Consider the following 64,612-nt stretch of genomic DNA (forward strand, 5'->3'; position numbering starts at 1 on the left):
ATTTTACAATGTATTCCACTCCATTCATGGAGGGTGTACCATCCCAAAAATACAGTGTAAAACCATATAATAGAATGATCACATATGATAATATTACAGCTCAGTTCTTACAAAAGATAGGACGTACGGTTGAGGCCGAACGACCTTACAAAAAGACTAGAAAATTAAAAACCGAACGCCATAAGTAATTCTGACTGAACGGTTTACAAAAGCCTATATCGAACGGTCAAAACAAAAGCAAAGGGAAAAAGGTGATCGAACGGTCACCTTACTATCAGACTACTATTGACCGAACGGTTCTACTGCTCGGTCTTAACTTCTACCTCTACTAAGTTATCTTCCTCCAACGCGTCTTCAAATGCTTCTTCCAGCAACTCTTCTCCTTCTGCTCCCACCCACAGGGTGATCATCGTAATGACAAAGACGAACGAACGGGAATACATGATAAGACATGAAATAGGGTAAGCTTATGTAATTTAATTCATGTATAAACATATATTTCACACAATCAATCAAACAAGATAATTCATCATTCGTTCATGCAAAGCTTAATACTAGACTGACAGTCCGGACTGTATGAAATCTGTGTAGCTACGACGTTCGTGCACCCGGGTGATGTAGTAACTAGGATACCCTCAACAGCTGCCACCCGAGGTTAGTCCTATCTGTCCAAATTAACCATAAGGACTAGGACCTCCTGTCGTTCCCACACATGACTTACCCTCCTCTACGTGAGGACGAGTAATCACGGAACATCAGGATGAACCGCCAGCTTAGCATGCCCACATTCATACTTTACCAAATCCAATATACATTCATGAGTCATTCCTCCCCGGAACGCTCGTCCATAATCCAAAACATTTCATCCATATCATATTCTCTTCATCTTTCATTATCAATCATCTCAATTTCATCTTTCATTATCAATCATCTCAATTTCATCTTTCATTATCAATCATCTCAATTTCATCTTTCATTATCAATCATTTCAATTTCATCCTTGTACCAAGATTATTAAGGACACCAAATACCGAACGTTAAATCCTAACTCAGAACGAGAACGAACACTTGGAGCGAGACAGAGAGGTCTCCAGTTCCAGAATAGATTAAGACCGAGAGGGTTACTATCAGGTTGAGAAAGAAACCGAGTACAACTATATATCACAAGAACGACTAGAACGAACGTTACTTACAAAGTGAGCCAATTAAATGAACTGACTCTTAAGAGCTCAAACCGAACACCGCAAAGACCATGCCAAGTGCTAAGACTCTAGGCTGAAACCAATGAATACGGACACTTCAAAGAATAATACTTAGAAGAATTCACATGATTAAACCGTACGCTTATAAATACTTAGCTTATTTGAATTTAGATCAAGAAATCCGAATGCCAGTCAATGACCGAGCACGGTAAAGAGAAAACTCTATTGAAGTTAGACGAACGTTATTTTCATCAAGATAGATTATAAAAGAAACGAGTAGGAGCGCTTGGTGTAAGACCGAGCACTACTCAGTACGAGCGCTTGGTGTAAGACCGAGCACTACTCAGTACGAGCGCTTGGTGTAAGACCGAGCACTACTCAGTATGAGTGCTGGGTGTAAGACCGAGCACTACTCAGTACGAGCGCTTGGTGTAAGACCGAGCACTACTAAACTTATATTAGAAGGTTTGATAAATATAATAAGATACCATTTGGAGTAGGGTTTAAGAACAAACGAAAATATACAAATACATACATATATATATATATATATATATATATATATATATATATATATATATATACTTAAGTTTATAACCGAATACCAAGAAACAACTATGCTTGGCCGAACGCTCATGCACAGTATCACTGAATCCGATTCCAACCAAGTTCACTAGAAAAACCGAACGGTCAAGGACCGTTCAGTGACGAACGTACACTTTCATAGGGGAAATTTCATACTAGAATTATTTATATTCAACTCATTTCTCAACATATATCTTCATAATTTCATACATTCATATCATAGTCAATTTCCATACTTCATAAAATCAAGACATAGCAACCATCATATTTCATATAATCAAACATCGCAACGATCATGCTTCATTTTAATTTAACAACTCCACGAACGTTCATGCAATACAGCAACATACAAATTAAATTAGATAAGCTTCCCTTACCTCTGAGCGTGACCGAACGTCCACAGAGGCAGAATACAATTCACCACTACCAGTTCTTCTACCCTCAACGCTCGACAATTATCCAACTAAACCAAGTAAAACCAAAACACTCTCAGAACCAGTCATTTGGAGAATGGTGATCAACACATGAAACCAAAACTGGGTTTTCATGTCTAGGAAAACGAACGACAGAGTGAAGAGAAGGACTTACCAGCTCAGCTTCACAAACCAAACAGTTTATCTGAAAGCTCTTGACGCAGGAAGTGCTTCTACGGTGTCAGAACGGAGATCGGAGAAGAAACAGTGAAGATTTCGTAGAGAGAAGATGAAGGAGATTTAGAGAGAAGGAGGAGAAAATGAAGTTCCAGAGTTTGGAGGAGAGGTTGCATGCAGAGAATGGCGTGGATTTCTGAAACTCAAAGTTTTCCTTCCAACGTCAAAAATGAGCGTCCGCTCATCTGCCGACACCTGCCTTCCACTATCTGATTTCCAGATCCTCTTCGCTTGACACCTGGCGTCCGTCATCTGAGTGTCGAGCCCCCCTCTTGACACGTGAACTCCACTAAAACGAATCCTGAGTGCGTTTTAAATGGGCTATGACAAAGGGCTAAGCTTCTAGGGCTATTCCACTTTAATTTCGTTATGGATTCTAAGATTAAGTTGAATTAATGTATTCGTTTCTTTTGATTATTGATTTGAGTTATTCTTCTTCTATGTCTTTCATCTCTCAACCACGATAAAAGCAATGATTTTTGCATCATAAATTGTTTGAATCTACATATGCATATTGATGATATGAGTTCAAGGGTTTCTAGGTTTGATTGAGAATGTACTTCGACTGAATTTTGGAACTTTCATATGATTAAACGAGTTTTTTCTTCTAATTGAGAATGTACTTTGATTGGTGGTAAAAATTTCAATTAAAATTAATTGAGAATTTACTTTAATTAATTAACTTTTAATTTGGTTAGGAGATTTAAGAATAGATATGATTAAACATAAAAGGATTTGATTGAGAGTGTACTTTGGTTGAATTAATTATGAATAATCTAGAAAGGTCTTGTATTTGATTAAGAATCTACTTTGGTTAATTGTATAATCGCCCTCAAGTTAATTTAGAACGTACTTAATCAATTTGAAACCAGAACAATGATCAATTAAACAATGATCGGTGAATAACCGATGATGAATCTATCTTGGAAAAAGAATGGAATTAGCCTATTTCATTATAATTGTTTCTAAATTTCTCATTTGTTCTTCAATGAACTCACGACATTCTTCAACATCAAATTCATTCGGATAGATTTTCATTCTTATTTTTAAGCATTGCATAATATTTACTACCTTTTTCAGAGTCTTCACAAGAAAGTATTGAAAAACAATTCCGTATTCGTTGGAAAACGATTCAAAATTACTTTAATCCTATCTACTTTCTTTATTACTAACTTCACAATACTAAAGTTGTCTTGTAAAGTAGTATTAATTTCATAGCTCTAAGGAGAGCCTATCATACATATACTTGGTCAGAAACCGTTCTTGCATTAAGAGAATAACTTAGTCATGTACAGTAAAAGACCGGTCTAAGAAGTGACCCAGTTGCAACGATCACTAAACTCAGTGAGAAGAAAGAAAACGAAATGACTTCATTTTCCTTATCCATGCAAAAATTTGACAATGCAGATAATGCAAAACGTTAAAAGATAAGAAAATGAAATGGAAGTATATAATCATGGTCGCTACCTAACTGTGATAGAAGAAAAGAACAAGTGAGAAAGAAAATGCTGAAGTTGTTGGCTGGATTCACAGTTTGCCATTATTATGCCGGAACTCTACAGTCACATGGAATTTTCTTGTTCTGAAATTTCAAGGCTGACCTAGCCTCGAAAACCATGAGACATCAGTCTATGTGGTTTGAACTTGATTATGTTTTGTTGCCTCGTCAGGTACAAGATAATTAGATAAGACCTAATAAAATCTCACCATCTTTGCGCACATGGCATGACAGGTTCATGGGACCTTCATTAATTTTCTTCATTCTGAATGAGACTCTGAAGAACTTCCATACCTATGTGCAAGAAAAGAGTCCACGATAGCTGCAGCAGATCTTGCTATGTCGTGGCCAAGATCCAAAACCAATGTGTAACTTAAATGAATTGATTTCAAGTGGATGAATTAGAGGTTATAGTAAATTGCCTTAACCTTCCGCCAAAGTAATCTATTTCGTAGCCTCTCGTTTAGGGCATTAATGCCACCGATACTCTCTCTCCAACAACACCGCATTAACTCTCTCATAAAGGCAGCCAACCCTATTAACTCTAATAATAAATAATAATTATAATAATACAAAACTTTATAAATAAAATACTACTAGGTTAACCAATATAACAGTCCGTTGGTTTTCAATGTTGGATGAAATGAACACTTCAATTCCAAGTGAGGTTTTGGTTGTTGATCCCATAAATTGTGAAGCGGCACCATGTGAATGATCCTAGTGCTCCTAATTACTTCATGACAGAGTTTGCATGTGAGTGCAAACTCAAACCTGCTAAAATACATCCATCAAATATAATCATCAATTAGCTGAAATTTTATTTTCAATGACTTCTTTTTATTTGTGTGTCACGTTGTTAATGAAGGATATTAAAGAAAAATCTTTACTTTTTAAATGTGATTAGTAAAATTAAATTATATTAATTCAATTTTTAATAAAAAAAAATTAATTAATTTGATATGCATTTGAGTGGAGAGAAAATTTGAGACAGAGAGCAACATAACAGACTTTGACCGTTGGGAGACAAGACTATTCTGGGCCATGCTAGAAGGAAATGACGTTACTTCAAGCTCGTTTATGGCATTAATATTGAGTTATAGAAATGTAATTTTTAATTCGATCCAATTATAAAACTAAAAAGATTATTGAGACTAATTTCTTGGTCAAATTGGTCCAACAATCCAATTGATCCATGTTAAAGCACTGGTATATATCGGTAAATTAGAAGAAAAAGGGTAATATATATCAGTAGTATTTTCTTAAAAAAAACAAACACGTTTACTTTATGAATGTGTTAATTAAAGGGTACTTATCAATCTTAAATATTAATTTAATATGTATCCCGTATATTTATTATCTGTCATTTTTGTGAAAACAAATTAAAAAACATATAAAATTAGTATATAAGTGATGATCCTATAATAATTATTATTATTTTTAAGATGGATATCTTAAAATAAGAAAAATCCATCTCATTCCTACGTGTAATTGACAATAACAACATTTCAAGGACATGGTTAGGTATACTCTTCCATCCGCATACAAAATATTAGTTTTATTTTATAAGACTCTGATATACAAATTAATAAGTATTATTTCTGTTTGTTTAATTAGTGAACTTCAGTTGTTGTCAATTATTTTTTTTATTTAATTTTTAATTAATTTAAATTTATGTATTTATAATAAAATATAAATATAAAAATAAGAAATCTTATCACTATTTCATTAGGATGAAAATTTTATATAGCTTTTATTTACACATAAAAACCTTAAAAAATAGATAAAAGAGAAGCAATGAAGTACTCTATTTACAGTAAACAAATTAGATTCCATGCTTCTTCTTTTTATATAGAAATCATGTCTCAAAATCTAATAAGAAGGAATACTTTAATGTCTTTTAATTCAAGAATATAATTTTGGTTAGCAGTGCGAAACCTTATGCTATATTTAATAAAAATTAAAACAATAAGTCATTTAAAGATAATTTGACTTAGAAATTAAAACTAATATAACTATTTTAAAATATCAGAGTTTGTCTTAAATTGTAGGAACGTTTTTTCAAGAAAATATAACTTTAGGAAAAAATTAATGTTAGTAATAAAATAAGTTAATTTTTAATCTATTTAAATGGGTCTTAAGAAAAAGGATCTGATTGTATTAAGAAGAAAGAGTTATCGTATAAATTTAGAAATATAATACAATAACTTTTTTGTTATTATTGTCATAAATTATTTTATAAATTGTCTTACTGTTTTAATTAGTACCAATAATGAATAAGAATAAGGATACGAAATAAGAAAAAATTAAAATTTATTTTTTACTAACTCACATTTTGTTAATGAATATTAACTTATATTCGTAATCATATTTAAACTTTTGTTTTCCAAAATTTAGTGAGCTTAAGGATGGAAGGGAGTGGATTTCCAGTAAACTTTTGTTTTCACATTAATGTGTGAAGAAATGAGATGAGAAGATGGAGGCAGGCAGTGGACCCACATACACTATACATGTTAAAAACAGAAAGAAAGACAATTTACATAAATGCAAAGGCTTCCAATCATTCTTTCTTCAGAATTCACCTTTGTAGTTAAATATGCGTGTTGAATATGATCACTTAATCATAAAATTATTATGCAAGCTAGAACTGGTCAAACATGAACCTATTTCGTGCCTTATATACTTAATTTTGGCTAAATCACAATTAATATTGCAAAACTTTACATTTTTATTAGTTCACGTGATATTTCATTTATAAAATCGTCATGGTTGTTATATAAAAAAAATTCACTAGTTCAAAAAATTATTGAAATTCGCTTAAGAACTTACAATTTTAAGAAAAATAATTTTTTAAAAGTCAGGTCACATTTATAAAATTGTTCACAAAGCATAGATATCATTTGTAAAATAGTTCAAGCCTATATTTTTATTGTTCGAGTATAAGTTTCAATTTTAGAACCAAAACCTATATTCTAAATTTTTGACAATGAACTTTGATTTACTTAAAAAATCGAAGGTTATTTTCAAACTAGGTAGAGTATTGGTTTCTACTATTCTTTCTCTATTTCCATCATTCTTGCCTATTTTCATCCTTCACCAGTGCAGCGAAGGGCTTTTACCGCGGTTCATTTTCACTATACGTCGCGGTTCTTGAACCGCGGCATATTCAGCCGCGGTAGTAAGTCAGACACTTTATACCGCGGTTCGAACCGCGGTATATAGGCTGCGGAATATGCCGCGGTTGTCTAGGGAACCGCTGCCTAAACCCTAAAAAAAATTTAAAAAAAAAAATTAAAAAATGCACTATATGCCGCGGTTGAACCGCGGCATATAGGCCGACGAATATGCCGCGGTTAGTGTCAAAACCGCGGCCATATGTCTCGTTTGTAAAAAAAAAACGAAGCACTATATGCCGCGGTTGTGGTTAGAACCGCGGCATATTCCCCTGTAGTTTTTTAAAATTGCAGGTCTGTTTTTGTGATATCCATTACCACAAAAACAGACCTGCATATAAAAACATTTACAGAAATTCAATTTCAACATAACAAACACATGTTCAAATGTATTTCAACATCAAATAAAGTAGAGAGTCTAAGAAAATTCTATCTAATCAAATGCATTGTTTAAATCTAAATCTAAGAGCTATTGTATAATCTAACTATATACTTCGCAGCAGCGTTCCTAATGAATAGTAGTGACTTCTCAGGAACTGGTGTAGTAGTCTTGAATCTCTGCAAAAGACAATTCATTTTAATTAGTGTATATGAATTCAACATTTGTTAAAAAATCAAAATTTGTTAAAGTTAAATATTACCGTTTCCCAGCTTCTTGTGATGTGAGAACGAACAATATGGGTCATCCAATACATTACATAGTATCCACACTCATATGACCCATTTTGTCTGTTACACTACAATATATCATCACAGTTGATAATAGTTAGTGAATAACATTTGTTATAAAACAATTATAACAAAGTCAGACTTTAGCATATGTCAAACCTTGAGAGAAATCCAAGCAATCTTTCTACTCTTAGCAATTGATCTCCCGTCCATCATCATACTTGCTGGAATAGAACTGTATATAAAAAAATGTTTTAGCATTCAGTTATATAACAAAGAAAGTCCAAACATTGAGGTTCTTACCAATCAATTGCTTGTCTGAGTTGTGTGGGAGGAGGCCTGTGCAATGAGCAGAACCACAAAGCATAGTTGTCTTGCACAGACATAACAAGAAGTTGCCAATGGCGCCTGAAATTCATAATAACGTAACTATTAAATATTAAAATCACATATGGAACATTATTATGTTAACAAAGTTCACTTACCCGGATATATAAGGCAAAAAGTATATTTTCTTGCCCCTTCCAAAACTTCTTATCAGACTCATGTTGATATGGTCAAAATCATTTGATTCATGAATTTCTTGGGGATCAATGAATCCATAATCATCAGAACGCCCCAACTTATTAGCGACCCCAAACATATACCTGAAATCAAAAATTAACTTTGATATAAGGATACTTGATATATAAATCAATTTTATATATAAATAATTGGTCATAGACTTACATCGTCCATAGTTGAATAATTGAAATATTCAACTCTTGTGTTCCCGACGCAAGCTCACGGACATCTTGGCTATTAAGGTATATTGGGACCTCAGAGCCATGCCCAAATACATTAGCATCATACTGAACCTCCAAAGGCTTATCATCAAGGATGTCAGCAAGTAGATGCAATGAAGAAAGAGGGTCATCCTCAGATAGAGGAATCTTCTGTTGTTCCTGCGTCTGTTGTTACATGAAAAGATAAGATAAGTTTTGACATCAAAAACCTTTAAAATTGAGAAGTGTAAAGAAGAATTTCATACCGAGGGGTCAGAAACTGGTTTAACCAAAAATTTAGGCCAAGTGATAAACGACTTATATGCTTGTTCCACAGTGAAAATCTCTTCCGTGGACAGTGGAACCGAGGCATCTGGCATGATCATTTCATCCACTGAGACCTTCACCTCATCCTCTAATAGTTGCATACCATGACATACAGTCGCTGACCTAAACTCTGTTCCACGAGCTACCAGCACCATCTCATCTTCTTCTAAAATGTATAGCAGACATGGACTACCATCGTCCATGTCATCCTCTGGGATGGCTGATGCGGAACAACTTCCTTTGCCGCTTCTCCCTGTCAGAGTAAATGTTAGATTATACAAGAGATAGAAATAATTGCACATAAATGTTTATTAAGTTTACCTGTGGGAGGGGGAGGGACCACATGTTCCTCTATAGGAGACTGCATCGGGCGCATGCTCTGAAACTGCTCCTGGTAGAGCATCTGGAATTCAGCCCTCACCTCGGCCCTGATCTCCTGCATAAGGTCTTGTCGGACCTTTTTTGTGATCTCTTCTGTCATCCTTTGTGTATCGCTGTACGAATATGAAGGCTGACGAGAAGAGCTCCCAAAATAATCCGTAATGCCTACTCCAGGACCTGCAGCACGTACACGTCCAGGGTGCTCAGGTCGTCCAATTGCAGCAGCAAGAATATCCTGGCGACCCTCTGGAGTGAATTGGCCTTGGGAGCTCTGCTCAACCAAGGCGTCCTGTAACATTACAAAACACCATTATTCTTTAAATAGTTTAATGTAGTATGTATAATGACAATATTTATTATTTTAGGAACAGTGATAACTTACAATTTTTTCAGAAATCTCTCGTGCAGTGTCGGAAGAGTAGGTGCCCGATGGTCGCATACGGGCCAACTTCCATTTCTCATGTCTAGACGGTGGAGAAGGAGGCTGAGGAGGGCTACCACTCTGAGATGGTGGTATAGCATCTGCCTTTTGCTTGAGGATTTTCTCCTCAAGCTTCCTATACCCACCACGAGATAATAGGTGGGGGTTTTTGTTCTTAGCACTTGTTCCTTGTGCTTTGCTTCTAATTGCCTGTCACATACACATTAATTAATGAGTTCATATGATATATATTTGTTAATGAGGAATTGAATAATATGAACTACACTAACCTGCCATTCCTCTGACATCCGACTCTCTTTAAAAACCCGCCAAGTCTCCTCATCAATGGACTTATATGCATTACATGGAGTTTTATGTTTAAGGTGTCCAAAGATGTACCTTGATGTCAACTTGCTTTTAAAGTTTCTGAAATTTTCTGCAACAGTTGACAAACACTTATTTCTAAGTGTTGGGACATTTGGAATGTCAAATGTCATCTGAAAAAAACATAATAAAGTTGTATTAGTACAAAATTATCAATATAAACAAATTATAATTCAAATGCTATTAACTAACTTACCAATATATCTTGCCAAATAATGTTCCGATCACCCTCGGACACATGATCAAAAGATGGAATGAGAATGCTAATCTTATCACGTGCCACTACTCCAAGGTATGATCGGAAGTCATCTGCATAGGGGCCAGTTGCCACACCCGTGGTGACATTCACATTCACCGGAGTTCTTTCACCACTATTTTTCCTGATTAATAGTTGTTTCATCCTAGTGGGTCCTCTAGTGGATCTGGGTGGGGGAGCCTCATCCCCTGAAGAATGTGGATGATCAGCCATATATCTGTCAAAATAAATAACAACATTAAATTTTCTTTCAAGACTTATGTAATATCATATAAATTAACAAAACATGTAATAGTATCCAAATTGAAAATTCATACATAAAGATATGGATTCATCATATGTATATTCCCTCATCATGATCTGACCGAATTGCATGTACATCATCGTCAACTACAGATTGGTCATCCAACTTTGTTGTAGTTTGAAATGAATGGTTGTCAGCAATATCAATATTAATTAGATTGTCTTCGTTAACTTCAATTTGTTTTTTGCCTTGAAGAGCAACATACCAATGGTCAGACGAAGGATCTTTGACATAAAAAACTTGAGATGGTTGATGTACCATGATAAACGGTTCGTCTCGATAACCCACCTTGCGAAAATCAACCAGTGTCATACCCGAGTCATCTATTTTCACACCACTCTTATTGTCAAACCACTTACACTTGAACAATGGAACGGAAAACTTGGTGTAATCAACCTCCCATATCTCTTCTATTATACCATAATATCTCATTGATCCAAGTACAGGAGATTGATCTTTTGATGTGGAAAATTGAAGTGACTCAGCTTCTAAACTGACTCCACTATTTTGTACTGTGCTTTTATCATCCAAAGTCTTCGTATAGAATGTGCAATTATTGACTTCATAACCTGTACAACACACGACATCAAACTTCAAACCATTTGCAAGCCACAATAAAGTTTCAGAAGAATGTGGCTCTTTGTCAATTTCAGATTTGAACCAAGACATAAATGTTTTGTTATGCTCCATCAATTGCCATTTCTCTGATTGTCTTGGATTTTTATTCTTAACAATGGCTTTGTGTGCTTCCAAAAAAGGGATCACCTCATCTGTGTTGTTCAATATATAAAGATGCGCTTGCAACAATTCTTCGCGATCTTTTGTCACCACATTGACACCTCGGATGCTTTTACTTGTAGAAAATTTATTCAACCATGCTGTGCGAGGAACTCCTATTGGATTCGTTGATGTCATGTAATCTGAACAAAACTCGATACTTTCTTCAGCAATATACCTTTCAATCATCGAACCTTCAGGATGATATGGATTTTTAACGTACCCTTTCAAAATCTTCATATAACGCTCAATAGGATACATCCATCTTAAGTATACCGGTCCGCACAACTTGATTTCTCTAACCAAATGAACAAGTAAATGTACCATGATGTCAAAAAAAGATGGAGGGAAAAACATCTCTAGTTGACACAAGATGATAACAATCTCGCCTTGAAGTTCATCTAACTTTGTAGGATGGATGGCTTTACTACATATTGACGAGAAAAATGAACACAACCTGTTTATGGTGTGCCTAACATTTTTGGGCAAAATTCCACGAATAGCCACCGGTAACAACTGTTGCATTAAGACGTGACAATCGTGAGACTTCATGCCAACAAGCTTTAAGTCCTGCATTGACACTAAACTCTTCATATTTGAAGAGTATCCTTGTGGTACTTTGATACTCTTTAAACATACACAAAAACTTATCTTCTCTTGTCTAGACATTGTGTAACATGCAGGGGGCAAATAAGTACGTTTACCAATCTCCTTCGGTGCCAACTCTTCTCGGATATTCATGTCAACCAAATCCAAACGAGCATTCACTCCATCTTTTGTCTTTCCCTGAATGTTGAGTAATGTACCAATCAAGCTATCACACACATTCTTTTCTACATGCATCACATCTATGCAATGTCGAACATCTAACTTTGACCAATATGGAAGATCAAAGAATATTGATTTCTTCTTCCAAGGGGTCGTTACAGATGACTTCTTCGATGTTTTCCCAAATACATGATGTATTTTATTAACTTTTTGAAGAACTTCAAGGCCAGTAAGTGGATTTGGTGCTTCGTCCCTCTCTTGATCTCCATTGAATGCTTTTTTTAACCTTCGATATGGATGATTACGTTTTAGAAATCTCCGATGACGCAGATACACCGTCTTTCTTCCATGTTTCAATTGATGAGCTGCAGTGTTTTCTTCACATATAGGACACGCTTTATGACCCTTGACACTGTATCCTGACAAATTACCATAAGCAGGAAAGTCATTAATGGTGCAAAATAACATTGCACGCATCATAAAAGTCTCTGAAGCGAATGCATCAAATATTTCAACCCCGTCAACCCACAAAACCTTCAAGTCTTCAACTAGTGGGCTTAGATAAACATCTATGTCATTTCCAGGCTGCTTTGGACCAGATATCATCATAGATAACATCATGTACTTCCTCTTCATGCACAATGCAGGAGATAAGTTGTAAATTATCAATATAACTGGCCAACAACTGTCATTGGTACTCAGATTACCAAATGGGTTCATTCCATCAGTGGCTAAACCAAGCCTAAGATTTCTACACTCTTTACCAAATTCGGGGAATTGTCGATCAATATTTTTCCATTGCTTTGAATCAGCTGGATGACGAAGCAGCCCGTCAATTTTTCTCTCATCTGCATGCCATCTAAGATTTTTAGCATCTTTGGGATTCGCAAACAAACGCTTAAGTCTGGGCACTATTGGAAGGTACCAAACTACTTTCAAAGCAGATCCATTTTTTTCTATCTGACCATTATCTTCACTATTGTTTTTTGACTTGTATCGTGATAAGCCACATTTTGGACACTTTGTCAAAAATTCAAACTCTTTCCTATACAAAATGCAGTCATTGGGACAAGCATGTATCCTTTTATACTCCATACCCATTGGACAAAGAATTTTCTTCGCATCATAATTACGAGTGGGCAGTGTATTTCCATCTGGCAACATTTCATTCAACAACGTCAACAGTTCTGTAAAACTCTTATCAGTCCATCCATTGCTCGCCTTCAAATTCATGAGCCTTAACACCGCTGACAAACGTGTGAACTTAGTTGAACCGACATACAAAGGTGTTTCTGCATCAGTCGACATCGTCTCATACACATGAGCTTTGGCAAAATTTTCTGCTCCAACATCGCGGATCATGTCCTCCAATTTGTCTTCATCCGGTCGATCTTCTTCCATGGTGGAATCAGTAACATTTACACTTTGAGAGTCAGTGGGAAAATCCATTTCTTCGCCGTGCCAGATCCATGTTGTATAGCATCTTAGAAAACCATCACATATAAGATGTTCTCTAATTTGAGTTGCGTTCAACTTTCTCCCATTCAAACAGTTCACACAAGGACATCTAAACTTCACTTCATCATCAGTTCTCCCCTCATTACGTTGCGCAAATTGTATAAATTCCTCTACACCTCTCTCGTACTCAGCACTAATACGTGGTAAATTAATCCAATTTCGATCCATATTCCTAAATATTACATAAATAATATTTTAAGGTTTATAAATAATACAAGAACTACAACACACATTACCAAAACTATAGCAAAAACCATACCATACATTACCAAAACTATAACAATTTCATGCATTATCAAAATTAAAGCAAAAATTATACCATACATTACCAAAACTATAGAAACTTCATACATTACCAAAACTAATGAAGAAATAACGTTAAGAATGCAAAAGGACATAAATACCTGGAAGAGGAACGACGGCGGTGAGGGTGAAAAACGCAACGAAATCACGATTTTGATCGGCTAAAACTCGTTTTTATCGTCAAAAATGAATAATGACCGAACAATTCTGAGTTTAAACGGTGAAAAACGCGAAATCTGAGGTGATGGGTGGTTCGGAGGAGAAGAAACGCGAAAGAAAACAGAGAACGCGCGAGGAAGACGACACTGTTCCAAGTTTTAATTTTTAACTCTGAACGGGGGAATCTACCGCGGTTCACTACTTAACCGCGGTATAAAAGGGGAATATGTCGCGGTTTCACGTCCAACCGCGGCATATACTAATTTAAAAAATTATCAGAAATGGCATTTTTGAAATTATTTTCAAACTATATGCCGCGGTTCAGCGGGCAACCGCGGCATATACCTCGAAATATTTCAAATAAACATTAAATTAATTTCAGATAGGAGAATATGCCGCGGTTGCTCGTAGAACCGCGGCATATACCCCTGAAACGTGTTCAACACAACTGTCTCCCCAACTGCCTTTCAGAGAATTTCAGAAGTTACAGGGGGTATATGCCGCGGTTCTCTGGGGAACCGCGGCATATACCCCCTGTAACTTCTGAAATTCTCTGACTGGCAGAGAAGTTGAGACGTTACAGGGGTATATGCCGCGGTTCCCCAGAGAACCGCGGCATATATGTTCGTTTTATTTACAAAACTGCCACCGCGCACCATTATGCTGCGGTTTTCGTTGAACCGTGGCATAATGTGCGCTGTAAAAACCCGATTTTTTACTAGTGCTTAGCTCACTTTTAAGCTTTTTTTTCTCTTTCTTCATGTTTTTTTATGTTGCGTTAAGGCTCGTTATGTTCTTCCTACCAAGGTACTTTGTGTTATTATTTGTGTTCTAGTTTTGTATTCAGTGGCATTGTTGTAACATGCATTTTCTTGGTTCCAAAATGTTTTGCATTGTTGTAACATGCATTTATATGTATTGAACTTTGAAAGATATTTGTGGATAAATACCAAAATCCTATGGTAATGTAAGTTTTCTAACAGATTTCGATGACCATAAATATGTCGGTAATGTCCTTTCAAAAACAATTACCAATGGATAACACACTAGTGGAAAAACAGTTTATCACGTCAAGCGTTCAACGTCTAACCACTAAATAGCCAACGTTAAAAATGATCAGTGGCAATTTTGTAAATAAATAAAATTATTGAACGTCGTTTAGAATTATAATTCGACGTAAAAGGATATAAAATGTCGAATGCCTCAGCGTTAGACGTCAAAAGGCTAGTGAATTCAATAATGATTTGAGCGGGAGACTGAAAATTCATTCACTTTATCTTAGCACACGAGACCCTCTTCTCTACTCAAACTTTTCTTGAACGAAGTTTGAAGACCATTGTAATCTTTTTTTCATTTGATACAAATGCAGGTTAATTAACTACTTTAGGTATGATTTTCGTTTGTTTTCACCGATTATTTTCGTGTTCTTGTCCTTCATAGGCGCATTTTGTTTTCTCTCTCACTGGTGGCAACACTTTATTCCGATGAACCCACCTTTTTTGAAGGTTAGTTTTCGTTTTCGTTTTGAAGAACTTATTTGTTGAATTTGTTTGTTATTTTTTTTGTTGAACTTGTTTGTTGTTGTTTGGTTGAACTTGTTTATTGTTGTTTGTTTGAACTTGTTTGTTGTTGTTGTTTGATTGAACTTGTTTTTTGTTTGATTGAACTTCTTTGTTGTTTGTTTTTGTTATTTGTTGATGATCCTATATTACCGTTCATAGTTCTACTTTTCAGGTTTCGTAGACTTATAAAAAAGAATTACAATTAATTAAAAAAAATAAAAAAATTAATTAACGTCGTATATTGACAAAATTCGACGTTAAATTAACGCCGAATTTTTTTAATTCGACGTCAATTTAACGTCTCCTGATATGACGTCGTTCTCAAATTCGACGTAAAAGGCCCAAAATATTCGACGTTGTACGCTACTTTTGTACTAGTGAGGACCGTCAATAATTACTGACGGATAAAGATTGTTGATAATTACCAACGGTAATTAGTAATTATCTACGTAATTATTTACCGATAATGACCGACGAATGTTATCCATCGATAATCATGTGACCCGGTGCGGTACATTATCGATAGAATAATTCATCGGTAAATAGGGTTACAGATTCAACTGTAGTGAGCAACATTTCTTATCCACCACAATAAACCTAAATTTAATCAAATGCAAATAATCCAAACAATTCACACAATACAGTGACAATCAAATCCATATCATTAAAAACATAATTATAGTGTCATTAATACAAACATAAAAGTCTTAAAGTTAATGTACATAAACTAACAAAAGTCCTAATAATTAGCATCGTCATCAAAATTATTTTGTTCTTCTTCATCATGTTGTTGTTATGGAGGTGACTAGACTAGGGTGGGCTAGACTAGGGTAGGCTAGACTAGAGAGTGTCATTGCTGGGACGGTGTTAAGGTGGATTAAGGTTGTTGTACCATAGGTTATGCTTGTGGAGGCAAGGATCTCATGACCAGATTTTGGAGATTCACAAATTGCTATTCAGATAATCATAAGCATGATCACAAGCTTATATTTGTTGTCTTAAATCATCATAAGTATGATCACCACTACTGGATGTAGATGGATTGTGCTTCAATATACCTCTTCCAATAGTGTAATTGGCAGCAAGTTGTCATGCCCCATATAATCGCCCTTTATTTGTTTCGTTGACGACGTCCACCCAACATTGGCTTGCCTAACAAATTTAACGATCTGTAAAATTAAAATAAAATTACAATTTATTTAATTTTCTAAGTTATTCTTCAATTGTGCTCATGACCTTCATGTTCTTTAGGTTCCCTCCCTCATGGAACATTATAAGATTTAGGTACACGTGTTTTGATTTCTGAACTTGTCATAGATCCTTTGAATTAAAAATGTTCTTCCACAAGTTCTTCTAATATATGTTCAAGTAACAGTCCCTATCATACCCTCCATCTTGATGAGAATTTTTCCTCAAATTCATACCACTTGAAGATTCCTTATCATGTTCCCCTATTTGGAGAGAATTTGATTCGTCTACAAGACCTTACGCAGAAACAAAAACATAAACTAAAGACACAAATCTAAAATAATCAAAAATATAAATACTACTAAAGAGATTTGCTCTAAGTCTTATATTGACGGTAAGCTTTAAGTGGTAAATCTTCAACTCTTACCTTGGAGACTTCATCCAACTTGTGTATCATCTTACATTGTTTCCTCCATTCAAGCTCCTCTTCCTACATGCCAACAAGTTCTTCTCCATTTGTTGAAAAGGCTCAAAAGTTCATCTTTCCTTTCTAATTCTTAGTTATGTTTTAGTTGTGTGTTTCTTTTTCCATGCTTCTGTCTTTAACTCCACTTTTTCCATAATTCATGTCACCAAATGTGTGTTATTGTGTTCATCTAATTCCTTGCTATACATTCTACCCTAATTGAATCTACCTTTGTTAATTCTTGAACCACTATGACCGAGAGTGGTGTTGTCTTGCCCATCAACTTGTATTATGATCTCTTTAAGCAATTTGCATATGCGAAAATGATTAATTTTTTTGAAAATATCACTCTTAGGTCATTCAACAAATCTCTCACATTATCAATATAAATCGTGTTTTGGACAATCTACATTTTTAGTATGCATTTGAGCCAAGAAATCACAATAACATTACATTGCTTTTATGCCTTGTATAATTGATCATCACACTCTGTTTTCAATATTTCTCTATATACAAACTTATATTTGTTCTTAGATAACAAACTATATTAAAAAATTTCTCAAATTCTCACCTGAATGAAAATAGTATACAAGAAAAAAAAAAGGATGGTTTAATCATACAAATGGTCCTTTTTTCTAGTATATTTTTTCAAATAGGTCTCTCACTTATTTTTTGTCTCAATTAGATCTCTATTTTTGAAAAATTGAAGGAATTATGTCATCGCCGTTAGTTTCATACTAACATCGTTAAAGATGATGTCACGTGTCAATTTGTGATTTGTTTTTTAATTTTTAAATATTTTTTTAATTTTTTTAAATAAAAAAATTATCCCATGTCAAACTAACATTGTGCCACGTGCCAATGATAGTGTGACGTGGCACTAATAGTATCATGTGTCACTATCAGGCCACATATCATTGCATTAGTCTCAATTTGGTCCCTATATTTTTATTTTGTCTCAATTAAGTGCTATTTTTTTAAATATAAATAATTTAGGTTTAAACCCTCATTTGGTCCTCATATTTGTGCGTCAATCTCAAGTGGGTCCTCGTTTTTTTTTCGGTCTCAATCGGGTCCATAAACTTGTAAAATTAAGCCAATTAAGCCATCTTCGTTAAGTTTTCACTAACGGCGTCTAACTGTGCTAAGCTGTATTTTTTTTATATGACGTGGCATTGTATATTAAATTGAATGGGTGATTTGTTGTACAATAAAAAATTCCACGTGGGTGTGTTAAAACCCTCCCAGAATCGCCCCACCGGCCGCGTCGGCCTCTAGATCTTTTGTGTTGGAGCTTTTCCTGGATCTTTTGTGTTCTCCTCTCTCCCGTTCTTTTTTTTTTCTCTCTCTCTCTCACTGCTTATTGATGCTCTCAAGACTTTATCTATATATGCCTCTCTGATGCGACGGGTGCCTCCAATTTTCCGGCAAGCTTCAAACTTTCCGTGACCGGCTTCGATTTAGATTATTTTCTGGTATGAATCGTTTGCGACATCCCCTTTGTTGATTTAGAAATGCTAGATCTACTCATTGTGTCACACGTTCGATCTAAAACCTGGTTCCACAAGAGGAAAAAAAACCTCCCATCGTTTCCACAAGCACTTGTTATATTTCCCTCCCAATTTCGCAAAACTATATTGTAATTTTCGAATTGTACAGCCAGAATTTCTTTCCTTTTTTTAATTTATTTTTATACTTCCTTTATTGATTTGAAGGAAAGAGAATATTTTGAATTTGGGTTTTTGTTGAATTGTGGAGAATATGGATCGCGACTTAGGGTTTTGATTTGGGGCTTTTCTTGGATCTTTTGTGTTGTCTTGGTTGTAGGTTTGAATGGAGGTAGCGCGTAGAGATTGGAGAGGTTGGGTTTTTAGGGTTCTTCGTGATTCTGGGTTGGTGATGAAGGCGTGCGTGATGGTGAAGAAGATGATTTCATTGCTGCGATTTGGGTTGCAGATGAACTGCGCGAGGAGGTGATGATTGCGTGAGGTGATGGAGGATGGTTGTCCAATGAGATGAGCATGGTGGTTGGCCATGGCGGCGAAGATGGTGGGGAATGACATTGTTGTGGCGGCTAGCTTCTCCTAAAAAAATTTCACGAAATATAACACTGCCAACTCAGCATTTTAAGTGTGTACCACCTCATCACAGGTAGACGGCGTCAGTGATAACCTAACAGAGAATGCTTAATTGGCTCATTTTTACAAGTTTATGGACCCGATTGAGACCGAAAAAAAAAAACGAGAGCCTACTTGACTTTGGCACACAAATACGAGGATCAAATGAGGTTTTAAACCAATAATTTAAACAAAACTTAATTTGTATATAAATATTATACAAATATTTGTATTAAATATTTGATGTAACTATTTTTATAAAACTCTCATTCGTATATTTAAATAACATAATTAATATTTATATAATTAACTAAATAAGCTTGTTAAAATATTTAATAAAAATATCAATTTAATAAAAATATTTGTATAATATTTATATACAAATTAAATTTTGTTTGAATTTGGAGAGAGACAAAATTGTTTAATTTTTTAAAATATTAAGACTAAATTGAGGCAAGATAAAAATACAGGGACTAAATTAAGACTAATACAGTGACATGTGACCTAACAGTTGTCATTGTCACGTCATAATCACGTGATACAATATCAATTTGACAGGTGAGAGTTTTTTTTTTTACTTTTTTAAAAATATTAAAAAAAATAAAAATAATTAAAAAAATAGAAATAAAAACATGAATTCACACTTGATATCTTTTTAACGGTGTTAGTACAAAACTAAAGATAAAAACTTAATTATTTCAAATATTCAAAATTAAGAACCTAATTAAGGTAAAAAATAAATAAAAAATATATTTAAAAAAAGTCACCAAAAATGAACCATATGATTAAAACAAAAAATATCAAAACTAAAAACTATAGAATTAGACGAACTAGCTCTCATATAACAAAATCAAAGTAAACTCATGAAAATTATATTTTTTTATTTAAATATAAACATTAATTATATATATATATATATAATAAAAAGGTAAAAAAAAACACAAACCAAAAAGATACAAGACCCAAAAAGAGAAAATCCAAAACTAAAGCTCCAAAACAGAGAATTAAATACTCATATAATTCCTATTGAAAAAAAAAAACATAAAATGAAACTAAAATTGCTAGGGTTTTTAAACAAAAAGTTAAAACAGTATTAAGGAGAGGGAGCAGGATGCGATTAATTGTATGAAACGCATCTAGATGGTTTACATTTGAGTGAGGTTGATTCCATTTCATGTCAATTTAGACAGCTTGTACTGTGGTGGGTCCCCCTCCCATCATTGAGGAAACACAGATAGATTCGTTAGTCATCATATTCACATCTAAGATAATCTAATAGTTCTAATACTAATCATCATCATCTTTTTTCCCTGTTGTTCTCTGTTTTTGGTAGTGAAAGAAAGAACTGACATCTTTGACACAGCAAATTTCAATGTGAGTCAAACAACAGTAATGGTAACGCTATGTCTAGAAATTTCCAATTGCAAAATGTTTTGATTTTGGAGAGAGGTGATATGATAAGATGGAACTGGTATTTTATTTTTTTTACCCAAAAATTATTTTTTAATATTTTATATATGTTAATTCTAATTTCAAAACGATGTTATGTTTATGTTTTTTCTATGGCATAAATAAAAATTTGCTATTGATAAGTCACTTCAAAAGGCTACGATCATAGACAGCAATAAAAAAAATACAAACATATTTCTTTTCACTATCCACCTTATTTTCTTTGATAAAAAAAACTGCAGAGTAAATACCTGGCTTGTAAAAAATAGTTAATGTAGTTAATAAGATAACTAATTAAGAACAGTTAATTTAGACGTAATGAAGAAAAATAATAATTTAGAGATATAATTGACAATTGATAATTATTATGATGTGGACCATGACTTAATTTTAAAATAATAAGCTTTCTATGCAAAAAATAAAATAAAAAAATCTACTATAATAAAACTCATGGCTACTGCAAATCACAATATATATGCCATTGGATGGCTTACCATATTGGTGATGAAAATATTTTATTGTAAAGGCACATGAGTAAATTCAGCAATATTTGAAAGAAAAGCAATAAACCATTATATACTCACGGTAAAGAGAAAATTGGGAGATTTTTTTTTTTAAATTCTTGCTCTTCATTTTGTTTCCATGTTTTGAATTAGGTACACACTAAAACCTTTGTCCACAGGTTAATAGAAGATTTTTTTATATTGATTTATAAATCGATATTGATATAAAAGTAGAGTATAAAAAGTATTTAACTTTATATATTGGTTATGCAACTAGTTTAAAAGTTCACATTTATATTGGTTCAAGAATCAACTTAAAATGTTCCTTAAAAAATGAATGTTTTATATGTATGACATAAACTTTTTATATCAGTGTAGGAATCAACTAATATAAAAAAATGTCACTTTTTATTGATTGGAGCATTAATTAGTATAAAAAAATGTTACATTTTATACCAATTGAAACGTTAACCAATATAGAAAGTGACATTTTTTTTATACTGGTTGGAGTATTAATTAGTATAAAAAGTTTTATTTTTTTAATATCATATTTGTATGTTTTACCTACCACATATACAAATTTGCATAAAATTCATCAAAGAACAGTTTGAATAGTCTAGATAACATATAAAAATCTAATAATTATTATACTTCCTAACGTCATCAAATAATGATTATACATGTAGTATTTACATAATAACTTATAAAATACCTAATATCATCTTTTATAAACACTTAAAAGGAACGAAACTCAATTCTCACTAACTTTTATTAGGACCTCTTTTTCCATTGGACACGCATCATTGAATATCTACACAATGAACCGTTTGATCTAGCTTATAATGATAACTATTTAAGATGTTAATTAGTTATAAATTGTACACATTACCAAATTTCATGAGTCAATAACATTTGCGGATATAATTTTCTACATGTGTCTCATCAAATAATATCCACACTCAAAGCTCTCCTATTGACATGAGAACTACAAGATAAATTCATAGAATATCATAAACTTTATAATTATATTTTAATAGTCTGAAATATTAACTACTTAAAGTTGGGGTAAATTACAACTTCTTTCTAGAGGTGATATATGTTCCCTACAACCTCGAGTAAGTCTCAACCACTTAGTCAAAGTTAATTGTACATTAAAATTTGTGTCTAGTATGAAACTTAATAAAATTAAATTACATAACAACAAATGAATTATTGAAAAAACGTACACTATTAATGTATTTTTAATTGTCAAAGTGTCAGGTTTCTTTTGTAATGAACATAAAAGAATCACAAAATATCATTGAGGGAGAATTACTATCAACTTCTAGTGACTCCTACAACAATATTAGTGTCAAATAAGTTTTACATAAATATAATTTAATTTATAACATACTTACTATTGCAAATAAGGTATTAAGTCAACTTGTTTTTTTCCTTTTCAAAGACCTCTAATAGGTACTTTTGCACCTCTTGACCTTTATTTCCAACTCCTTGAATTGCAACAAGGTCAACAAATCCATATATGGGATCATTCTTTCTTTCACTGCATATATGATATAAACACCTTAAACATTGAAAACGAATAATGTTAAAATAACATATTGAATATATTCAAGTAAAATTTTGCTTAGAACCACCAAAGTTGTAATATTAATATACAAAACATAATAAAACAAATTTTATTATCATTTTGTTATTGTCAAAGATTTTTTATACCGATTCTAACTCTAATAAGTATAGGTAATCTTACAACATTTATAATTAGGTCATTCGCTTGTTATATTGAGTAGAGTATAAAAAATGACTATAAAAGAGTGTTTTTGCAAGAGGAAAAAATGACGAAGAGCTTTTATAGGTTATTTACCGAACTTATGTATTTGTGATTTCCTTGTGGAATTCAATCATTTAACGTGTGATAGCTGAGGGGATCTGAACTAGGAACGCGAACTATTACCCGATAGAGAAAGAAAAAAATCTGAGTATGTATGCATGGCCTCCATTGCTTTTTCCCCTGAGCTGTCTCCATACGTGGACAAGCTTCCAAAAAATAATTCATCTAAGTTTGCTTTCATTCGTATTCAAGGAACTGTCTCATTCTTGCAATATATTCCAAAACACAACACGATGCATATGCAGGAGAAGAGAAATGACGATAATTCGAGTATTTGCTAGCACCATGGCATTGGTCAATGCTGAATTCAATCAACTCATCATTTTCCTTACCCTCTTTCAGTAATTTCCAGCTTATTCCAGGTGTCCCTCCACGTATACACACCAACCATCAGCCACACAAAAGAAACCCCAACAACACAACGTTCTCACCCTTATTAGCCACACAATCACGAAAGCCAAAATCATTCACCACAATTATACATTCACATATTCATAGACAAAAAAATCAAGCAAACATATACATATCTTCTCTGACGCAAATGATAAGCACTTCTATTCACATAGCTACACGTATGAATTTTAATCATAAATTATTTCGTCAGGTAACGTACCACTTACAAAAATAAGGACCCTACGAAACCCTTCTCTTTAAGCAGTTCATGTTTTTTTTTTGCCAAATCATCCCTAATGCATGATTGGTTGGTAGACCTTCATTTTACTCATCATAAATTTATTAATATAATTTGCATCACTAAAACATGACATTAATTTACAAAATCTTAAATTTCCATTTACTTTGATTAATTTTTTATTAACATCTGTATATATTTCACAAAATTAGTATGTTATTGAAAACAAAGTTTTGCACATTGTTGATGAGTTGAATAAACACGTAGATGGTCGTTGGCGTAAGGAATCAAAATTTTCCGTACAAATTAGAAAACATTCATGAACTTGACGATGAAAAAATGCTGTAACCGAGAAGGAAATATATATATTTTTTGACGTCTGATGTTTGTTCTTTAAAACAAAGTCCAATGGAACACATTTAACATAAGTACACACACAATTTATGTTGTTTGTGGCTGTAACATCATTTTAAACGCACTTTTACTAAAAGCGCGGATAAAACCTTTTTCAACTTTGTCAACTTTCAAAAGTGAAGGCTGTTGAATCCAGCTTAGACACACTGTAATCAATAATTGCTTCCAATTAATCTACTCTAATCCCTAAGCCAAAATCTGTATGTTATTAGCATTACTTATAAAACACGCACAAAAAATATTACATAATTTAAATAAAATATATTTTAAAATTATAATGATTTAATAATTTGTTGTATATTATTAAAAAATGAATTTAACTTTAAATCATTCTTATAAATACTCTTATGTCGAGATAAATATATTACATACGTGAAATTAAATATTTGTAGGTAATTTAATAATGATCTTCAAAATGGAAACACAATAAATTTTACTAAAATGAATTCAGAAAACATATTAAAAACCGAGATCTAATTTATTCTCATAGAACCGATTTGTGATGTGAAGATGTTTTTTTATCGGCTTGTGATGTGAAGATTACTACCATTTTTAAAAAATTTACTAAATTAACTTTTTCACTTGTCGACATATAAATTCATTAATAACTTTTTATCATGGACAAACTTAACGAAAAAGACAAAGTATTAGCATTCTAAATCAGTTTTAATCATATTGCTGCCTTTGTGTATAGAGTTAGGTTACATTCCAATTAATCTGCTTTTGTTGTCAAGCATTCAAAACCTTTGCTATATTCTTTTTATCATAGATAATGCCAATATTTTACTTTAAAATGTAATAAAAATTTGGCGATTTTTATGTATTTTGAAAAGAATTTGGTCACTGTAAAGAAAACGCGTGGAAACACCAACTTACCTAGCTGTTTGCTTGTATCTAAAATATTTCGCAATCATATAATTCTAATTTGAATTGATTACTGAATTCCACAATTGATGCAATATGCTACGCTATAGCTCAATCGTTGGGGAAATAATATCTTTGCAGCTTAAAATTTTACAGTTAATTTATTACATATATAGTATTCGATTTTTAGGAGAATTAACACCTTATAAAGTTGATAATCATTATTAGAAGGTATACAAAAACAATTTTTTTCAGACCAATTATTTTAACTTTTTCTTTTATTTTCTAATTTTAAAACCTCCTTTTTATTCTTATATTATGAAAATCATACACTTAAGTTCAAACCTTTTTTTTATTGCATGCTTTTAATAAAATGTTATTATTCTAGATTTTGTTTTATAATACAGAAAAATTCTACTTTTTAAAACATTGAAATATTTCTTATGTTATGCTACACTCAATATTCAAAACCTTCCTTATCAGTAATTTAACACAACTATCATAATTGTAGTTATTGTTTCTTACACACAAGAAAAATTCGTTTTATTCAATAAATGCATTACAGATAAATTTTATACTTGTTAATATTTAAATTACTAAATCTTTTCAATTTTCAGAATTTGAAAAAAGATACTGCAGTAATAGTAAATAAATAATAAAATTTTATCTTCAAAACACATAATTGTTATTTTTTAAATAGTTTAATATATTGAACTAAATCTTAATCACAATCCATAGTAGATTTAGAAAATAAGAAATATTTTTTATAGGTTTTAAAAGCAAATATAATGTTATTACGTTATATAAATAGAATTGATTATAAAGGTATATTATTGTCTAACAATTTTTTTCATGAAAGAAAATGATGTGGTGTTGCTTATATAAATAACGGTGCTTTAGAAAAAAATGTTTCGAATGAGAAATTAAATATATTATTTTAAGTATTAATATTTAGTCCATCATATGTTTATAAATTTAGGTGAAACACGAACTTAATAACCTTACCATTGGAATAATGTTTTTACGTAGCGTGTTTAAACTTATGTAATAATATTTAAAACTTACATAATCAAAATAAATAATTCATATAATCAATTATACATCATGAAATAAAGAACGAAAGCATGCTAGAATTAGTAATTTATTTACTATTTTTAAATCATGTGACTATTTAGCATCTTAAGTATTAAGTATTATAATATGAATGAGGATAGATTTTCAAAATATTAAAAATGTTAACCACCTTGTTAATTATGTCACATATTTTAATAATCACCCACCACTCTGGAGTCCTATTGTACCAACTAAAGTTAGCCGTCACTAATGGTCATTAATTTATAAATCCCATATTCAGGGAGTTCTTATGCTCTCGTGTATCGTGAAGTGCATGTTACAACATAAAAAATAATGTGTACAAGGTTTGTTAAACTAGAGTAATCATTTCAACAAATGTGTTAGATATACTAAATTCTTTTTGACAAGAAAACATGACTTTACTTCTTCGAATAAGTATCAGGCATTATTAAAATAAATATTTTTATATTATCATTCAATTACAACGATATATATAATATGTTTTATTTTTGTAATTAGTGATTAATAATAGCAGACAAATTAAAACATATATGTGTTTATAATATCAGAGATGATATAGAAAAATATAAGATAATTATATACTTTCAGTATATTACATCTTTTCATATCTTAATACATACGAGACAGTTATATCTTTAAAGAAAATAATTTAAATTATCTTTTTAGAATTTTATGTTTATTTCATATATTAATATATAGATTTATAGAGAATAAAAGTTATTATTTAATTTGTGTTAACAAATGGATTTTAAATTTAACTCAATCCTAGAGTAAGATTTGCCTCCACTTATATATTATAAATTAGTTTTATCTCTGATCGTGATAACACTTTTAACAACTTGTAACCTTACTATTTATGTATAGAAAAGGTAGTCCAAATATATGAAAGTTGGATTTTCTAACTTAAAATCACAATAGCTTCATAGTAATCCAAATATCTTAATACTTATATTTTATGACTTAAAGTTACGATAGTTTTTGAACAAGAACAATAAAATACACTTATTCTAAATTTTATTTTTCGGGTTAAACCGAAACCATTTCTAATTAGTTGTTAATTAGTATAAAACCTTAAAATAATGTATATATTAAAATAATAAGCTCATGTAACTAACGACATGCAATATGATACGCTTTAATATCTTTCTTTTTGCATACTTTAAAACACATGCTTTATGTAATCTCCATCAGAAGCAGGTGCAAAAAAAGTGAGTTTCCTCTATATATTATGAAACTAGTAGATACATATAACTGTCATCAGGTGAGAGTGTGCCACTTGGTTAAACATCGATAGGACTTTGAATTCCACTGTTTCACGCGTGACAGTCAAAAGCTATGAGATAGAACGCAATAACACAATCGTTCATCAAGATATGTGTTAAATATATGAATCATAAACCATTCAGCCAAACAAATAAATAAAAATTATGCCAAACTCCTAAAGCAATAGTATAATGACTATAATAACATTTTTTACACGTGTCCTCTTTTCATCTCTAAATCGTGAAATTCTGTTGACCTAATGGGTTTCCTTTTGATAATAGTGCAGTTGATTCGGCTAGGCCAGTTTGGCGGCAATGTGTGTACATTGAAGTACCACCAAGATGTATAAAATTAAAAGAGACACTATTACCAATAATCAAAAACGACTTCTCCAATATACTTTAAATAAAAATAGATGATAAATTATTAGTATAATTCTATATGTATTTAGACATTTTAGGAATAACGTAAACAATTTTAAGTTATTGGGCAGACGATCCCGAAAAGGAAAATAGCAGACGTCAAATATCTTATTATGCTTTTTATCTTTTCAATTTTATACATATTATTAATATTCTTTTACTGTCTATAATTAATTGAGAGATTCTTGTTCTCTGTTTATTAACATTATTTTATTTAGAAATGCACACAAAATTGTTTCAATGAGATTAATGAAAAGAAAAGTTACATTCTTGAAAAAATTTCTAAAGAAGAATGTTTTGAGTGATGAAGGAAATGCAAAAATGGAGATGTGTCTCACTAGAAAGGGGAAGTGTGGTGTTTAAGGCTGGAAAAGAAAAGACTTCAACGAAGACATATTAGGTACGTAAGTGGTATTGAGCAAAGGGTTGGCCCATGTATTAAATAATGTAGAACGACACTGCACCAATACTTAATTATAATAATATATTGAGTTGGCAAAATCATCGTATTTTGTTATTTATCATTTACTACTTTAGTTATACAGATTCATCATTATCATTTCTCGTTTTAAGAACGATTCTGATGTCATATATATGAAGTGGTAATGATATATAATATTAATTTTCTATTGGTCGAATTTTAAAAATATTAAATAGCCTGTTACTAATTTTATTTGGAAAAAATAAATAAATAACTTCTCTTAGGAGTCTGTTGTTTTTAAAAACTTATTTATTTAAAAATAATGAGTTTTGAAACATAAAATAATAACCTTAAAAAATATAAAATATGCATTTTTTTTTTCTTTCACAAAAGCATCAAATTTTGTTTTTGCTTCTGTGTGGCTTTCAAAGCAATCATTCATAGTTTCATACTGTCCATGCAAAGTTTACATGTCCATCCATCGGCAAGAGCCTGCCACAACCTTATATATAGTGCCTCATTCTCCTCAATACTCGTGGCAGTTGAGACACAGAAATTGAGCTATAGCTACTTAGTTTCTTCTTTTCTCACCTTCCAATCTTCTCTCCCTACAGACAAGGGACGAAAAACCAAAGACCCAGATTCACGGCCATGTCTCACAGTCCTCTGACTTTTCTCTTTGGGGTACTAGGTATTTAACTACACAGAATTTTGACAATATTCATTCTCTTCTTATTCTGCACACACACACACACACACACCTATGAAGGTTACAGAAGATGTTACATCCTTCGTTTGTTTCTTGTAAATGTTGCAGGTAATGTTACGTCCTTCGTTTGTTTCTTGGCACCACTGTAAGTCTAAATGCATATTCAATCTACTTTTGATTCATATTTGAGTGACGTATTTAAACTATATAATAATATTCTAATATTTTACTGATCAAGATAAAAATAAACACATGTTGCAGACCGACATTTTATAGAGTTTGTAAGAAGAAATCAACAGAAGGGTTCCAATCAATTCCATATGTGGCTGCACTCTTCAGTGCAATGCTTTGGATCTTCTATGCCTATGTCAAGACTGGAGAAACGCTTCTTATCACCATCAATTCATTCGGTTGTGTGATAGAGACAATTTACCTTGCCATATTTATCACTTACTGTCCCAAGAAAGTTAGGGTAAATATACAATTAATACATCTTAGACTAGGATTACATATTATGGCTTTTCCCTTTTTGTATTCCTCATTAGTTATAGATATGGTTTTAAACATTATCTGAAATTGTTTCTGAACTTTCAGATGTCGACATTGAGGATGATTGTTTTGTTCAATTTTGGAGGATTTTGCACGATTGTCCTCCTAACCCACTTACTAGCAAAAGGGGCTGGCCGTGTCAAGCTTCTAGGATGGATTTGTGTGGTCTTCGCTACTAGTGTTTTTGCAGCACCTTTAAGCATTATTGTGAGTATATCACTTCAGCGTAGAACCTTCTTTTTTTTTCATTTAATCTCTTCACGTCACCTGTTATTAAATTAAGAATAAATTATCTAAGAATAAACTGTAAGACGCGCACTTTTATTTTATTACAAACTGTGTAGAAATTTGATTATGTTTACAGGAATAATTACTTCAAAATTCATAAACCTATGATTTGACTTCTACCCACATGCATAACAGTGAAAATATTAAATTAATTAGTCTCATGGTTGATATATTTTAATATATTTTTTTGTACATATCTAGACTAATCACTAATGCATGGTTCATTCATTTTGTTTTACATTTTCAGAGGGTGGTTATTCGGACCAAAAGCGTAGAGTTCCTTCCCTTCCCTCTTTCAATGCTCCTTCTGCTAAGCGCAATCATGTGGCTGTTATATGGTATTTCGTTGAAGGATATCTATGTGACGGTAAGTGTGTTCACGTTCATGTTCATGCACGAGCTAGCCATTGTGTGTTTGCTATTTTGTCTTTTAGGATAATGCATATGCACACATATGACACTGTCTTCTGGTTTTTTCTTGGAACAGTTGCCGAACGTTGTGGGGTTAACATTTGGAGTCCTTCAGATCGTGCTCTACGCAATGTACAGAAACAACAAGACCGTAAAGGACGAGAAGCTACCAGAACACAAAGGAGATATCGACAACAATGAAAACGCTGCTCCAACTGTGTCAGGTGAGACCCAAGAACAAGTGAACACTGACGCTGGAGATATAGAGATTGGAGAGAAGAAGGAAGAAAAGAAGGAAGAGAAGAAGGAAGACACAGTAGCTGAGGAGAAGCGTGACAAAACATGTCTCAGCAACAACAATAATAACAACGAAAACAACAAGAAAACAGAGGAGAAGGAGAGTGGCGAAGTTTGATGGAAGATCAGTGTTGTTGCCTTAATCTCATCTCTCTGTTTTACGTGTAAACTTAGAAAATGGTAAAAAAAGGGGCGGAGACGGTGTAGATATCGACGCCTATTTCTTTCTCCCTACAGTTATATTTAACTTATTTGGTTCACTATTTATGTAATTTCTGTTGTCTTTACTCAAGCGAATTAATTGTGCCCCCAAATATAGGGAACTTCATAGAGTTCATGTTACTATTATATAGTCCATAGTTGTAAAAGCTTTTCCAAAAACCTTTCATACTCGGGGGCTGATTCAGTGTGCATGAAGACTATCCGATCATGTAATGAGTAAGTTTTATGTGTTGCAGTTAATTTTTGTTTTGGTAAGAAGAATTTTGTGAAAAAAATAAAATGTATAGCAATCATATAAAACAGTTTTGTACTGTTATTTAATTATAAATTATTATATGATAAATTTACTAATTATTATAACGAAATGGTAAACAAATTTCTCAATAGTTTCTAATTGATTAACCAGATAAAAGCTTTGGTGTCTTAAATTACGATAAAGATGTGGGGACAGAATTTTAGCAAACTCGAAAGAGACGGAAACCACTCGAACGACCCATCGAGAAAATGTGGAATCAAAGCAAAATTATTGTCTTTTGCTTTCTTCTAACTTAGACCTTTGTGTTCCCAGAGTCATTTGTTAATTATGTTGTTCACCAGAAATAAACAATAATAGAAGTTACTTGATACAAGATTTAGTTCCAAGCACGATATGGTTATTTTACCTTTAAATTTCCATGAAAGTGGGCATATTTAGTTGATAAAGATCTCCGTTTAAGGATGTGTAGTTTTCCAAGATAGTAACCAGATAACGGCAAGGATTTGATACGAATATCTAGAGTCATGAGTTATGGTGTGGGAATGTCAGAATTTGCCATGGTTTTCACCTATTTGTTTTATTACAAAAAAAAATTCTTTGAAAAACTATTATATATATATATATATATATATATATATATATATATATATATATATATATATATTATTTATTTATTTATTCGAAAAGTATGAGTGAGGATTTAGTTATTCGAAGAGTAACTAATTACTATCAATTTTAATTGTCTAAATTAATTTATATTTTTTAAAAATATTTAAGGAAGGAGACTTTTTATTTTATTTTATTTTAGTGTATACTCGGATACATGATAAATGATTTTGAAAATATTATAATTTAAAAAATATAATTAAATATAAATAGAAACATAAAATATATAAAAAAATATAAAATGTTATATATTATTTAAAGAAGTTTTGATTCTATGATAATAATTTCTAGTGATTATTATTTTAGTAACTATTACATGTTGATGATGGTGACGAAGAGATAAGTAATCATAATTATCCATGTATTATTTATATATTATTTGTATTGTATACAGTCACATTAGTATTGGTTTCATCTTAGGACAATATAGTGCATAACACATTATAAGTACTTGTATCCAAACATACCCATTGACTACCATTAAGCAGTCTAGTCAAATATATGTCCGTTTACCAAAACTAATGGTGTACTGCCTATTCTGAAATTTAGTCAAATATGATTAAACACTTACTCAGTCAAGCCAAATGAGCCACTAGGCTCAAGCCCAGGCCTATCCAAGTAAGGGCTCATGAGTATTAAATTATACTATAAATATCACAATGATCGAGGTAACTTATTTATCCTTGTATTAATTACACTTTGAGTTTTTACTAATGTTTAAGGATGACTTGAGCATCAAAGTATCTTGTGTAGGCACAAACCTCATTCACCATACAAAGGATGAGTATCAAGAAAGAGAAGGACAAGTACTTTGGAGACTAAATGTTGAAGAAGTTCGTAGAGTTAGTCTTTACAAGCTACCTCTACGACTTTATAAGAATAATTGATACCCATCATGGAACCGAGTAGTATTTTGTAAAGAGAAGTTCAGTTAATGAGGAAAGCAAAAATTATGGTGCCACAAAAAGCAGAGTGGTCAGGGAGAGAAGTAGGACCCTACTCGGTTGATATAGCTGCGATCCTGAAAGCTCAAGTGGAAATGCAGTAGAAGTTTGCATATTTTAAGAAGAAAGGTGTAGAAGGGGTGGTCCTGGTGCCACTAAAGGCTTTAGCCTTGAGAAAACATCTTATGTAACGCCCTAAAATTTAGGGTGTCACAAGTGGTTACAAAAACCAATAAAATTTCAAACTTTTATCATAGTGCGAACACGTACTTTTCAAGAACCTCAATAATTAAACTGCATAATTATTTCAAAACGTAATAGTTCCAAAATCCTTATCCAATTACACTATTCAAAAATAATGAAAATAACGAAGGAAATAAAGAAGTCCAATTACATTGTCTCAAAGTTCAACATAATAACTTTAAAAGAAAATCCCAATTAGTTTGTTCCCCGTCATCTCTCGAATCTATCATCTCTCACCAACATCTACAACATCATTTGCTCATGTATAACACATTATACGATCATTGCCGATAAATTCATATACAAACACACAACACAAACATGTATGGGGTAAACTACCATTAAAACAATCATAATAAAAAGATATAAACACATTGATTATATCAACCATAAACAATCACCCCATACATAGTAGTAATGACAATAAGATTCTTAATCCTCTATTATCAACAATTCAATCATAATGAATTACTCAATCCCTGATCCCACTAGTAAAATATTTGCTTTTAAACTCGCACAATATGCCTCATTTTACACCAAACCGCTGCCTAAAACAACGCGGTGGCAGATTAGTAATTAAGGCCACCTTATAGGCCTCGGTTGCATGCAGAACCGAAGCATAACGGAGCTACCACCTCGGCTGCATGCAGAACAGGTGCCTTAAAACCCCCTACCCGCCATACTTTTGGACTAATAACTTTATGAAAAGGTAATACTACCTCGGTTTCATGAAGAACCAAGGCATAAAGCCTCTGCCACACTTGCAACACTGAATCCGCCAGACTTTTGGGCTGACAAAAGGTGATACTACCTTGGTTTCGCATAGAACCGAGGCATAAAGCCTTTGCCACCTCTGCTCTGTATGACCTTTTGAAGACTTTTTTAAGCTTCTATTCGTTTTGTCCAAGAGCTACGACCTCGATTTCTTTAGGCCTGGTGTCAAAAGCGTGTTCGGCTTCGGTTGCGTTTCTAACCGAGGCATATAATGTGCTATTGCTTCGGGTGTTTTAGACAACCGAGGTAGTATCGTTTATTAAGTTCAAAAAATTTAAGCTCATTTCCTTTCTTCTCGTGTTGCTGCTTCTGCTTCTTCTTCTTTCTTTCTCTTCGTATGATATAACGTTCTTCTTCGTTGCTTCTTTGTTGGTTCTTCGCGCTGTTGGTTCGTCTTTGCCCCCACCACTGTTGTTCTCCCCAAGGGCTGCCTCCACCATCGTCGCCGCCGTGAGCCGCCTCTGTCGTTGCTGCTTCGCTGATTTGTTCACTTTTTGGTGATGTCGTCGTCATTCTCACCCCGTTCTCACCTTCGTAGTCGTTTCTGTCGTCGCCCCCACTGTCATTGTCGTTGGTGTTGCCATCACGGTAAGTTTTTTAAACCATCTTTATCTTATCTTTGATATTTGAGTTGGAATATTGGTTGAAACCCTCTGCTCTCTACGTTTTGCTTCATGTTTTATTTTGTGTGTGATTGTAAAGTCTTGAGTTCTTGTTTCTAAACTCAAGCAAGTGACAGTGGCGTGTCTCTGCTCTTTACGTTTTGAGTTTTATTTAAATTCTTAAGTGATATAAAGGTTAAAAAATAAATTTTGATATAATGATAAAATAAAAATTTAGAAATTAAATTGAGTACTAGAAGGAGAGTTGTCAACGTGGCGAGAGTAGAAAGGTGGAGAGGGGCGGTGCATGGTTGTAGCTCCCGTTAAAACATGTGTTGAAAGGAAGAGGATTGCAAAATGAAAAGCAATGACTAGACCAGAGATCAACGACAACTATTCAAGCAATGACTAAAGTTCTTTATGTTCTTAGCTTGATAAATAATTTTTATTAACTATAAACAAGTTGACGTAGTCCAATGACATATATAATCCAAAAGCATGTTCTTATTGCACAATTTTACAAGGGAAATTAATCCACTAAGAGTAGCATAATCATATACATATTACAATCATTATATGTAAACAATAAGGACCATCCTAGAAAGAGATGTATACTTGAATGCTTAATGATCAATTTGCATAACACTGCTTTCTCACCTAACTCTTAGATTTAGAAAGTTTGGTAACCTTGTGAAATTTATCCAATATATAAATTTAAAAATTGATAATCATTCATGTTGTCTTTTACCAAATTTAAAACATTATAAGTGAACTTAGATCTTACTTTCTTTACTAATGTAAGACCTGTTACTTTAGATTTAAATCCTACGAAAAATACTAAAACATAAAAAATACAAAGATAGAGATAATACTAAGAGTTCTTTTTATAGATCCTACTATCGATTTAGGAGTAATATATACAACACCCATGGCGAACTCAATGATTCAAAACATATTCCTTAGAATTTTTCAAAAAAACACCAGTTAAAAAATTTACTAAACTAGTCATCTTTTCTTTCACATATTTATCCTTGTCAAAAATAAAAAATAAAAATATCAAGTATATGACTATATTACAAAAACACAATAGATTGATATATTTATTTATGTTTTATTGGGACAATTTATGTAAAGGAAATTTGTTGGATTAGATATTGTTTGTTTGAATATATTGCATGTTGTATATGTAATTATTTGTTTGCTTGAATATATATTGTTGTTAACAATTAGCCTTAGTTTCCCGCTTGAGATTCAATACAAAAATTATTTACTATCTCCAGATTTTTTGAACAAACGTACTTTTTACAAATGAAAATAGAGATAGTAATAATAATTTACAAGTATTGAATCTTGAATTGTCCAATTGGACAGTTTAAGAAGAGTAAACTTTTTCATAGTTTATTACAACATATCAATTTTAATATACATGTCTTAAATTTTATGAAAATTTGTCGTTGTGTTTTGTATTGATCTTCGAGTGCATATTTGATTGTGATTTATAATCACTTTCATGTCGTGTAACCTGAAGACCAATGCGAAATGCTGGCAAAATTTCGTGAAATTTAAGATATGTTGTTTAAAATTGATATGTTTAATAAACTAAAAAAAAGTGAATCTTCTTGAATGGGATAGGGTGACACCTTGAATACAAACACGATCAAAGTGATCATTCAAGATTATTGAAATTGTGTAAACAATTTCAGTAAACATGCATACGGATCGAGGGTGGATTAATTTACCACGCATCAGCACTGAGTACGAGAGAGGGGTAGAAGAAATAGAGTTTGCGCAACGTAATACGAGTACAAGTGGTGATGATGAAGTCAAGTTCAGATGTCCCTGTTTGAACTGTTTGAATGGGAGGAAGTTGAACGTAACTGATATTAGGGAACATCTTATCTATGATGGTTTCATACAAAGTTATACAACATGGATATGGCACGACGAATTAACAGACTTTCCAACTGTCTCTCCAACTGAAAATGTATATGATTCCACCATGGATAAGGAAGATCGACCAGAAGAAGACAACTTAGAGGACATGATCCGCGATGCTGGCGTAGAAGCTTGTGCCCAAGCGCATGTGTATGAAACGATGTCCACTGATGCGGAGACTCCTTTGTATGCTCGTTCAACTAAGTTCACACGGTTGTCAACGGTGTTAAGGCTCATGAATTTAAAGGTGACCAATGGATGGACTGATAAGAGTTTTACAGAATTGTTGTCGTTGTTGAATGAAATGCTGCCAGATGGAAATACATTACCCACCCGTAATTATGATGCAAAAAAATTTCTTTGTCCGATGGGTATGGAGTATAAACGGATACATGCATGTCCGAATGATTGCATATTATATAGGAATGAGAATAAAGTTTTGATAAAGTGTCCAAAATGTGGGTTATCACGATACAAGTCAAAACACAACGGTGAAGATAGTGGTCACACAGAAAAGAATGGTTCTGCTTTGAAAGTAGTTTGGTACCTTCCACTCGTGGCCAGACTTAAGCGTTTGTTCGCGAATCCCAAAGACGCTAAAAACCTAAGATGGCATGCAGATGAGAGAACAACTGATGGGTTACTTCGTCATCCAGCTGATTCAAAGCAATGAAAAAATATTGATCAAGAATTCCCCCAATTTGGTGAAGAATGTAGAAATCTTAGGTTTGGCTTAGCTACTGATGGAATGAAACCATTTGGTAATTTAAGTACCAATCACAGTTGTTGGTTCGTTATACTAATAATTTACAACTTATCTCCTGGATTATGCATGAAAAGAAAGTACATGATGTTGTCAATGTTGATATCTGGTCCAAAGCAGCTTGGAAATGACATCGATGTTTATCTCAGGCCACTAATTGAAGACTTGAAGTTGTTGTGGGTTGATGGGGTTAAACTTTAACCATTGATGTCGTCACTAACATCTCAAACCTAGACCATTGGTCTATCCACTCGTTAGTACATATATTAATTACCTACTATAACCATTATAGTAATACCACTATCAACATAGCATAACCAGGAGCATCTTCTATACCATGATCATCATCATAGATATATCACCATCATGAATATCCCAATCATGACCAACACCATGAGCATCACCAAACCATGAACTTCATCATAACAAGACTCAGTCATACTCTTGTACCCTACCTCACCCACTTGTAGCCTCTCCTACAGGCATACTCGAGTCATCCTTCTTTTGGCTTTGGACCTATTCCCCTATCACACAAGGCGAAATACCTATCCCCCCACCAAAGAAGACTCAACACTCGATTATCATTCTCTTTTCAACAACTATTTACCAAAGACAACATCTCTCTTCTTTCAACAACAAATGCTAAAGAGAGTCACTCTCTTTTCAACACCCAATGCCAAGGGAAGTCATTATCCGTAGATAGTCTCAGGATTTACTAGGTACAACAAGTAGACTAATCTTTCATGTCTTATGTGTAACGCCTCAAATTCTAGGGTGCCACAGGTTTACAAAAATCGAATATTTATAAACTTTCTTATAGCGCGGAAACATATTTTTCAAAAATCTTAACTTTTAAACATGCATAATTTATTCAAAACATAGTAGCTCCAAAAGCCTTATTCAATTACATTATTCCAAAAATAATTAAAATGCCTAAGGAAATAAAACAACTAAATCTACATTGTTTCAAAAGTCTATACCAAAAGAACTTTCTAAAGAAACCCAAATTTTCCCCCATCATCTCACGAATCTATCATGCCTTTCGAACATATGCAATATCATATGCTCACGTATAATACATTATACAATCATCACTAGTAAATATCATTGACAAACACAAACATGTATGGGGTAAGCTACCGGTAAAACACTCATAATAACAAGGTATAAACATACTGATTATATCAACAATAATCAAGCACCCCATACATACTACTAATAACAATAGGATTCATAATCCTCTAACATAAACAATTCAACCTTAATTAATTACTCAATCCTCGATCCCCGATCCTTGAACTTCGATCCTTGATCTTGATCTCTAATCTTGATGTCATCACTAACATCTCACACATAGACCCTTGGTCTATCCATTCACTAACACCTATGCTACAACTTACTATACCATTATAGTAACACCACTGTCAACACTCAATTTTGTCCGGGTTGTAAAAAATGTGTTTTTATTGGTTTTTTTATTATTTTCCTTTTATTTTATTTTACCTTTTTGTTTTATTCTATTTTAATGTATTTAGATCTTTGCTTTTAATTCAATTTCTATTTTATTTCTTATATTCATTTTTGTTTTAATAGAGTTAATTAATCAAAATAATTGAAAAATTGAAAAATAAAATTAAAATTAAAAATAAAGTAAAAAAATAAAATAAAATTGAAATAAAAAATAAGAAAATAAAAAACGTGGAGGAGGTGGGGTATGTGAGGCGTGTCTGGGGTGAGGGAGACCAGGTGGTTAGGAGGAATATTTCAAAGATTTTTGGAAGGAGAAAAGGAGGGGACAGAGTGAGAGTTTTCAGATTCTGATTTTTGGGAGTGGAAAGGAGGAGAACACACACACGGTAACCTTCATCTTGGATCATCATCCAGATTCATCATTGGCACCGGCAGAGAAAGAGAAGGGCCATAGGAGGTCACCGGATACAAGCAGTTAGCAACAGCCGTAGAGCTCCGAGAGGTAAGCCTCTTGCTCACCTGTGTGATCATGTATGCTTACTGTATAACTGCCTTTTATGCCTATTCCATTTTGCTTATGCTACAGTGAGTCTGCCACATTCCTCATTTTAGAATCTTATAGCATTCGTTCATCCTTTTCCTCTAAGCATCAATCTCCATCCCTTCTTGACACTGAACCTCCAACACCCTTCATCCATATTCACCCACTGCCACAAGTCATATTAACACCCACGGCCAACATCTATCATCTTCGTCCCTTCCCTCTTCGTTTTCACCTCCAACATTTGATCTCAAGCACACTGACACAATTCCCTTTATGCTCGCCACCCCATCTTCATCCTTACCTCCCAGCCAACATCCATCTCGTCTTCCCCACGGGATACCACCTCCAGCATCATCACCGTGAAATCCCCAGCACCACCATTCACCATCACAAAACCCCTTCTTCTCCTCTCTTCTCCCATCCTCGGAACCCAATCATCCTTCCCCCACTCACAACACAGTCATCAACAAAACCCATTCGTCTCAACTCTCAACCCAACTCCAACCCTCAAGATTTCCTACGCAAAGTTTTGATATAGCCATGGGAGAGTTTGAGTCTGTGGAGCGTGCCGCTAAGGTGGCGGCGGCAGCAGCGGAGAAGAGAAGGAGGGAGTTAGAGGAGCGAGGGCTTGGCGCGGCAACTGGCAGGATCTAAGGCAGCCATCGGCGCACTGGCGGCGGCCGGTCTTGGCGGAAGTGGTGGCGCACGTGTAGAGCAAGCAAACCTCTCCTTGGGTTGCCGTTTTCGAACGGAGAAGAGGGAGAGAAGGTGGTGGCGCCGCGGCCGGCAGTGGATCCGGTAGCGTTCGGTGTCGCCGACGAGGCTATGGGATGAAGTGGGTGCTTGAGTGGTGGAGCGAGTATGTGAGGGAGAGAATTGGATCTTGGATGTTGAGTGCAAGTGATAAAATGAGAGGAAGGAAGAAGAACCCCTAATGAGTTTCTGAGTAAAGAAGCTTTGGGCCTAGGCCAAGAATTACGTAGCGCACCCCCATTGCCCACTCGCACCCCTGTTCCGTTTTGGGCTTCAGCCCATTCTGTTTCTGCAAACAAAAAAATAAAAGAAGAATTGGGCCTGAGCATACTATTTCGGGATGCACCTCCAGTTTCATCCTTACACCCCTGACAGATACAAAGTTGGAGAAGAAAGGTTTTGGCCCAAATTAAAGAGCTTCAATTTTACTCCGCACCTCTGGCTTTTATCTCTGCACCCCTATTCTTGTTGGGTTGTTTCTCTTGCTTTATTTTTATGCTTTTGTTTCTTTATTTTTATTATTATTTGTTTGGTTATTAGTTTTTACTGTATGTAACCCCTTGAATGATAACCCCCACTCCTATATATGGTGTTTTATTTTTATTTATTTATTGGGCTTGGTTTATTTGCTGCACTCTAAACACAAAAAAAAGGGGGGGGGGAATATATATAAAAAGAATTTACAAAAAAATATATGTTTTAAAGGTTAAGCACACGTGTGACCGCTCGCGTCGTCCTTGTGCTAAAAACCTTTTCTTCTTTTTTAAATAAAATTACAAAAAATATACGTTTTAAAGGTTAAGCACACGTGTGACCGCTCGCGTCGTCCTTGTGCTAAAAACCTTTTCTTCTTTCTTAAATAAATTTACAAAAATATGTTTTAAAGGTCGAACACTCGTGAGATCATCCGCATCGTCCTTGTGTTCAATACCTTTTTCTCTTATAATTAAATAATGATATAAGTACTCGTGTGATCGTCCGCATCAGCCTAGTACTTAATATCTTCAATCTAAAAATTAAATAATGGTATGGGTGCTCGTGTGATCGTCTGCATCAGCCTAGCACTCAATACTCTTAAGTCTTCCTAAATAAGTAGATAACGATATGAGTGCTCGTGTGATCGTTCGCATCGTCCTAGTGCTTAATATCGTTATTTCTCTTTTAAAAAATAATTAAAAAATTTAAATACCATTCTAAAGGTATGAGTACTCGTGTGACCGTTCGCATCGGCCTAGTACTCATTACCTTCTTTTTCTCGAAAATGTCAAAAAAAAAACAAATATATAAAATCTTCAAAAGCTAAAAACATCAACACTTTCAAACAAACAAACAATCTTTCAACCAGAACTACGTGATCCTTGATTCTCCATCAAAAGTGGAGATACGTAGGAGCAAGGCTAGTCCTTGACAGGTTCACTTCCCAAAATCCAAAATCATTTCAAAACAAATTTTCAATCAATTTCCAAACAAATTTCTCAAACAGCTTTAAAAGAACTATGTAACCCTGATTTCTCATATTGAATGAGAATACGTAGGAGCAAGGTCAATCCTTGTCGGGCCCAAAAAACTAAAAAATATATTTTGTTTATTTAGAATTTTATTTTAGGGGATAGTTAAACATTTTGAAAGCCATGTCATATTCGTGCATGTAGTTAAAGGTACTGCCTTAGGGCAGGCGTTGTAGGGTTCTAACACCTTCCCTACGCGTAACCGACTCCCGAACCCAGAATCTGGTTCTTGTAGACCATGCCTTATCCTTTTATGGTTTTTCCGTAGTTTTCCAGAATAAACTATGGTGGCGACTCCAAAATCTCTTTTCAAAACCCGTTTCTTTTTGGATCGTTGTCCCGTCGCGATTCCGGTTGCGACAGATGGCGACTCCGCTGGGGATGTCTAGAGAGTCGAGCCATTTAATTAGATGCGCGAATTCGATGTGGTTTTGCTTATGTGTTTTTTCTTTCCCTTTTCTTTATATATGCTTGATATTTGGAATAACTGCAATAACTGTGGAATATTGAACCCTAGGGTAGACAATATGTTTATATCTGCTTGGGGAATTTTTCTGGTTGTTTTGCAGGTGAGGGTTTGGATGCGCATGATGTTCTCCCTTCACACACACACACTTTCGGCATATCATGAGTGGGGCCCTATACCCGGGTCTGAGCATAACTTAGAATTAGAGTAGTTGTGTAGCGGTGTCACTCTGGGATGTACTTCCTGTTTGGCTATCGTGAGAACTCCAGCTAGAGTCTGTTCTCTTCATATGTGTTTCCACACCTAGTTGATTACTCGACTGTTGTGGAAATGCTATGAAGGGGGCCATAGCACTAGTAACCTTTGACCTTTAGGTTCAGGTAACCATCCTTGTGAGATTGCATATACTTGACCTTGAACTCAAAGCAGTGAACCTTTGGTAGGGCACGATGGGAGGAATATGTACTTCTGTAACCCTCACACTGTTCATTTTTTTTTAATAATGATATTACATTTCATACCATGCATGTGCTTTGTTTCGTCATGTTGTTTTATTATCATGCATCATATTCATACATCATTTAGTAACATGTTAATTTTAAAGGAAATCACAGGTACCTACTTGACTTCATACGAGATGGATGTTAACACAAGATCCGATGCTACACGGCACACCGACTCTTCCGATTTAAGAAAGAAGTATAGTCTAAAGACCCATGTTGGAAATTTGACCGGGCTGATAAACTTGGGCAAAAGGCTTAAGACTATAAAGAGAGAAACCTTTCAGAGAAGATATGGAAATTTGTTGAATTTAATGGAGGTTGAAGTACAAATACCCGCTATCACAGCCTTGGCACAATATTATGATTCTCCGCTTCGATGTTTCACATTTCAAGACTTTCAGTTGGCGCCAACTATAGAGGAGTTCGAGCATATCTTGGGTTTGCCACTGGAGGGCACCAATCCCTATCAATATTTAGAGCATCATGCCTCTATACCCACCATTGCTGCCATCATGAAACTACATCCCAAGGAGCTTGAAGACAGGATGATGATGAGGAATCAATTGCATGGGTTATCACAGGGATATCTAGAGCAGTATTTACATCACCTGGCTGATAAAGAGGATTGGGAAACTTTCATGGATGTATTAGCCCTCACCATATATGGCATTGTCTTGTTTCCCAAAATAGAAAAATTCGTGGATTGCACCGCAATAGACGTCTTCGTGGCGAGTAAAACCAAATCAGAGAATCCTGTAACAGTAGTTCTTGCAGATGTTTATGGGACCTTGAGTTTTTGCCAGGAGAGAAAGGGAAAGAAGATTCTGTGTTGTTTACCGGCGTTGTATACATGGATGACATCGCGCGTGTTTAAGGAGATGGTCGACGTCAAGAGTCTATCGGAGACTTTGTCACACCAAGGGCTTACAGGTGAGGGAGGAAACGATTGGGCCCGATTCCTTGCTGGCTTGAGCGAAAGAAGTATAAAATGGCGCCTTCCTTGGCTCGGAAATAAACTGGCTATACAGCATTGTGGTAGTTTTCCTAATGTGCCTCTCATAGGTGCCCGGTACTGTATCAATTACAACCCCCTTTTGGTGCAAAGACAATTCGGGTATCCCATGAAAGGGGCACCTTCATCAGATTACCTTGCTACCCTATTCATTTATTACGAAGACGGGCATTTCATCGAACTGTTAAGAAAGGTTAAAAGCGCCTGGGAAAATGTTGTTCGAGCAGAGAAGGACTTGAGGGATGGAGTAGTGGATAGCAGGGTTAGTTATCACACCTGGATTCTGGAGAGAGTGAAAGTAGTCAAGTTGCCTTTCAAGCCAATCAAGGACCAATCAGCTAGCGAAGGACCATCCCTAGCCCCAGAAAGTGAAGAGGTGCAACAATTGAAGGTTGAGATGGAGAAATTGAAGGTGAGGAATGCTAGGTTGGAAAACGAATTACAAAGGGCGCGTAATGATCTTGTGGATATGAGAAATGATAATGAAGAAAAGTCGCGGGCTTATGAAAACATTGTCAAAAGCCAGAAGGCTGAGAGGGATTATACATTTCGAGTGAAAAAGGATCTAGCGGCCGCGAGTAAAGAATTATCCATGAGGGTAAATGAGAAGAAGGTGGCTTTAGAAGAGGGCAGGCAGTGGAAACAACTCTATGAGGAAGTCAAGAGGGATAAAAGGGAAGCCCTAAAAAGATTAAGAGAAGCGCAGGTCCAAGTACAAGAAGCGGGGCATCAAATGAAGGAGATGACTACATCATTTGAGGCAGAGTTGAATCAGGAGCAATGGAAGTTGGCGGAGGCCGAAAAGGAGTACCGGGCCATGTTAAAGCAAATGGAGGATTACATCGAGGAGCAGGAGGAGCGATGGAGGTCGATGGAATTTGAAGAAAGGCATCAGGCCTTGATAAAGCGAATGAAAGAGCACATCGCAGAGCAAGAAATGGCTGTAAAGCACTAGAAGGAAAGCTTCTCTCAGTTGGCTGCTTTGGCAAATGGGGCAATTGAAGACATCCCCAGGATGGTGTCGAATGCTGAAGCACGTACTCATTTTCGTAACTCACCAGCGGAAATAGAATTGTTTATTAATCATTGTAAATGGTTGGTGGGAGAGATGAAATCTTTCATTGCCCGGGCGCGGGATTGATGTACATCAGAATTGCGTGTTTTGTTCCTTAGACGATGTAATGGATCAAATTTTCTTTAAATGAAAGATAAGGGATGTTTGTTTGGTATCGGCTTGTGTTAATTTTCTATCAGTATTGTCATCGTTATCTTGTGATTTCCACTTATCACTAGCATGCATCATGTTTTCTTTTGTTTTGCATTTTTCATTTTCATCTAATTTTATAAAAATAATCATCAGTACAAGTGAGAGAACAACGACAAATTTTCCACGACATCCGTACAGGACCAGAGCTAACTCGAAGGTCATGGAGAATTGGGAGCAGTCACACGAATCTATTAAGGCTGATGTCAGCCAGTTGAAGGAACAGATGGCCCAGATTTTGACAGCTCTTGAAGCCCTGAAGACTACGGGACGGTCGACGCCTGCGCAAGTTGAGGGAAGTGCTCAATATTACCCTCTGTTGTTCAATACGGGGAGCCAATCTGTTTCGTTCCCAATGTATGGATTACCCCCAGATTACACTCCACCTATGGGAGAATACACAGAAGGGGAGCATGCTTCATTCTCTTTCCCTACCACTGCCAACGTACCGCCAATTAGTACTCAGGGACCTGTTGTAATGTCCGCACCTATGGTAAGTGAAGGAATGAATGCAAACATGTCTGATGGAATACGAGTAACTCCGGTGCCTCATGTGATTACCGGAGAGGGCTTTTCTACTAGGGCTGCGCCACATACTTCGTTTCAGGGGGTAATTAGTAATGTCGACGGAGCAAAGGATAAACTGGATAGCTTGGAGGCAAGATTGAGGGCTGTTGAGGGATTTGAAAGTTATGGGTTCGGAGATGTTGCCAGATTGAGCTTGGTTCCTGGCGTCAAAATACCACATAAGTTCAAGGCGCCAGATTTTGAGAAGTATAAGGGAAATACATGCCCTAAGAGCCATCTGACCATGTTTTGCAGAAAGATGGTTGCATATGCTTATGATGAGCAGCTGCTCATCCATGTTTTCCAAGATAGTTTGGCTGGAGTGACATTAAACTGGTATACCCATTTGGAGCCCACTCGAATTCGTTGTTGGGCGGACTTGGCTGATGCTTTTGTGAAACAGTACATATACAATACACATGTTGCGCCAGATCGTTTACAGCTGCAAAACATGTCGAAGAAAGACAACGAAACTTTTAAGGAGTATGCTCAACGGTGGAGGGAATTGGCTGAACAAGTTGAGCCACCTTTGTATGATAGAGAAATGGTGGCAATGTTTGTAAATACGCTCCAACCACCATTTTATGAACATATGGTGGGAAATGTATCTTCAAATTTTGCTGATATCATTGTGATAGGCGAACGAATAAAGATCGGGTTGAAAAATGGGAAGATTGCATATGGCTCGTCGATGGTTGCAAATTCCAAAAAACCCAGTTTCAACTCAGGAAAAAGAAAGGAAGGAGATGTGCATGCAACATCTTCAACCCCCGTGTGGAGAGGTCAGGCTCCCACTCATAACTATCGACCATACTGGGGTCAACATCCACATGCAGCTAACGTGTCATTTGGTCATCAAATTAGGCCTCAACAACAACCAGGGTACTATCAACCACAATACATCCCGACGAATAATTGGAGGGGAGGGGCAAATGTAGGTTCCAATATGAATGTGGGTCCAAATACTTATCCAAGAAGGAACCAGGAAAGAAATTATGTTAACTTTACCCCAATTCCTACAACTTATACGGAATTATTGCCTCATCTTATCAAACAGGGTCTGGTTGTCATTTGTCCCCTGAAGCCTTTGCAGCCTCCGTACCCAAGAGGTTATGATGCAGATGCAAAGTGTAGTTATCATGGAGGGCCGTTGGTCATTCCACTGAGAGGTGTTTGGCTTTCAAGCATAAAGTGCAGACTCTAATTGATTCTGGGTGGTTAAAGTTCCAAGAAGATAAGCCTAGTATCGAGGCCAATCCTTTATCTAGGCATGGAAGTGCTTCGACGAATGCTGTCGAAGTGAAAGAACATGAGCTGGTGAGAAATGTGAAAGAAGTCAGGAGCTCTAGGAGGTTTATTTTGGAGGCGTTGCTGAAAGTGGGTATCTTGAAGGGCGATTATGATGAGAGTATGGCATGCGCGCTCCACCCAAATGTTGAGCACTCTATTGAGGAGTGTGTTGAGTTTGAAGAAATTCTGCAAGACCTGCTAGATCGTGGTCTGATGCAAGTACGCTACAAGAGTGAAGAGGGAGATGTATTTGCACAAACTGGTGATGACTCCGGCATGATTTTACCAGAACCATTGGTGATTCGTTTCACTAGGACTTCCTCTATCCCACCAACTCAAGGAAGGTTGTCCGTTGTTATCCGTGTACCAGCCCCTTTTCCTTACAAGAACGAAAAAGTCGTCCCATGGAGATATGGGACACATGCGTCAGGCGAAGCACAAAGCGTTGATCCTGTCGTCAAAAACATATCAGGCATAGGTGGAATGACTAGGAGTGGTCGAATTTTCACACCACCAGAGTTGGCACGAGAAAGAGTTAATGATAAGGAAGCAACGATGGCCGCGAAGGCAAAAGAATTCTTAAAGGGGAAGGGTGTACAAACAGAAGAGATCCCCGACAAGGAAGAGAAGAAAGAAGTTTCTGAAGAGGAGGCTTGTGAATTTTTAAAATTCATACAACAAAGTGAATATAAGGTGGTGGAACAGTTAAATCGTATGCCTGCTCGTATATCCTTGTTAGACTTGCTCATGCATTTGGCATCACACAGAAAGTTGTTAATGAAGATACTCAGTGAGGCTCACGTGGAGCAAGGTATTTCGTTGAATAAATTCGAGGGTATTGTTGGCAATATTGTTGCTAATAATTATCTCACCTTTACGGATGAAGAAATACCTGCTGAGGAAAGAGGGCATAACAAGGCTCTTCACGTCTCTGTGAAATGCCTGGATCATGTTATAGCGCGTGTCTTAGTGGACAATGGCTCCTCTTTGAATGTCATGCCGAAAGCAACCTTGGAAAAGCTACCTTGCGAAGGAATGCATATGAGGCCGAGTTCAATGATTGTGAGGGCGTTTGATGGTAGCAAAAGAGAAGTGATGGGAGAAGTGGAATTACCAATGCAAGTTGGCCCGTGTATCTTTCAAATAACATTCCAGGTTATGGATATCCTACCAGCTTATAGTTGTCTGTTGGGGCGCCCATGGATCCATTCGGCTGGAGTTGTGCCTTCTACACTACACCAGAAGTTGAAGTATGTGATGGGAGATAAGCTCGTGATAGTATCAGGAGAAGAGGATCTTCTTGTGAGTGGGCCATCATCCACGCGCTACATCGAGGCGACTGAAGAAGCTCTCGAGACAGCCTTCCAATCGTTGGAGATTGTTGGAAATGCTTGTGTGGAACCATTTCCAGTAAATCCTCATCTATCATGTGCTTCTATTATGATGGCCAAGATTATGCTAAAAGAGGGCTATATATATGGGGAAGGTTTGGGCAAATATCGGCAGGGGCGAGCATTCCCTCTAGAAATCATTGAAAACAAGAACAGATATGGCTTGGGGTACAAACCTACCAAGGAAGACAGGAAAAGGATGATTGAAGAAAGAAAAGAACGCAGTCTAGCCCGTGCAGAAACACGAGAGCCCAACGAGAGCAAAATTCACATTGTTGACATCAAGGAAAGCTTCCGCAGTGCTGGGTGGATCAACACTGGCCAGATAGCAGCTGTGGAGGATGAAGACAGGCCTCAAAGTTCGAGCTTTGTGTGGGCTTGCTCCCCTGATACTCAACTCAGCAATTGGGAAACACTGAATTTACCTGTGATGCTTAATGTGAACAAAATGTAATAGTTTTAATTAAGCCTATAGTTTCGATTGGGGCTTTAGAACTGAGGTTTTGCGGATTGACTTTTTACTTTTCACTCAACGTGATAATAAAGTTGCATTTCATCATCATTTGGTATTTTTCTTTGTTATTTTATTTATTTATACTTTTTCATAAATTTAAATGATGCAGATGTGACAATGATTGTTTTGAAAATAACGATATCAATGTTCCTGATTTTGAGCACCCTATCAATAATACGGAAGATGATTTCGAAGATGATGTGGAATCCTCTCCAGAATTGTTGAGATTAGTGGAACAAGAATCTAAGGAGATAAAACCCCATCAGGAGGATATTGAAATCCTCAACTTGGGAGAGAAGGATGAGATAAAGGAAGTGAAAATCGGTACTAGTATGAAAACGGGAGTGAGAGAAAGATTGCGTGCCCTATTGAAGGAGTTTAAAGATGTGTTCGCGTGGTCTAATGACATGCCGGGTCTGGATACCGATATTGTGCAACATAGGCTCCCACTCAAGCCAGAATGCCCTCCAGTCAAGCAAAAACTAAGAAGAATGAAGCCGGAAATGTCCCTAAAAATTAAAGAGGAGGTCCAAAAGCAATTTGACGCAGGATTTTTGGCTGTGGCAAGATACCCACAATGGGTAGCGAATGTTGTACCAGTGCCTAAGAAGGATGGGAAAGTTCGGATGTGTGTTGACTATCGTGATTTGAATCGTGCAAGTCCGAAGGATAATTTCCCGTTACCACACATCGATACTCTGGTTGATAATACGGCCAAATTTTCGTTATTTTCGTTCATGGATGGATTCTCGGGATATAATCAAATTAAAATGGCACCGGAAGATATGGAGAAAACGACCTTTATCACGTTATGGGGAACATTATGTTATAAGGTGATGTCTTTCGGACTCAGGAATGCTGGAGCAACATACCAAAGGGCACTTTTTCATGATATGATGCATAAGGAAATTGAAGTTTATGTGGATGACATGATTGCAAAGTCGGAATCAGAAGAGGAGCATATTTTCAATCTAAGGAAATTATTTGAGAGACTGAGAAAGTACAAACTCAGGTTAAATCCTGCCAAATGCACGTTTGGAGTAAAGTCTGGAAAATTGTTGGGCTTTATTGTCAGCCAAAGAGGGATAGAAGTTGATCCTGACAAAGTAAGAGCGATAACGGAAATGCCTGCGCCTAGAACAGAAAAGGAGGTTCAAGGTTTTCTGGGAAGATTGAACTACATTGCTAGGTTCATCTCGCAATTAACTGCTACTTGTGAACCAATGTTCAAGTTGCTATGGAAAAATCAGGCTGTTGTCTGGAATGAAGATTGTCAAGTTGCTTTCGAAAAGGTCAAACAATACCTGCAAGACCCTCCTGTGTTGCGTCCACCTATGCCAGGAAGACCGCTCATTTTGTATTTGACCGTATTGGATAATTCAATGGGTTGTGTATTGGGTCAGCATGATGAAGACGGGAAAAGAGAGCATGCTATATATTACTTGAGCAAGAGATTCACAGATTGCGAACAACGATATTCGTCGTTAGAGCGAACTTGTTGTGCACTGGCGTGGGCTACTCATCGTTTAAGGCAATACATGTTGAGTCACTCTACTTGGTTGATATCTAAAATGGATCCTATCAAGTATATTTTCGAAAAGCCCGCTCTCACTGGAAGAATAGCTCGATGGCAGATGCTACTATCGGAGTACGACATTGTATATGTTACTCAGAAATCTATCAAGGGTAGCGCTTTAGCGAAATATTTAGCCCATCAACCCATTAGTGATTATCAGCCAATGCAACCTGAGTTTCCTGATGAAGATATCATGGCTTTATTTGCTGAGAACAAAGAGGACAAAAATGAAAAAGCCTGGATGGTATTATTCGATGGGGCCTCGAATGTAATGGGGCATGGAATAGGGGCAGTTCTTATCTCTCCTAAGAATCAATACATACCAATGACGGCAAGGTTGCGTTTTAATTGCACAAATAATATCGCAGAATATGAAGCCTGTGCTATGGGTATTCGAGCAGCAATAGAGTCTAAAGCAAAAATTCTGGATGTATATGGAGATTCAGCTTTGGTCATCCATCAATTGAAGGGAGAATGGGAGACTAGGGATACAAAATTAATTCCATATCAAGCTTACATCAGGGGATTAATTGAGTATTTCGATTCCATCACGTTTAATCATATACCGCGAGAAGATAATCAATTAGCAGACGCGTTGGCTACTTTGTCATCGATGTTTGAAGTTGATCAAGATGCAGAATTGCCAATGATCGAAATGAAGAGTCATGCGGAGCCAGCGTATTGTCATTTCATCGAGGAGGAGGTAGATGGTAAACCTTGGTACTTTGATATCAAGCATTATCTTAGGACCCGAGAATATCCAGAGAGGGCATCTGAAAACGATAAAAGGGCGTTAAGGAGGTTGGTTGACAGCTTCATTTTGAGTGGGGATATTTTATATAAGAGGAATCATGACATGGTTCTCCTTAGATGCGTAGATGCAAAAGAAGCCGAGTTGATACTAAAAGAAGTGCACGAGGGTACATTTGGCACGTACATGAATGGGCACTCAATGGCCAGGAAGATACTGAGAGCGGGGTATTTTTGGTTGACTATGGAAAATGATTGTTGTACAATGTGAGAAAGTGTGAGAAATGCCAGGTGTACGCAAATAATATCAATGTGCCACCCACGACCTTGAACGTGTTGTCTGCACCATGGCCCTTTTCGATGTGGGGAATAGATGTCATCGGAGCTATAGAGCCAAAGGCGTCAAATGGACACCGTTTCATATTAGTCGCAATCGACTACTTCACCAAGTAGGTTGAGGCTACTTCTTATGCTAATGTGACTAGAAAGGTGGTGACCAAGTTCATAAAAAGGGAGTTGATTTGCAGATACGGGCTCCCTAACAGGATCATCATTGATAATGCCACTAACTTGAACAACCAGATGATGACAGAGTTATGTGAGGAGTTCAAAATTCATCATCTTAATTCTTCTCCTTATCGTCCAAAGATGAATGAGGCAGTAGAGGCTGCTAACAAAAATATCAAGAAGATTGTGCAGAAGATGGTGGTCACATATAAGGATTGGCATGAAATGCTTCCTTTTGCTTTACATGGTTATCGCACTTCGGTACGAACATCGACTGGGGCAACGCCTTTCTCGCTTGTATATGGAATGGAGGCAGTACTTCCGTTTGAAGTGGAAATTCCTTCCTTACGAGTTTTAGTGGAAACCCAATTAGAAGAGGCTGAGTGGGTTCAAGCTCGTTTCGACCAGCTCAATCTCATCGATGAAAAAAGATTAACAGCAGTATGCCATGGACAATTGTACCAAAGAAGAATGAAGAAGGCATTTGACAAAAAGGTACACCCAAGAGAATTTCATGAAGGTGAGCTAGTGTTGAAGAAGATACTACCTATACAAAAGGATCATAGAGGCAAATGGACTCCAAATTATGAAGGGCCATTTGTAGTGAAGAAAGCATTTTCTGGTGGGGCACTAATTCTCACGAGAATGGATGGAGAGGAGTTACCATTGCCAGTTAATTCTGATGCAGTAAAAAAGTTTTACGCATGATGATTCCGTGATAGTGGTTGCTATTAAGGGGATGTTGATATTATCTTTAAAGCTTATTGTACTCTGTGTTTTTTTCACTAAATAAAGTTCACGTGATTTCATTCATATTTTGGTTGTTTGCATTCCATCTGAAATATTGCATGTCACGCTGAGCTGTTAAGTAGTCAAGTGAAAATGAAAATGAAAATAAGTAAACACGTGTTGATAAAAGCATCACAGGTATATCAGGTTGGTGAGCTCGGTCCTGGAGGATGTCGAAAAAGGAAAAACGAAAAAAGAGGTGAAAAAGAAAGGTCACATGTTGGGTTTGTTGTTAATAAAGTTGTCAAGGGCATAGTATTTTCAAAATGAAAAAATGAAAAAAAAAAGTTTTGAAAAATACCGTTGGTGAGTCCTTTCCTGGTTCAAGGCTTTGGGAATAAGAGGTGTTCTTTTCTTGATAAAGCATCTGCATTCATATTACTTGAACCCTAATTTTTTCGTTTCCCTTAAGACAAAGGATTGCCATACGTATAATATTGGGGCAGTTTTCATCATGTTACGTATCACCGATAATCCGTTGATCAGGGAGATATATATATATATAAAAAAAATAAAATAAAAATAAAATAAAAATAAAATAAAAAAAATAAAGGAAACAAAGCAAAGGAAAAATGAAGTTGATGTGTCAAACACTACATAGTTTCGTTTCAGATTTAAATTCAAGAGAAAGTCACACAAACAAGATTTAGAGTGACGTGTGGCCATTTTTCGTTATCCAATCGTCAAAAGCAGTTCATCCAATTGCACCCCTTTTGAGCCAAAATTCATAATTGTTTTCATCACCCTAGACAAGAATCATTAGCATATCGACGTCAACTTAAAAGGATACATCATAAGCATCCAAAGTTGAAGAGGAAATCTATAAAAAAAAAAAAAGAAACAGAAATGAAAAGGAAAGTATCATAAAGGACCACAACAGGGGCAACGAAAAGAATGATCCAAAGGGAAAGAAAGAAAAAAACAACAATGAAAAAATAAAGGATGCCTGAAGTTCAAATCCCTAAAGACAGTTGACTGGGCACCTTGCAAATGATTCTTGTTTAAAGACTTTAACCGTCAAACACTTATTTGGGCTTTCGTTATCCTTTCTTTCAAAACCCTTTGACCTTTAGCCACGGTACAAGCCAATAAAAGTCCACGCTGACTGAAGACTGTTTGTCCTAATCTTTCTCACGAATTTAACTTTGAAACAGAATGATGTGGTGAACGACACACTCAGTTTTATTTCCAAAAAAAAAAGAAAAAAAGGGTCTCCTTGTCAATCAAAGATTATCCAATTTGGGGGAATTCTTCATACCCAAACCTTTTCACTTTTCCAAAGCATACTTATTGTGCAAAATTGGGGCAGTATGGGAGCCCAACATGTTAATAGCACTTTCCCCCAGATGAGGAACCCACATACGTTAATATTTGCTCACGGAAAATCATTATTAATCTGCTTTTCATAACCATTTTTCCACATCCTACGGGGTTCAAGTTAATTTGGATTGCAAAAAGCGATAAAAAGAATTTTAACTCAGGGCTACACTTTCTTCCTGCTCATCAAAGGGTTTTTTATACCTCTCAACGTTGTTTTCAAGGAATGCGTTTTGAATGTACATCGTGTCGGATGACAATATTAACAATGGATTCCAAACATGGAATTTTCAAAAAAAAATAAAAATAAAAATAAAAAAAAATAAAATAAAAAATAAAAAAAAAAATAAAAAAATAAAAAAAAAATGAAAAAGTGAGAGTAAAAGAAAAGAACGAAATGAAAGTCTCATGTGTCTATGCATTCATGCACCATCATGACATAACATCATCTTAGAGAAAACGAGGAAAATTGTTTGCAAAAACTTCATGTTTTACTCGGCATTTATCAACTTTTCAAAGCTGCAAATCCAGGTTTTAGTTTTCTGTTATCGGCCCTCTGCGTGGCAATGGTCGGATTTAAATTTTTGTTCTGTGAGTTTGGCCCTCTGCGAGGCAATGGTCAAATCCAGGTTTTAGTTTTCTGTTATCGGCCCTCTGCGTGGCAATGGTCGGATTTAAATTTCTGTTCTGTGAGTTTGGCCCTTTGCGAGGCAATGGTCAAATCCAGGTTTTAGTTTTCTGTTATCGGCCCTCTGCGTGGCAATGGTCGGATTTAAATTTCTGTTCTGTGAGTTTGGCCCTTTGCGAGGCAATGGTCAAATCCAGGTTTTAGTTTTCTGTTATCGGTCCTCTGCATGGCAATGGTCGGATTTAAATTTCTGTTCTGTGAGTTTAGCCCTCTGCGAGGCAATGGTCAAATCCAGGTTTTAGTTTTCTGTTATCGGCCCTCTGCATGGCAATGGTCGGATTTAAATTTCTGTTCTGTGAGTTTGGCCCTCTGCGAGGCAATGGTCAAATCCAGGTTTTAGTTTTCTGTTATTGGCCCTCTGCATGGCAATGGTCGGATTTAAATTTATGTTTTGTGAGTTTGGCCCTCTGCGAGGCAATGGTCAAATCCAGGTTTTAGTTTTTTGTTACTGGTACTCTACTTGACATTGGTCATTTGGCATCGTGACTTGAATCATTTTGTTCGTTTTCTTTCATGATTGAAACCCAGACAAAATTAGTGTTTTTATCTTTACTTAGCTTCACTTAAATAATACGAAAAGATTAAATTTTCATATTATTTAGTAATATCTAAGTAAAGAGGGACAGCTGTCAACACTCAATTTTGTCCGGGTTGTAAAAAATGTGTTTTTATTGGTTTTTTTATTATTTTCCTTTTATTTTATTTTACCTTTTTGTTTTATTCTATTTTAATGTATTTAGATCTTTGCTTTTAATTCAATTTCTATTTTATTTCTTATATTCATTTTTGTTTTAATAGAGTTAATTAATCAAAATAATTGAAAAATTGAAAAATTGAAAAATAAAATTAAAATTAAAAATAAAGTAAAAAAATAAAATAAAATTGAAATAAAAAATAAGAAAATAAAAAACGTGGAGGAGGTGGGGTATGTGAGGCGTGTCTGGGGTGAGGGAGACCAGGTGGTTAGGAGGAATATTTCAAAGATTTTTGGAAGGAGAAAAGGAGGGGACAGAGTGAGAGTTTTCAGATTCTGATTTTTGGGAGTGGAAAGGAGGAGAACACACACACGGTAACCTTCATCTTGGATCATCATCCAGATTCATCATTGGCACCGGCAGAGAAAGAGAAGGGCCATAGGAGGTCACCGGATACAAGCAGTTAGCAACAACCGTAGAGCTCCGAGAGGTAAGCCTCTTGCTCACCTGTGTGATCATGTATGCTTACTGTATAACTGCCTTTTATGCTTATTCCATTTTGCTTATGCTACGGTGAGTCTGCCACATTCCCCATTTTAGAATCTTATAGCATTCGTTCATCCTTTTCCTCTAAGCATCAATCTTCATCCCTTCTTGACACTGAACCTCCAACACCATTCATCCATATTCACCCACTACCACAAGTCATATTAACACCCACGACCAACACATATCATCTTCGTCCCTTCCCTCTTCGTTTTCACCTCCAACATTTGATCTCAAGCACACTGACACAATTCCCTTTATGCTCGCCACCCCATCTTCATCCTTACCTCCCAGCCAACATCCATCTCGTCTTCCCCACGGGATACCACCTCCAGCATCATCACCGTGAAATCCCCAGCACCACCATTCACCATCACAAAACCCCTTCTTCTCCTCTCTTTTCTCCCATCTCGGAACCCAATCATCCTTCCCCCACTCACAACACAGTCATCAACAAAACCCATTCGTCTCAACTCTCAACCCAACTCCAACCCTCAAGATTTCCTACGCAAAGTTTTGATATAGCCATGGGAGAGTTTGAGTTAGCGGAGCGTGCCGCTAAGGTGGCGGCGGCAGCAGCGGAGAAGAGAACGAGGGAGTTAGAGGAGCGAGGGCTTGGCGCGGCAACCGGCAGGATCTAAGGCAGCCATCGGCGCACTAGCGGCGGTCGGTCTTGGCGGAGGTGGTGGCGCACGTGTAGAGGAAGCAAACCCCTTCTTGGGTTGCCGTTTTCAAACGGAGAAGAGGGAGAGAAGGTGGTGGCGTCGCGGCCGGCAGTGGATCCGGTGGCATTCGGTGTCGTCGGCGAGGCTATGGGATGAAGTGGGTGCTTGAGTGGTGGAGCGAGTATGTGAGGGAGAGAATTGGATCTTGGATGTTGAGTGCAAGTGATAAAATGAGAGGAAGGAAGAAGAACCCCTAATGAGTTTCTGAGTAAAGAAGCTTTGGGCCTAGGCCAAGAATTACGTAGCGCACCCCCACTGCCCATTCGCACCCCTGTTCCGTTTTGGGCTTCAGCCCATTCTGTTTCTGCAAACAAAAAAATAAAAGAAGAATTGGGCCTGAGCACACTATTTCGGGATGCACCTCTAGTTTCATCCTTACACCCCTGACAGATACAAAGTTGGAGAAGAAAGGTTTTGGCCCAAACTAAAGAGCTTCAATTTTACTCCGCACCTCTGGCTTTTATCTCTGCACCCCTATTCTTGTTGGGTTGTTTCTCTTGCTTTATTTTTATGCTTTTGTTTATTTATTTTTATTATTATTTGTTTGGTTATTAGTTTTTACTGTATGTAACCCCTTATGATAACCCCCACTCCTATATATGGTGTTTTATTTTTATTTATTTATTGGGCTTGGTTTATTTGCTGCACTCTAAACACAAAAAAAAGGGGGGGAGGGAAATATATATAAAAAGAATTTACAAAAGAATATACGTTTTAAAGGTTAAGCACACGTGTGACCGCTCGCGTCGTCCTTGTGCTAAAAACCTTTTCTTCTTTCTTAAATAAATTTACAAAAATATGTTTTAAAGGTCGAACACTCGTGAGATCATCCGCATCGTGCTTGTGTTCAACACCTTTTTCTCTTATAATTAAATAATGATATAAGTACTCGTGCGATCGTCCGCATCAGCCTAGTACTTAATATCTTCAATCTAAAAATTAAATAATGGTATGAGTGCTCGTGTGATCGTCCGCATCAGCCTAGCACTCAATACTCTTAAGTCTTCCTAAATAAGTAGATAACGATATGAGTGCTCGTGTGATCGTTCGCATCGTCCTAGTGCTTAATATCGTTATTTCTCTTTTAAAAAATAATTAAAAAATTTAAATATCATTCTAAAGATATGAGTACTCGTGTGACCGTTCGCGTCGGCCTAGTACTCATTACCTTCTTTTTCTCGAAAATTTCAGAAAAAAAAACAAATATATAAAATCTTCAAAAGCTAAAAACATCAACACTTTCAAACAAACAAACAATCTTTCAACCAGAACTACGTGATCCTTGATTCTCCATCAAAAGTGGAGATACGTAGGAGCAAGGCTAGTCCTTGACAGGTTCACTTCCCAAAATCCAAAATCATTTCAAAACAAATTTTCAATCAATTTCCAAACAAATTTCTCAAACAGCTTTAAAAGAACTACGTAACCCTGATTTCTCATATTGAATGAGAATACGTAGGAGCAAGGTCAATCCTTGTCGGGTCCAAAAAACTAAAAAATATATTTTGTTTATTTAGAATTTTATTTTAGGGGATAGTTAAACATTTTCAAAGCCATGTCATATTCGTGCATGTAGTTAAAGGTACTGCCTTAGGGCAGGCGTTCTAGGGTGCTAACACCTTCCCTACGCGTAACCGACTCCCGAACCCAGAATCTGGTTCTTGTAGACCATGCCTTATCCTTTTATGGTTTTTCCGTAGTTTTCCAGAATAAACTATGGTGACGACTCCAAAATCTCTTTTCAAAACCCGTTTCTTTTTGGATCGTTGTCCCGTCGCGATTCCGGTTTCGACAACCACTATCAACATAACATAACCTAGAGCATCTTTAACACTGTTGATGGATTGGAAAGTGTACCAAATCGCACAAGTAATATAAAATGGTGAGACCAAGTATCGTATCCCAGAGGACTCTCGGCACTAAATAGTCGTGTGATAAATTAATTAATTAAGACTTAATATAACGAGATCATTGGTTTGCGATGCAAAAACATAAAATAAAATATGAATGCAAATTGATCAATAGTAGAGTAACACAGAGATGAATGGATGTTGTTTAATATAAGATGAATATGTTGTTGGGGTTATATTTCACCAGGTTCCCTCTCATGTATATAAGAATTCCTCTTTATGCATTAATGTTAACGTAACTCACTAAAGCACTTAGAACCCAATCCCTTGGCTAATAAGCCTGCCTTAATTCCTAGTTCGTGCAATTCCTAGCGTTCCTAGAAAATTAAGTCTGAAGATCAAGAGCTTAAGACGACCAAGTACTCATACCCTCATCCTTGAGAAATATTACCCTTGGGAGAATTCAACAAGAACCTGAATTGTAAGGAACCTCCCAGCACTCATGCAATTCATAAATCATGCAACTAAATGAGTTAAATAGAGCAAGCATTAAAACAGATGAATTCCCTAACAATTAATGAAAAAAGCATATATGATTAAGAATAAATTCAAATACATGAGAGTTCACAAGGTTACATCATTCCTCAACAACAAATAGAGTTTAGTTCCCCATAGACATGGAGAAACTAGATGTACAATGGAAAAGCATGAGATAGTAAAACCCTAAGAGTAGAAGAGAAAGATTCCGCCTTTAGATCCGCCTTTAGAGAGTAGAAGAGTGTGTTGTTATGTTGCTCCAGCCAGAGATACAAAACCTAGAGCGCCTGGGTCCTTTAAATAAAGTTGGAAAAGAGTAGAAACAGGGCTCGGTCCAAAAGAGTCGAAATAGAGCAAAAACTGGGTCGGATCAGCAACGCGCGACGCTCGGGCGGCCAAATTGGCCGCCCGGGCAGAGGACGTCGATTTTCGGAAGGCTTGAGCCTCCAATTTTGCCCAAGCTTCGGGGATCCGCCACCTGGGCGAGCTAGGCCGCCTGGGCGACGAGCGTCGATTTTTCCACGCTCAAGCCTCCTACAGGTCGCCCAAGCTTCATGTGGTTCCCTCTTCTGGTGCTTTTCTAGGCCTTTCTGAGCTCTATATCATTAGCACTTCATCTCTACTTCCTGTATTAACTCATTTTCTATCAAAACAAAGGGAATTAGTCATAAAATCATCAAATTCAACCTCAACTCTCTTATTCACACAACTGAATAAAAAAGCATGAGTCTAAGCAAGTTTCAAAGTCAAAAATAGTGTATTTAGTATCAAAATTACATCACAGATAACGGTATTTTAAACCGTTATCAAATACCATGATCATCATCATAGATACACCACCCTCATGACTATCACAGTCATGAACAACACCATAAGAATTATCGTACCATAAACACCACAGTGAAAAAAGTCAGTCTCACTCTTAAAGCCCATTTGTAGCCTCCCCTACAGGACATCTATAGCCTCCCCAATAGATCATCTGTAGTGTCCCCTATAGATCATTTGTAGCATCCCCTACAATTTTGCTCGAGTAGTCTCGCAATCCAGCTAAGGAACATGTAATCCTGCCACACAAGGACAAAGAAGACATCATCACCGCCACACAAAGAAGGTTCAATACTCGAACATCATTCTCTTTTCCACAACTATTTGCATAACAGAATATCCTTCGCTTTTCAACAACCGATGCCAAAGGGAGCACCTATCTGCAGATAGAACTAGGATTTACTAAGTATAATAAGTAGACTTATCATCTACTCTCATGCTCATCAACCACATACCCAGGTACACCCTAACACTCACTTAGGCTTCAACCTCAACCACAAGTCAATACTGACCCTAAACATAACCACTAATCTCATTCTCTAATTATCATCACGTTCTACAATCAATTATAGTTGAAATTCTTACCACTAATCAAAGTACATTCTCAATTTGTAACAAAAACTCATTTAATCATATGAAAGTTCCTAGATTTAATCAAAGTAAATTCTCAATCAAACCTCGAAAACCTTGAACTCATATGATTAATATGCATATCGATTCAAACACCTTATGATGCAAAAATCATTGCTTTTAATATGATTGAGAGATGAAAGACATAGAAAAAGAATAACTCGCATCAATAATCAAAAGAAACAAATTCATTAATTCAACTTAACCTCAAAATCAATAATGAAATTACAGTGGAATAGCCCTATAAGCTTAGCCCTTCCTGAATGGAGTGAAACACATGGTAAAATAAAAGTGAGAGGAGTGGTGGATGCTTGCGTCCAGTGGAGGAGTTTGAGAATGAATGAGTTATGATTTCTGTTTCCCCTAGGTCTCAGGCTTGATTGGGTTTGGACTCTGAATCTTCTATTTATAAGATCTTTTATCTTATATCTAATATCTTTCAAATAATCAACAGATTTAATCAGTTTTTGAGAATATTTGATAATATCTTTTCTCGATTCAAAAAGATTTTACAAATATTATCTTTTGATATTTATATAGTTAAATAAGGTAATTATTTAACAATATCAAATAAACTGTCTTAAGATATATTTTCTCCAAATTATCTTTTAAAATATCTAATAGATTTAAACTTGCTCAAAATTACATTTCAATCCTTTTTCATTCAAAATTGCTTAGAAGTCTATAAATTTTCTCTAATTACACTTTAGCCTTTTCTTTCTTTTAAAAATTGCAAGTGAGCCCTTAGTTGACCAGATTGGACCAGCTTTGACCAGAGTTTAGCATCCAATGAGGGTCTATTTTGTATATTGGACATTTAAATTTAACCTTTTTAATCATTCAAAGTTAACTTCAGCTGCATCAACAAATGTTATAACATACAAGAATAATTTATGCGCTAAAAATCACTTTTAACGTCTTTTTAATTCTCAAACCCAGTAAATTCAATTGTCACAAATTCACTTTAAATCAATCATTTAAGTACAAGAATTTCATCAAAATTGTAAATTTTAAAGCATAAATGCAGACATAAATATGCACTCATCACATACATTACATCACTTGAATCGTCCAAAACCCATCATCATGCGGATTATAACCCAACAACCCTAATATTCTGCATATAATTATCATACCTTCTTTGTAACAGATATTTGCATGATAAAACCCCCAATTATCATAATTTTGTTCACACTTAGCATCAAACCCTATTATGGGATAACCCAACAAAACCATACATACATTTATAAAAAAAAACCCAACACAACCATGATATAATCCTATCATCATGCACAACACATTCTCATACATCCACATGCATCAAACCAATATTATCTTTCAAGATAATCAAAAGTAAACCCTATTCATCATACAAACAAATAAGAAAATAGACAATGGTAAACTTCCTCATACCTATGCCCAGAAATATTCCCCAATGTAGTTGCACTCTCTCATTTTCTCTCACTTTCAAAGTTTATGTCATATTTTTCTAATGGCCATAATTTCTATAGGAGGTGTCTAATATAATTATATTTATGTGTAGAATATACCTAGGATACTCTATTTATAATAAAAGCACACAAGAAGTAATAAGAACTAACTAAAATAAAATATATAAATAAGATAAAATAAAATCAACTTTAACTTAATTAATTCTGGTAAGTCATTAGATAATATATTTTATCTTACTATTTTTATTCTAATTAATTATGATAAATCTATCAATAATATATATTATTATTAGTTAGCCATAATATCTAATAATATATAATAATATCTCAATATATCTTTTATTTAACTATATAACAATATTCAAGAATATCTTTTAGAATATCTAACAATATCTAATAATATCTTTTTCTAATAATAATATCTCTTTTAATCTCAGGATTATATCCCCTATTTATTACTTTTTTAGAATAACAAATAAATCTTTTAAAACATTTATATAATATTTTTTTATTAGATTTCCATATTATTTAATTTGCACGTTTTCTCTTTCTACACTCCCCTATTTTAATTTCTTCACCTAATTAATAAAATATTAAAGACAATTTTACCCCTAGGCAGAAATATAAATATAACCAAAAAAAATAACATAATAATTATGTCTTAAAAAATATGTACACACAAGAACATTAATTACCAGTCTCAAGACTAACTTATTTCTAATACTCAGATCTTACATCATGCTCATTGATCAACCACACACACCCTTATGCATTCCATCATCCATTCATGCTCCATCGCCAATTCAAAAGTCAAATCTGACCCTAAACATAGTCATTAATCTCATTCTCTTATTATTATACATTATACAACTCCTCAAGCTTGGTTCACGTTCATTCTTCATCAAATTTGCCATTTTTAACAAAAATGCACTAGGATAATCGATTATCATAAGTGATAATTGATTATTCCTGAGAAGTTCACAATTACACAAAATACACTATGATAATCGATTATCACTAGTGATAATCGATTATTCAAGTGATTCTAACACATCAAATTTCCAAATTCATCACATATGAAAGGATAATTGATTATCATCCCAAATAATCGATTATTCTCGAAACAAAACTCAAAATCAACGCACATATAATTTATTATAATTCATGATAATAGATTAGTGTCGAATCAAAACACATCCTAGGTAGAATTCAAAAGTTCAATACACACATACATCAACAATAAACCACGAGCAAACATACTGAACACATCATGCATGTATTCAAACCTAATATACCCTTATAAACAAACCTTAATACATTCATTACATCACTTGAATTATCCAAAACCCATCATTTTGCAAATTATAACTGAAGCAACCCAATATTCTACATATATTATCATATCATCTTTATAACATATAATTGCATGGTAAAACCCCAACAACATACATTTGTCCTCCCTTAGCATCAATACGTATTATCATGGGATAACCCAACAAAACATACATACTTTCATAGGAAAAGCCCAACACAAACATAATATAAACCCTATCACCAAGTAGAACATATTCTCATACATACACATTCATCAAAACGACATTACCTTTCAAGGTAATAAAAAAGAACCCTATTCATCATACAATAAACAAGGAAACAAACAAAGGTAAGATTTCTCATACCTTGGCCAATACTAGGTGACAGAATACTTCCTGATAAACTTTCCTCATTGTCCTCTTTTATTTCTTTTACACTTTATTGTATACTCATTTTAGGTTTCATGGAGCATGGGTTACTATAAATACTCATCTCCACCATTGTATTTTTAACTTTTGAGCATAATGAGAATTAGATTTCTGAAATCAGAATTAATTCTCTCTTGAAAGTTAGGCTAGAGAGTCCAAGGACTTCCTCTAGCCATCTTCCAAGCACACTTTCCTCCATTTTCATTTCTCCTTATTCTATTGTGCTTTCTCTCTCATCTACGAAGCATCTCCATCATCAGCCACATCATCTTCAACGCTTCAGCCACATCCTGGAGTGTATTCCTTCTATCGCTGCCACATATTTGCACGTGTCAATGCATTTGCCACATCCTCCATTAGTTGCTCTTTTCAAAGACACAACCTCCGCAAGCCACTCCTCATTCTCGCATTCGTCTTCTCACGAGAGCATTTTTTTCTCAATAGCTCTTCCTGACCGGTTCATCACAGATCTACCATTCTCCTCGTCTCCAGCCGAGCTTCCTCACAAGTTTGCATCATTTTCCTTTGTTTCATCCTTGCTTCCACCCAACCCTAGCCTCACATCTTCCATCCTTTTCCTTTTCCTTTGATTTTGACCGATTAAAACCTTGTTTTAATCATTTTCACCGATTAAAAGCCTTCCTCATGGTTTATCTTCACTTTCCACCGATTAAACTCATGTTTTCACCGTTTAATCGATCTAAACTAGGGTTTACTTGAGTCTGATCTCATTCTTGGTGAGTTCGCACTCGTACTCATATTATCTCTTCGCGATTAGGGTTTTAAACTGTTCACATTTTTTCTCTTCCAATTTCTCCCTCGATCTAGAGCTTATTCCTCATTACGTTGTGTTCATCTCTGGAGGAAGCTTCAAAGGAGGTTCTCGTCGCACATCCAGCATCTTCTTCAGGCATCTTCCATCACTTGGGCTTTATCTATACTCCAAAAACACCACAAATCTTCCCTTGCACTAAACACTAGTGAAAAATGGGGATAAGAAGTCGGGTAATATGTTTCGGTTCTCCGAAAATCTAAACATATGAAAACACGGTGGCATTTTTGCAATTTCAACGAACTTTTAGGCCTCGGTTCAACAGGAACCGAAGCATAAAGGCTCAATTACCTCGGTTAAAGTCCCCAACCGATGCCTAAGGTTCTGCAACTTCCCGCCTTTGACTTAAATTTTGCTTGACAGTTGATTTAAATTTAACCTACTGCCTCAGTTAACAAAGGACCAAGGCATAAAGCTATTATTACTTCGGTCATAGTCCCCACCCGATGCTGAATGATCTGCAACAATTCACCTGCATCCCAAAGTACCATGGGACCCACAACCAATTTCCTACTCGAAACTCATATGGAAGAACCAATTCCCATATTCTATATTCTAAAATATCTAATTCAAATTAAATGGAATTCCAATAACTATTTCACATCATGGGACCCACTACGTCTATAAAACACATTTCTTCTCCCTTACTTAAATATGAGACTTAAACCTCATGCATCATTCATCCTTTTTTTTATACAATACAACAACTTCATATTAATTGACGGGAAGTTTTATGCCTCGGTTTCCCAAAGACCCGAGGCGTATAGTTTCAGTTTATGCACCGATTTT

General features: G+C 35.3%; 2 protein-coding genes across 2 annotated transcripts; both read left to right on the forward strand.

Annotated features, from left to right (window-relative positions):
- Positions 1-28,944: 28,944 nt before the first annotated feature.
- On the forward strand, positions 28,945-31,138 carry LOC124848351 (bidirectional sugar transporter SWEET12-like). Its single transcript, XM_047326005.2, has 6 exons — positions 28,945-29,113; positions 29,240-29,276; positions 29,393-29,603; positions 29,726-29,887; positions 30,216-30,335; positions 30,456-31,138. Exons 1-6 carry the CDS (start codon positions 29,074-29,076, stop codon positions 30,792-30,794), a joined length of 909 nt encoding a protein of 302 aa, XP_047181961.1. The 5' UTR covers positions 28,945-29,073; the 3' UTR covers positions 30,795-31,138.
- A 13,689-nt stretch (positions 31,139-44,827) lies between these two features.
- Positions 44,828-51,942, forward strand: LOC148203529 (uncharacterized). Its single transcript, XM_088107638.1, has 10 exons — positions 44,828-45,094; positions 45,209-45,325; positions 45,821-46,120; positions 46,226-46,321; positions 46,366-47,050; positions 47,417-48,288; positions 48,525-48,777; positions 49,507-50,859; positions 51,513-51,691; positions 51,919-51,942. Exons 1-10 carry the CDS (start codon positions 44,828-44,830, stop codon positions 51,940-51,942), a joined length of 4,146 nt encoding a protein of 1,381 aa, XP_087963764.1.
- Positions 51,943-64,612: the final 12,670 nt, after the last annotated feature.

Source organism: Vigna umbellata, chromosome 2 (assembly GCF_029865625.1).
Source record: "Vigna umbellata cultivar VRB3 chromosome 2, Vumbellata_1.0, whole genome shotgun sequence".
In the NCBI taxonomy this organism is placed as follows: domain Eukaryota; kingdom Viridiplantae; phylum Streptophyta; class Magnoliopsida; order Fabales; family Fabaceae; genus Vigna; species Vigna umbellata.

Coding starts and splice junctions, on each gene's coding strand:
- LOC124848351 (XM_047326005.2), top strand. CDS start 29,074: ATGTCTCACAGTCCTCTGACTTTTCTCTTTGGGGTACTAG. Junction 29,277..29,392: donor GTTTGTTTCTTGGCACCACT/GTAAGTCTAAAT, acceptor CACATGTTGCAG/ACCGACATTTTATAGAGTTT. Junction 29,888..30,215: donor CAGCACCTTTAAGCATTATT/GTGAGTATATCA, acceptor TTACATTTTCAG/AGGGTGGTTATTCGGACCAA.
- LOC148203529 (XM_088107638.1), top strand. CDS start 44,828: ATGGCCCAGATTTTGACAGCTCTTGAAGCCCTGAAGACTACGGGACGG. Junction 45,095..45,208: donor TTGTAATGTCCGCACCTATG/GTAAGTGAAGGA, acceptor ACTTCGTTTCAG/GGGGTAATTAGTAATGTCGA. Junction 51,692..51,918: donor AGAAGGCATTTGACAAAAAG/GTACACCCAAGA, acceptor ATTCCGTGATAG/TGGTTGCTATTAAGGGGATG.